Here is a 72089-nt window from a genome sequence, read left to right as displayed (position 1 = left end):
TGAAACTTCATCTTGGTGGATCTTTCCTGTGATGAGTATGTAATGTCCTTCTTTATCTCTTTTGATTGATTTTAGTTTGAAGTCTATTTTGTTGGATATCAGGATGGCTACCCCTGCTTGTTTCTTAAGACCATTTGATTGGAAAGTCTTTTCCCAGCCTTTTATTCTTAGGTAGTGTCTGTCTTTGAATTTGAGATGTGTTTCTTGTATGCAGCAGAAAGTTGGGTTCTGCTTTCGTATCCATTCGGTAAGTCTATGTCTTTTTATAGGTGAATTAAGTCCGTTGATATTAAGGGATATTAATGACCAGTGATTGTTCATCCCTGTTATTTTTGGTGGTAGTGTGTATATACTTCCCTTCTTTGGGGTTTACTGTTGTGGCTTTATCTATTGCCTGTGTTTTCGAGTGTGTATCTGACTTCCTTCGGTTGGAATTTTCCTTCTAGTGCTTTCTGTAGGGCTGGGTTTGTGGATAGGTATTGTTTAAATCTGGCTTTGTCTTCGAATGTCTTGTTCCTTCCGTCTATGATGATTGAAAGTTTTGCTGGGTATATTAGTCTGGGCTGACATCCATGGTCTCTTAGTGTCTGCATTATATCTGTCCAGGTCCTTCTGGCTTTCAAAGTCTCCATTGAGAAATTGGGTGTTATTCTGATGGGTTTACCTTTAGAGGTCACTTGGCCTTTTTCCTTGGCTGCTCTTAATATTCTTTCTTTATTCTGTACATTTAGTTGTTTAATTATTATGTGTCGAGGGGACTTTTTTGGAGGTCTAGTCTGTTTGGTGTTCTATAGGCTTCTTGTATCTTCATAGGCATTTCCTTCTTTAAGTTGGGAAAGTTTTCTTCTATAATTTTGTTGAATATATTTTCTGTTCCTTTGAGTTGGTATTCTTCACCTTCTTCTATCCCTATAATTCATAGGTTTGGTCTTTTCATGGTGTCCCAGATTTCTTGGACATTTTGGTTCATGACTTTGTTGGCTTTAGTGTTTCCTTCGACTGATGAAACTATTTCTTCTACTGTATCTTCAATGCCAGAAATCCTCTCTTCTATCTCTTGCATTCTGTTGGTTATACTTGCATCCGAAGTTCCTGATCTTTTACTCAGGTTTTCTATTTCCAGCATTCCCTCTGTTTGTGTCTTTTTTATTTTTTCAATTTCCCTTTTCAGTTCTTGGACTGTTTCCTTTGTTTGTTTCATTGCTTTTTCATGATTTTCTTTCAGTGCTTTATTGTTTTCTTCCAGGACTTTATTGTTTTCTTGGAGGGCTTTATTGTTTTCTTCTAATTTGTTTGCCCTTTCCTCTAGTTGTTTACAGAGTTCTTCCAATTTTCTTGTCTTTTCCTCTACACAAGCCTCTACCTTCTTAATGAAGTTACTCATAAGGCTACTTTCTTCTGCTTCTTCCAATTTTTGGTGTTCAGGTCTAGATGTTGGAGGTGGGCTAGGTTCTGGTGATGCTGTATTGCTCTTCATTTTGTTGTATGTACTTCTGCCTTGACGTCTGCCCATCTCCTTGTGGTTCCTTCTTGGTCTTATCAGTGTACTTGTTTCAGAAAGAGCTGACAGATTCAGGAAGCCTCTCTCTCTCTTGTCCAAAAGGGAGTTCTCTTGTCCAACTCTCTGGTCCAGAAGGGAAGTCGGGGGCAGGCTCTGGTCCAGAATGGCAGTTGGGGGCAGGCTGGGAGCTGGGGGCCGGTCTCTAAGTCTCAGGAAGTGGCTGGGGTCTCGGGCAGATGGGTGTGGGGGAAGGGTGCGGAGATTGCAGGGGCTGCCGGGGGGGGGGGCTTGGAAAAGGGGATCCCTCCCCATGGGGCTAGAAGGGGAGCTGCCCGGTGGCCAGAACCTGGTGCCAAGTTGGGCAGGTCTTCCCGGAGTGGCTGGTGCCCAGGGATGGGGTCCGGGTTGGACCCGGGTACTCACCTCTGGACCAGAAGGGAAGTTGGGGGCAGGCTGGGAGCTGGGGGCCGGTCTCTAAGTCTCAGGAAGTGGCTGGGGTCTCGGGCAGATGGGTGTGGGGGAAGGGTGCGGAGATTGCAGGGGCTGCCGGGGGGGGGGGCTTGGAAAAGGGGATCCCTCCCCATGGGGCTAGAAGGGGAGCTGCCTGGTGGCCAGAACCTGGTGCCAAGTTGGGCAGGTCTTCCTGGAGTGGCTGGTGCCCAGGGATGGGGTCTGGGTTGGACCTGGGTATTCACCTCTGGACCAGAAGGGAAGTCGCTTGATTATACTCTTATAAATAAAGCTTGCCTGGAGATCAGAGAGTAGAGCTAGCCACTAGAGGCTAGGCAGCAGTGGCATACACCTTTAATCCCAGCACTTGGGAGGAAGAAGCAGGAAGACCAGGAGTTCAAGGCCATGCTGGGCTACTGAGATTGAATCTGTCTAAAACAGAGCTAGGCGGTGGTGGTGGCTCACATCTTTAATCCCAGCACTAGGGAGATGGCAACAGGAATATGAGGCAGGTGGAGAGAAGATTAAGCCATTCAGTCTGAGGATTCATAGAGACAAGAGCTTGCCCCCTTTTGGCTGAGGATTTAGTAGAGGTAAGAACTAATGGCTGGCTGCTCTGCTTTTCTGATCTTTCAGCTTTCATCCTGATATCTGACTCCAGGTTTTTATTAATAAGAGCAATTAGAATTTGTGTTACAGGTTTATGTTTGTAAATAATACTTGTCATGGCAAATATTAATGAAAAAGAAACTAAAGGAACTATATAAAAAAAAACACCAAATAAAGTTTTAGTTCTTTTCAAAACATAAAGATTGACAAATCTCTCATAAAACAATTAGAGAGATCACTCAAATTAGTAAAATTACAGATAAAAACGCATGGATGCAAAAAGTGAAACACGGGATAATTATGATATACACTGAAAGCATTAATTAATGCAAGAAATAGCTGACTGTTTAACATACCAAAATTAGTATAGCATGAAAAATATAAACAAATCAAGGACTAGCAGTGAGATTGAAACAGTGATAAGCTCACAGAAGGAAGGAAAGGGCTGGGGCTGATGGATTCACTGCCATTTTGCCAAAGTTTTAACAAAGCACTAAGATCAGTGCTCTCCAAACAACTCCATAAAGTATAAAGGGAGATAACAGCATCTGATTCATTCTTTAAAGCTTTTACTATTCTAATATCAAAACAATATCAGGACACAATAAAGTTATGGATCAATTTTTATTATATACATAGACTGGATATTTCTAGTGGAAAAGGTGAAAAGCAAATTAGTAAAAACAAATAGTTTTATTGACCATGATCACATTAATTCCACTCAAGAACACAAGGATGATTCTCATATGAACATCAACAGGACAGAAATCGAGGGATGCAGGAAAGGAATCCAGCAAAGTTCAACATCCTTTCATCATAAAACCTCTGTGGAAATTATGTATAGAAGGAACATATATCGACATTATAAAGATTATGTAAGAAAAACAAATTATATTACATTGGAGAAACCTCACAAATATTTGTTTGAAAATCAGTAATAAGTTATTTCTGTCTTTGCCTCATTTTCAAGTAATACAACAGAAGGAAATCAAAAGAATACTATGAAATAGGTAATTAACTCTTGATGCAGATACCATGATCTCCTACATAAAAGGTATTAAAGACTTGACCAAGAAAATTTCTTGCATGTGATCAGCACTTTAAGCACAGTTGTGGCATGTATAAGTAACATGCAGTTCCTACCTATAACTTGATGCAAAGAAGACAGGAAAATAAAGCCTTTCACAATTGCTTAAAAAAATAACATACTATAACCAGAAATAAATGTCTCTAAAGAGGTAAAAGATCTCAACAACAACAACAAAAAAACCCATAAACATAAGGTAAAGCATAATGGAAGAAGCCCTAGAAGATTGAGAGACCACACATACTCATGGCTTGGCAGAATTAATATTGTGAAATTCGATATGCTACTTAATAACATCAATATCTCAAGTCCCTTAATGGGCAAAATCACAATGACATTCTATGGAGAATTTGAGAAAATAATTTAAAAGTCATAGGGAGGGAAAAAGGTTCTGAAAAACCCAAGCAATGTGATGGAGAAAGAACAAGGTTAGAGTTATCAAATTTCCTCATTTAAATTTGTACTAGAGATCAACAGTGACAGAAACAGCATGGTATCAGCACTTGATCAAACATGTAGAGAAAAGAGAGAGAATGGATAATCTAGAAAAAGGTAGGTGAGTTAGTGGGTAAAGGCACCACTATGAGGACCTGAGTTGATTCCTGGATCCAAAGGAGGAGAGAAAAATGGTCCTGCAAGTTGATTTTTGACCACCACAAAAGTGTTTTGATGCATGTTTTGGCAACTGTCAGCCCAGATACATACATGACACATATACATAAATTACTTAAAATTACGCTACTCTAAACCCATAGGCTGACACCTATTTAACATTTAAGAAAAGTATAAAATCATAACATGAAAAAATGCATTTTAAAAAATGTTACTGAAGAAAGTGTGTGCACATCTAGAACAATGAAACTATGTCTGCATCTCTCCAAATGACAAGTATCAATCCAGAAACAGATGATAGACCCTTTGAAAGACCTGGATTGACATACACTTACAATATTGAACATGTACATATTTTCCACAGGACCCTAGTAGCACCAGAAATTATTCCAAGAATGAGCAAGTGGAATTTCATGGAATTAAATACCTATTGACAGTAATAAACTATCAAAGCAGACAGAGCGCATAAAGAATGGGAGAAATAAAAACAAATCTTTGTCAACTATATGCCTGACAGTAGACTATTACTAATCACATCCTTTTCTATCATGTATTTAACCATTCATAGGTCTGTCTTTCTATCTATCCATCCTTCTATTTTATCTGGATTAATGAGAGTTGAACAGACTGTGCTCCAGAGAATAAATGCAAAGACTTAATAAATATGTGAAGAATATTTGTTCAATATATTTGCTCATCAGGAAAACACAAATTAAAATGTATTCAAAACATCATCTCACATGAATCTGAATGGATATATACAAGAAGACAAATTGTGTCAAGGCAATGGAAGGAGAGGATTGCTTATGCACTGCTGGTGGAAATGTACGCTGATTCAACTATTAAAGACATCATAGTGTACATTCTTCAGAAACTGAAAATACAAACCTCCAATGCAATTCTACCAGTATACTATATACCGACAGATGAATGAACAAATAAAAATGACAAATAAAAAGCAAATGCACACACACTAAATAGACTTTAACCACAAAGAAGAATAAATAATGTCATGTGTTATAAAAGATTAAAATTTTTACTCTCTTATTAAGTGAAATAAGCCAGACTGAAAGAGACAAATGCCAGGTTTTTCCCCTGATATGAAAAGTACAGATTTTTACACACACACACACACACACACACACACACATACACACACACACACTATATGCACACATGTAGAAAATGGAACGTGTTGGTGAGAACACCCCCAAAAGTGATCATAATGGGAAAGTATAGCTATGGTTCAAAAGAATACAGAATTATATCATAATGTGTGGATTTAAATTACATCATATGAAATTATTCATTGTCTTCTATGAGGACAAGAAGGAGGCAGAAGACACAAACAAATTTGTGGGAGTGAGTGAGAGCCAGGTACAATGAAATACAGAAATGAAATATTATTCCTAAAAGCATGATTTTGTGTAACAATTGAAATTTATTTTGAAAAACAGAAATATCATGAAAATATAAGAATGAAAAATGTACTTATTAGTATTTAAAGAAGCAAAATCAGTATATTAATATGTGATAAAGGTAGATATTAAAGTAAAATTATTAGAAATAGAGACACATAAAGCCTTATTTAAGGATAACTAAAGCAATGAAACAAGAAAGCAAAATTATCCTAAACATATATATACCAAACCAAAATAGCCTCAAGTACTGTAAACAAAATTGTTCTTAGCTGAAAGGATCAATAGATGAATCTATCATTACTCTAATATCTTAATTTTTCTGGATGGTTTTCATGAAGGGAAATTGACATTTTCAAGTTGTTCTGTATCTTTTGACAGTATCATGCAGTTTGCTTTCTACTCTATTTATTTACTGTACTACATTAATTCACTCAGAAATATGCAATAATCCATGGAGTACTGGATTTAAACTCAGTTGATCATGGTCAGTGAACTTTCAACTCTGCTATTCATTTTGGCTTAGCAGTTTCTAACTTAAAATATTAGTCTGTGTTTTAACCTGGAAGAAATTGTTGTACAGTTTTCTTTTTTGTTGTCCTGTCCCTGTTGATTTAAACACAAGGGTGTTAGTGCTTTAAAACCATGGGTTTCATAATATTTTCTTTGTTTTGAATTTTATTTGTTTGATTTAAATGTTAAGGTAGGTCACTGGTATGGGACTTGTTGTTATGGGACTGTAAAAGTTCAGTGAAGTAAAACTATAAAACATATGTATATTATAAGACTACTCTACAAGAACCGGTAAGTATGTTGTCTTCCTATTCATCTCTAGCAGTATTCTGTCAAACATTTAGAAGCCTGTACCAAAGCCAAGAAAACCATTCTAGTGTCCTTGCTATTGTGTGGTTACTTTTGTCTTTTCTTTATTGTCACCTTTGAGTTTGACCTTGGTATAACCTAATGGGAAACACATTAGCACAATGAGTGTCTTCAATAACCTCACACATTGAAGAGTGCTTTTCCACTCCTACAGGGTGTCATTCTACAAAACCTAATCTGTTTTATTTGCCCTTTTTATGGATAGATTCACTATCTATAAAACAGTGGAGGTTAACATAAGATAATGAAACCCTTTGCTACCGGTTCCAACAAGTATAACTGATGTTGTCCTTAGCATCTAAATAGTTTTTTTTTTTTTAAGGTAACTACCTTTCTTTCAAATGAGAATGTTTTTATGGCTACTCAAAAATAATTCCTCAAAGATGAATATTGAGTAGACCAGGGTATCTCTGTGTAATATACTGTTATCTGCACGGATGCCTTTGCCTTCACCCTCTAGAATCCTCTCCAGTGGGGCTGTAGAAATGTGGAAGGCTGCTCAGAAAAGTCAGGCAACAATGGGAATATGGTCACATTTCAACTACCACTCCAGCTGCTTCTTCAGAATCCTTCTGGTTTTCACGTATCTTGGATGCCCTTGGGCCACTGCATGTCTATCAAGCACACTCATCGGCTGAGAATGTCCAGGCCTGCATTTTCTACCATAAAAGGCTCTCATTTTCTCCCAAACAAATATTTTTTTACAGTAAATTTATATCATCAAGAGATACTCTCAACTCTGGTATACAACATGTGCCTTGGCAATAAATTCATCCCTAATGATTGTTTTTCCTCTAAAGAAAACTGCTTAGTATATTATTTGGGGCAGGATTGCACCCAACATAAGAAATGTTTAATTGTGTCCACCTTCATGTCTCTCTACCCTATCCAAATTCATTCACTGTTCTCAATGCTTCAAATGCATACTGGGGTTACCACGGATGGACTTGGTCTTACATTTACCAAAGATCCACCGTTGTACAAATTGGCAGGAGCCCACCACATACACCTCTTAATCCAATCAATGAACTCTTGTTGAAACTTTATAGCATTCACAGAGGCACAGAAGCATTGCTGCTGACAGAACATTTTTCTGAGGAAGTCTTGTTAATAATGTCAACACATCTCCTGCCATGTTTTTCCTTTCAAAAGCCATGTTTTCTTCCTATTATCATCACACCTTGATTGCTTCTGCATTTCATAAATGCAATTGACATGGCAATTTCTACACTGAGATATAGCAAAATGTCCGATGCTGTAAATGTGATCTATGCTGAATCACTGGCTAGTGAGGTGATACTCGATAGGGAAACACTACAGTCCTAGCCTTTACCTATCATTATGCTAGGCTTACACTAACACAAGAAGTAGATTTATCTTAAGAATTAGAAGGCCAATAACTCCACTAAAACAATGTCCAAAGTTCTTCTACTCTCCAACTATCAAAGGAATGACCCTAGTATTACAACATCTACCAGGTAAGCAGTTGGTAAGAATGTTATAGCCAATACTCTGTATATGCACTAGAGAACGGAAACAACCTGGATAACTCATGTTACCGATAGGAACACACCATTAAAATTTCCTAACATTATCTCTAACACATCTATGACTCTGTATAAATTATGAAATTGAAGCAGTATTAGAGAGGGAATTAAATTCGATAATATTCTCCTTCCTGAAACATTTTTGTCTGGGATAAATTCAATCAATATTTTCTTTTAACAATTTGTTTTCTAAATCATTGGGGGAAATAGAATATTGAATTAACAAGTATATTTCATACAATAATTGAGGTGCCCAGAAACAGTTTAGGTTTAATGTAGTCAGAAACACAACTTTGATGGGTTATTCCTAGTGGTTAGAGTGTAGAGAATTCCTATTGGTTGGAATACACCTCCCCCACATTCAATTACCCTGGGATATTGGTTAGAGGATAGGCTTTAGTTTAGAAAAAAAATATTCTAATTATTTATTTTCTTTCTTGACAGTAATAGACTAGTTATTCAGTTTATTTTGTTTTATTTTATTCATATTACTAGTTCACTCTGATGAACTCTTCCAATCTAGATATGGATTGTGTTTGTGCTCTTGGTGCCTTTCTATAAAGAGGTGTAATTGTCAAGTTTGCTTGGTTATCTGAAAGTAGCTTTAACATTTTGCTTGAGAGAGCACTTACTTTGATATTCTCTGTAGCCAAATTTTGCATTCATTTGTTTGTATTTTAGGTTGATTATTCCTTTTCTGAACATTGATTTTTATTACAGTAATATTCACAATAGCCAAGTTTCAGAAAACATGTGAATGATTCTGGGTTAATTTCTATCTCAACAGACATTTTGAGTCATCTTGGTTAATCATTTATTAGGTTAGATAGGAGATAAATTTTCTGTCTAGTCTGTGACTTGAGCTATGGTTACAGCACTTCCTTCGTTGTATTGTGCCACAAAGACTCAACTAACTTAGAATCTTTATATCAATTTTATAGGCATAGGAGATACTGCATCTATGTTGCTTATCGCCCCTAAACAGATTCTTGTTGAATGTCATGCCTGGCAGTATTCTTTGTTGGTAGACCATTCCTTTGGTAAGTAGATGTTGGAAGACTGTCATATGTTCACTCAGAGATAAGTGTCAACTCCCAAATGCTCTGTGCCCGGCAAACCAACTCTTTGTGAGTGTAAAGATGACAGCTGTAGAATGGTGCCATGGAGGTGCTAATGAATGCAGTTCTCTGTAGAATCCCTTGTCTGTCTGAGCTACAGCATAGGGATAGAAAAGGCTGTGGTGGATCTGGGTTATACTGGCTGGAGTGTAAATTGGGATTATAAAGTGCTAAAGCAATTGAGAAAGAATTAGTGAGAATCAGAAAAGAGTGTCAAAGAGGAAGCACTGGGGGAGGTTTGGGTTAGCCCCAAGTGAGAATTTCTAGGGAAAGTTTGACCGAGTATTTGATGTGACACTCAAGGGTTTCTGGAAGATTAGAATGTAGAAAAGACAGTTTCATGAAGAGTCAAGAGGTGCAGGTATAGGCACCGAACCTGCTAATGTTGTAAATCAGATCCATTGGATAGGAATCACTCCAAGGAAGTTCCTTAGAAATGACCAGTGTTGCCCACCTACGTGTGTACACAGCACTTGTGACGAGGCTCTCACTGTTAAATTATGGATATACTGAACCATGTTGATTTTGCCTGATCTTGTTTGATATCAGAAGGTAAGTAGGGTCAGGCCTGGTTAGTACTTGTGTTGGAGAACCTTGAAAACTTAGTAGTGTGCTGAATTCTAATTGGGAATTAAGTGGATATAATCTTGAGATTCATTGGAGAATTTGAGCAGCAAGATGTAGATAAGTAGATGGAGAATGTTTCCATTCCTCTCTTTACTTCTGGGCAGGGTAAGCAATGTGAGATGCTTACACTAAGGTAGCTCAGTGTTCCTGTGAGTGAGTCTCAAATTGATGAAGACTAATGACTTATTGGTAATGATATTTGTACAAACTCCATTTTTGATCATGAAGATCAAATACTTAACAAAAGCAATTTGGGTAAGAAAGTTTATTGTTTATTTTATTATGATGGGACACAGTTCATTATAACAAGGAATGTGAGCCTGATGATCATATTGCTTCAATAATCAATAAAAAAAAGATTGATGAATGTTGTTGAGCTACTGGTTTTGTCCATTTTATTTAATCTGAGTTACAGCCCATGGAATGGTGCTGCCCCATTTAGGTGGTCTTCATACCTATGACAGTCTAATTTTGAGACAGCAGTGGTATTGCCACTCTGTAAATCAGTGTGGAGTTTGCTCACAAATCTAGAAATAGACCTGCTGCTTAGGTCAGCAATATAACACTTGGGTATATAACAAAAGGACTTGATATTCTAGCACAGAGATACTTCTTCATCCATGTGCATTGCTGCTCTATTCACAATAGTTGGAAAATGTAAACAGCCTAAATGTCCATCAACTTATAAATGGATAATTAAAATACTGTACATACACATAATAAGAGAAATAAAATTATGAAATTTACTGGTAAATAGGTGAAGCTGCTAATACTCAACCCAGGTCAAATTCTCTATCACAAATAGACCCTAGCTTTGAATCTTTTGATTTGTATGTTTAAGTTGGAGTAGTTAGAATTCAGGAAATTAGAAAAGGCTCCTGATATGGAGGAGCAAGACTTCAAGGGTTGGGGAGAGGGGGAAGGGAAATGATTGAATATGATGAGTGTAGTGAGTGTGGCAAGAGAGGGAAGGGCAAAGGAGGATTTATGAGCCTAAATAACACTAAAACTCTTTCAAAAAGACTAATGGACATCCACTATTGTAGAAGCTTCCAAATACACACACACACACACACACACACACACACACACACACACACACACACACACAAAATAATTAAAATGAAATATGCTCATGCTACAGGGTGATGCCTCTCCAAGATATCACAGGCAATCAAAACAGGTCATGGTGCCAGGTGTGGGTTATCCACCATTCAGTTATTTGTCAGACAGTCAAAACAAATCTACTTACTATCATTGCAGTCAGTTATACTCCAGAACTTAGTAAGACCATTTTGCTGAAGAGCCCACATTACCTGAGTCATGAGACATATGGATATCAGACAGGCACTAAGCTTCATTCCTATCAGTAAACTTTCAAAGTGCTGCAAGATGTTATACATGCTATGGGGGAAAGGAAGCAACCAACATCCTTAACCAGAAATGAACCATGTAAGCTACAATAATAACTGAATTGCCAAGATATGCCCATTGGTACAACAGCAGCATGAGCACAATGAGAAAAACCAGGCACTTCCTGGTTGGATTGCTTCACAAAGCAGAATCATGTCTGCTCTTGTTAACTGGGCTAAGAACCTATGGCTAGGCAGGTCCTAGGCCCTATGAGAGAATCTACTGCTATTGTTGTGCTAGATGAACATAATATTAAACTGCTTCCCAAACACCTATCATTACACTCATGTACTAGTGGAGTTCTCAACATGCATCAAAGAAGGTACATTTTATAATACATGATTAATGCAAAGATCCACAAGGTATCAAAATGCAGAGAATAAAACATGTGGGTTCCTAAGCCCTCAATAGGACATCTATATTATACCGTCTTCTCCCAATTCTCAGGAATCATAACTGAAAAGGGGTGGTGTGATAGCTATTCCTGGATGTCAACTTGACTACATCTTGAATTAACTAAAACCCAAACATCTGGGTATATCTGGAAGGATTTTTTTCTTAATTAAATTGTTTGAAGTGGGGAGACTCAATTTTAATCTGAATCTTTTAAGGTGGGAAGATATATTTTTAGTCTGGGACATGCCTTCTGCTGGTAGCCCTTATAAAGGACATGGAAGAATGAACCTAGCTCTTTGCCTGCTTGCTCTCACTTTTGCTGACAAGTCCATTCCTTCATCAGCAATAGAACCCACTTCTTCAAGATTCTGGCATATGCTAAAGATCAACTGAGACATCCAGCCTCATGGACTGAACAACTCCTGGATTCTTGGACCTTCCATTGGTAGACAGCCATTGTTGGACTAGCTGGACCAGAGCCTGTAAGCCATTCTAATAAATCCCATGCATATACTGTAAGTCTGCACCTCTAAAGAACACTGGTAAGTACAAGTGATTTTATTATGGGAAATAGAAGCAGAGGAGGAAGGCTGATGAAAAATAGCATTTCCTAGAAAGGGTATTACTATTATACAAGAAGTCCTAGCAGCTAACATGTGTGCATATGACCTGTACATGATCAAGTCAGCCAAAATTCCATCATGAATTTCTTAGGTTTCACTTCTGTCTCAGATGTTTTTGGAAATTGATAACTACTGGGCTACAGTCAGTTTTCTTCAGTGATGCCACCCATGACAGGCTGTCCATGAGCAGGGGATGGCCCTGTACCCATGTGTGCACTGGCAGTACTACTTGTAGTTGGATGGTTTTAAAAAGTACATGACACTGGGAAGGAAAAGAGATCATGGAGATATCTGAGGAGTTGGAGGGGAAGGAATGGGGAGTGAATTTGATCAAAACACATATATAGTTATATTACAATTTCAAAGAATAAATAGTAACAGAAACAGATTTCACATTTGTATGATTTTGCATTCTTTAAATTTATTTATTTATTTATTCATTCATAATAAAATACAAGTGTATTATTTCTCCATTACCTTTGCCTCTCTCTAACCCAATCCCTTGCACCTCTCTTTTCTCTTTCTGGAAACTCTGCCCCTCTTTTCTTTAGTTGTTATTGATTCATATATTTATACCTAAACATATAGACACAGCCTACACAAGTTTCTTGCATTTACATGATTCCAGGGATATATATAATACACTTGGTATTTGATAACTGGAAGCTCATCTCCAGGGAAGACAATTTTCTTACCTTCTTCATTCCTTATTTGCCTGTAGTTCTTTATGTTTGTTTGTTTGTTTTTTGAGACAGGGTTGCTATGTGTAGTTTGGATCTCACTCTGTAGACCAGGCTGGTCTAGCACTCACAGAGATCAACCTGCCTCTGCCTTCCAAGTGCTGGGATTATCTTTATCTATGGGTGGGTCTAATTAAATTTTCCTCTTCCATGTTATTGTGTTGAACTCTATTTCACTATCAATGGAAGATGCTAGTCAAGAAAAACTTCTTTATCCTACACAAAGTTTTCTTGTCCTGTGATTTCTTTTGTTCGTTGCTTGTCACCACTTATGAGATTAACAAAGTATAAAGGTAGACAGTCTTGCTTCTGGAATTTCTTCACTAATCTCATTGTATGGGATGTGTGTTTTTCCACTGATGCCTGGTGTCTTCCTAAATTCTCTTCTGCTACTCCTATTATTTTATACATGATTTTGGTTGGCTGAATCTGTGTGACAGTAGATGTTAGCATAATATAAAAGCCTATGACAATGTCTACAAATAGGGATAAATTGATGTTGTCATTCTTCATCTAAGATATTTTATAAGTTAATAGAATCTAATTTAATTCAAAGTTTCTATAGCTTACATAAGTTGTTTCTTCTAGTTAACAAGGTTGAGCACAGCAGAGTAAATGAGAGACACTACAGCTTTTGAATCTCTACAAGATATTTGCATTCTCACCCAATTGTGGTTGCACTCACCTTTAATTCCAGTTCCCAGGGACCAAGGTAGTTTAATCTCTGTGAGTTCAAAGTCTGTCTGGCCTATGTAATAAGTTACAGGGCAACCAAGACTTCATGGTGAAACCTCATCTCAAAAAAAGTAAAAATAAAAGGTAGAAAATATGTTCTCACATTAGTGAGAAATTTGACTTCATTTTCTGTGGGTGATTCTGGTGGGTAAATTAATGGACATCTTGGGTGGAACTTACACTGATAGGCCCAGTCAAGGTCAATAAAGAACTCCAGTCTCATCTACCGTCCATTCTTGTTTAGAATACTTGTAGTCCCTCTCGTCTCTGTGGCTACCTGTGTACAATGCAACTGCAATAGTCAGACATGTCTGCTTGCAGGGTCCAGGGCTGGAGCCATATTCTCCACCCCAAAATAATAAGTTTAACTTACATACCCATACCATACCCTCTTGTAAGCTGTAACACTTCCCAACTGTGGCATACATCATGATTCCAAGCAGAAATGAGTCCCTAGCATATTTCCTTTCACCAATAAAAGTGTGCTGCATAACATAGAAAATACTACATTATTTTCACCCCTCCCATTCTTCTATTTCCTAATCCAGCCTCTGCTGCTCAGTACTTCAAAAACTTTTTAGATGATAATGACAGATGTTCATCTATGGGCTCTTATATGTTTGGAGATGAGATGTGTTTCCCTTTTCTCTTGGATTTAGCTGGTTTGAGCTATTGAAGAGTGTATAATCCAGACAAAGACAGAGACGTAACTTGGTTCCTACTGTAGAAACTATGTAGTATGAGATTTGAAAGTCCTAATGATCAGGTCCCTGTGGCTGGGGATGGAAGACCAGGATCCAATCTTTGCTTGGAGAGGCAAAAGAAGTTGAAAGTTGGCCAACATAATGTTTAAAAAAATGTATATTCATCTTCCTTTAGCCTCTTTTCCATCTTTCTAGCCCTCTGTTTCCTCCCTTCGGAGGCCACTCTCAATATGGTTGGGGGTTTTAGGGTGACCATCACTTTGGCTGTATTCTGAAGACAGACACAAGGGTGGGTGGCAACAGCAATTAGGTGTTCCTGGGAGGACTGATTAAGAGGCTGCAGTAGAACTTAGTGGTCAAGGCTGGGGATCTAAGATGAAGTAGGAATTTTGATGCTGCCTTGCCTCCTCTGAGCATGTCCAATATCTGATGCAACATCTGCAAAATACATATAATGATAATAACATCCCTGCCAGCAGTCTAATGAAAATAACTGGAGGAAGCTATCAGCGATTGGCTCCAAGAAGGATAATATCAGTCACTAGGTCTGGCCGCCAGTAGGGGGTTTCAGGAAAAACTACTTGAAAGAATTATTTGGCCCTCAGATACACAGAGATTAGAGTAATAAAGGAAGGTGTCTAGGGGAACGTTTCTTTACTAGACTATCAAAGAGAGAAAATGAAAAGCAAACCCACCAGTATGAGGCTTCAGCCATGCTATTTTTGGCTGAGGAGCCCCATTTGAAAACCAATCAAAGAGCAGTCCTGTCTCTGATGCCTCTCAGGTTTGGCTAAGTAAGTACTGACCACGAAAATCTGGAAGGTGAGACCTCAAATTGATTTCATCAGGATGATGTCATCTTGGGTTGCAAGAAAGGATTTCTGTTCTCCACCAATTAAAAGGATACAACTGCATGGAGGGCAAAGTAGGACAAACACAACAAAGTACACAGAGGAGACTCTCTGGGTGAGGAGGGAACCGGAAGTGGTATTGAGTCTGCTGAGGTGGTCAGGAATTTATGTTTGGGACTGGGATGAGTTGTCTTTCCCCCTCAGATTTGACTGCCAAAGGAGATAGCACAATCCAGAGACAGTGAGATGCTTGGTTCTCAACAGAGAAGCCCTCTGAATAGTTCCCTCTGGCATGGAAAAAAACGCACCAAATCTTTGGCTTGGAGGAAGAGAAGATCCTGAGAGTCAGTTGTCTTAAATATTTAACTAAAAAGCACAGTTTTCTACCTGGAGCCTCTTTTCCCTGTCTCTGTGCCCAATAAGGATCTGTCTCTTTCCTGGGTCCTCAATAGCCTCCTACAGGGTTTCTATAAGTGTTCAGTAGGGAGGCTCTAGTGGCCTTCCATTGATACAGACTGTTGCCAGTGTGTTGGATGCAAATGGTAATAGATACATGGAGGCAGAAGATCCCATAATGATATTTGACTTACATAGTTCCAGCTTGCTGGCTCCTGCTGTGCAGTTTCCCTAAAGAGCCTGCTTAGCCCAAGCTAAGGCAATTCCCAAGCCAAACCGCAAGCACAGACTCACAGTGACACAACTGTAACAGTGGCAGTCACATGTATTTGGGTTAGGTTTAATCCTGTGCCAATGGTCAGAGCCTGTAAGCCTGGCCGAAGATTTGTGGTGGCAATGTTCACATGCCAACAGCAAGACTTCTGGTGTTGTTTGGCCAAATTAATTTGTTTGCCTACAAAAATATGTTTTCCAATATTTATATTTTCATAATATAGTACTTCTGTGCCTAATATGTGGAGGCAAACAATTTATAGTGTTTCATGGATATTGACCTGGCTATCAAAAATTAAATTGCTCAGAATGTGTAACTATTGCTACCACCTTGTCTTTGAATGCTCAGGAAATGCAATGAAATAATTATGTGACCCCATCCAAGATGCAGAGAACATTCCAGAAGAGGGGAATGAATGACCAAAGGACCTGGAGGAAGTCAGGAATTCTGGGACACAGTTAATTTCTTAGGGTATGGAAGCAACTCCAGTCTTCATTGAGCAGAGGTTGTGGAGATTGACAGTATCCGTTGGGCCCAAGGCAGGGCCGCAACACAGTAAACAGTACAAATATGACTAGGCCAGGTGTCCTGATAAGAAGTTGTTAGACCCTGTCAGGGTAAGAGTCATGAGATCTTTACTTCCTCCTCTGCTGCCAGCCCTCCCACACAGCATGTGGCCCTGGTGTTGGTGTGAGTGCTGGACTTCATAGAGGTGAAAAGTGACTCAGGCAGGACTTGAGTAAAGCAAATTTCATCAGTCAGCTGCAAAGATGTGGGGGTACTCATCAGAGATGCAGCTGTCCTCAACTCAGCCATGGTCCTGTAACTCAACCACTCTTTCCCTAAGTTCCTCTAAGTAATTTCAAATGCTGCATTAACTGCCAGTGCAGCTTTGAATCACTTCCTTTGCGGGTAACATTGCTGCCATATCTGAAGTGAATAGAAATTTGTCTAAGTGGGATAAAAAAAAATCCTGATAGAGCTGAGAAAGTCTAATTAATGCTTTTTAAAATTCTTATTTTTTAATTAAAAATTTATTGACCCCTCTTCTCCCTCCAAATCCTTCCACGATCCTCTCAAATCTGTGACTTCCTATCCTCCCAGTTCTGATTCCCTCTCAAATTCATGATTTATTTTTCTGTAATTATTATTGTTTTACACACACATTTAGTGAATAAATATATAAATATATATAAATAATTTTTTAATTAAAAACACCTAGGCCCAGCTGTATCCACAGCAAAATTCTACCAACCTTTCATAGATCTACAGTCAATATGTCTTAAATGATTACTTTTAAAGAAACAGAAGTAAAACTCGAAAACTCCTATGAAGCCAGCATTACTATAATACTAAAACCATTTAAAGACACTACAACAACAAAACAAAACCAGAAGATGGTAGATATCCCTGATGAACATATGTGCAGAACATACTTGATTCAAAGATACTTCAATATACTTAAGTCAATAAATGTAATAAATCATAAAAATGGGCTTAAAGACAAAAAATTAAATGATCATCACAATAAATGTTGAGAAACATTTGATGAAATCCAACTTGCACTCATGATAAAAGTACCATGGAGAATAGAACTGGAGAGGGAACATGCTTCAACATAATAGTGGTTATATATGACCAAGCTACTACCAACATTATAATTAGTGGTTTTGAAAACAAACGCACACAATACACTATTAGGTCAATTGTTCTCAAATAGTGGATGTGCTGGTTAGTTTTTGTCAACTTGACATTATCTAGACACATCTGGGAGAAGAGTACCTCAGATGAGTAATTGCTTCTATCAGGCCTTTGGGCATGTCTGTGGGGCATTTTCTTGTTTGAAATTGATGGGTGAGGATCAACCCATTATTGGTAGTGCCATCCCTAGGTGGATGGTCCTGAGTTGTATAAGAAAGGTAAGGGGAAATAGATGAGATTTCCATAAGTAAACTGGGGGTGGGGAGTGCTACACAAGGTTGGGGATGGGGGATGAGAACATAAGGGAATGGGATAGTCAAGGTGGAACAGGGACGGAGTGGGAGAGCAAGGAAAGAAATACCATGATAGAGGGAGACCTCACGGGGATAAGGAGAAACAGGGTTGTAGGGAATTTCCCAGAAATCTGAAAGGATGACAAAAATGTAACTTAACAGTGGGTCTTAAGTATCATTTTTGACCCTTATGTGCAGGCAACACTGACCATTAGTTGAGAAACTGTCTGGAGTGATTCCCAACCAACCATAAATTCTGCTTCCATGGAATTAGTGACATATACAAAATCTGTATTCTGTCTTTTTAGAGAGCTGTACACTAGACAATACACTCTTCTAAAAGTCCATAGGCACTGTATTGGACTCTCTTTAAATATTTTCATAGCAAATCTGCTTTGATACTATCACCGATCTTCTAAAATTCTTGTGGGTTTGACTATTTTCCTAATTGTTTTTCTTTTCTCATTCCATCTAGATTACTTTAGCACTTCCCAAGCTCAATTTGAATGTGAGTCATTGTTGCTCAGATGCACCAAACATTCTCTTGTGCTTTGTGTAGCCCTTGCAGGAGAAAAGATACTCATGTGATAACTACTTGTGATTTGTGCTTTCCTTTTGATCCTGTGATGTCTTCCTCAATTATTCTCTGATGTATTTGCATGGGGATCTTTTATTCTACCTGTAACTCACAAATTGTGCTAGTGCAGCTGGCCATTAAGGCCAATGGATTCAACTATCTGCACCTCACCTGTGCTGGGATTACAGGCCCATGATATCATACCTAGCACTTTGTTTGTGTGGATGTGATGCAGGTCCCCATGGTTACCTAGTGAGCCATCACCTCAGCTCTAATACTTTCCTTTGAGGTATATTTCATGAATTATTGATACGGCTTCTTTACATGTACGTGCAAAGTTTACCAGCTTGCTTGTTGCAAATGATCTTTTCTCTTTCCAATAGGAATTTGACGATGCGTTGAAAATATGGTGGCTGTGTGTATGCGAGTTTCTTTCTGGGTCTTCTATTACCTCCATGGTCTACATGTGTGTTTTGTACTAGTACCATGTGCATTTTTGTTTGTTTGTTTTTTTTATTATAATGACTCATTTTCAATTAAAAGTGTTTGCAGTGATGTGCACAACATTGTTCCTTTTTGTCTAGAGTGCTTTGACTATTCATGTGTTTTATGCTTCTCTGTGGAGTTTAGGTTTGCTTTTCTACTCTCTAGTTTTCTAGAGAAGAATGACATTTTATTTTAATGAGCATCATATCTGCAGACAATATTGATAATATAGTCATTCTCAAAAATCTTAATTGTGTCGTTCTGTGGTCATGAGTGGGTGTCTCTTTTCTAGTATCTTTGTGTGTGGTGTGCATCCTTTTCAAATTATTGATTATCTTAACATTTTCACTGCCACCATGTCTTTCATCACCACATTTAAATGTGCTTCTAGGTTTTCCTTTGAGAAATTTGTAAATGGATTTTTTTTTCTGATTGCTTTCCAGGAATGCTCAATACTCATAGACATGAAAGCTACTAATTTTATGTTTGCTTTGTATGGATATATTACAGCACTACCTTCAAAGTCAAAGACACACCATCTTGAGTTCAGCTGCACTGCTTGCTGGAGATCATCATAGCTGGGCTTGTTGAGTACTATGTTTGCCAATTGAAAGAGGGCTTAAGAAGGGTCATTAAACTCTCATCTGTGTATCCAGCCACTCTTTTCAGCCAGTTGTACACAATTCTATAATAATTTCATGTGGCCTTGCATTCACAAGGAGGGTCTAGAATATATATGCTGGATAAGACTAGGGGAAATGGGCTTATCCATGTAGTTAAGGGAGAGTTCAGCCCTTCCAGATTACCTCTAAAGGTCAACTATACTTCTGGTCATAACTCTTCATCCATTGCTTTTTGAGGAAGCTCAATAAACTCATTGGTTCCCCAGAGGGAGCACTGGTAGAATCAAACTTTGGGTTGTCAATAGGATCTTACAAGGAAGGGTGTAGATGGTGCCTCCTCACCAGGGAAAAAAATTATCCAGACACATTTTTCTAGTTAGTTGGGTATGATAAAACAAGAGATGACTTTTGGGAGAGTAATGGCACCCTTTTTGCTATGGTTGATGAGACAGGGAGAAAAAGCTCTTTTGTTTGATGTTGGAGCATTTGCAGAGAAATTTTTGACATGGTTGTTCATCCCCTTGTGTCATGCATTTGTGTGTGTGTGTGTGTGTGTGTGTGTGTGTGTGTGTGTGTACTGATGTACTGAGAGATTTCCTGTGCTCCCACACCAATATTAATGTAGTCATTACTAACTGTATTGAAAGAGAGAGAGAAAGAGATAGTAGGGTTTTGGGAAAATGAGGGTGGCTATGAATTGAACATTTGCATGAAAGTCTCAAGAATAAAGAAAAATTAATATTAAAAGTATTTTAAAATGTTGAAGAATTCAAGTGATTTTTGAACTTGTTATGACTAATTAGTAACATTAAGACAATGAAAGATATTGGACATATTGTATTATTAATTTTTTATGTTAGAATTTTGGTTATGGTACCCTCTTAGTCATATCTAACAATTTTTTTCTCTTAGAATTGTGGTTAGGGTACCCTCCTAGTCATATCTAACATAATCCTAACAAATATTTACCTATTATTATCTAACAAACTTCTGTTGAATATTTAAAACTATTCCAAAACAAATGTAATGATGCTAATCTAAAAAAATATCATCTTTTATGTCAAATATTTTCCCCCTTTCTTCTGTGGTCACCTTGATTCTTTGCTCACCATCGCTTTTGACTTTGATCTTTGTATACAAATAAACACATTGGCACTTAGATTATCTTAATTTACTTCATGATCTTGGGTATATGTTTTCCCCACTCACATATTGTGTCTTCTGGCAAATTCTCATCTGCTGCATTTGTTTTATACATGGCTAAATGTATCTGTGGGGCAGTAGATGCTACCATGATCTAGTGAAAGTCTTCAGAGTATAGGAATGATTGCTAGAAACCCAAAGAAACTTCTTCCAAACAAGCCCAAGTTGACATTGCATTCAACATCCAAGAGGAAAAGACAGAAAGAGAGAAAGAAATAATTAGCTCTGGTAGCTTAATTATTTTCTGCAAAGACCAATGTGACGTAGAACAATGTGTAAGGTCTTAACTATCATATTCAGCTGTCTGTAATATTCTGTAATTTCCTTCTTTATCTGTTACTTTTTACAATGGGTCATGCAATGAGTAATTTGGAAGAAATTCATACTATGCTAGCCAGTACAGGCCAATGGAGAAAAGGCCTATTTTCTTTTTAATTTCTTTTCTTTCCTTCCATTCTTTTTTCTTTTCTATTCTTTTCTTTTCTTTCTCCTTCCTTCCTTCCTTCCTTCCTTCCTTCCTTCCTTCCTTCCTTCCTTCCTTCCTTCCTTCTTTTCTTGCTTTCTGAGTTTACCTATCAGTTGACTTTATAAGAAGGGTATTTGTGTTCATTATCCTGTTGAGACAATGTAATTAAAATATCTCTGAAACTACAAGAGTACATCACATAATAAGAACATGTTAGACTTTGCATTACATTAAGAAATATTACTGCTTGACAGTGGTGGCACACGACTTTAATCCCAGCACCCGGGAGGCAGAGGCAGGCAGATCTCTGTGAGTTTGAGGCCAGCCTGGTCTACAGAGTGAGTTCCAGGACAGGCACAAAGCTACACAGAGAAACATTGTCTCGAAAAAAAAAGAAATATTACTAATAATATTATGAAGATAAGAAAGATTTATCTAGGCTTATAGTTTCAGAAATTTCAACACACTGTCAGTTTTCATCATTTTGGGCTAGTGGAGAGATAAACTATCATGGTACAAAGAGGACATGGTGAAGCAAAGTTGGTGGAACACATGGCATCTAGGAATCCAAGAGAGAGACAGAGTGTTTGTACTCACAAGACTCCTGCTACTATCCACTCAGGATGCTATCCTAATGTATGAAACCGTACACAGATGCCACAGCAACTTCTTTAGAATGTTCTCATTTTCCGTGTCTCTAGACTGCCTTATGGCCACTGCATCTTCACTTGTCAGACCTATCTTCTATAATGAGATAGTGATAGATGAGGAATTTCCATCTCCCAAGACTTTCCTTCCTTCTAAAAGACTAAGTTCAACTTACATTTTATGCTTTCCATCATGACTCTTCAGTTCTGGTACATATGTAGAGCACAGGAGCAAGTCCATTAGTTCATATTTTCTCTACTAGAGAAAGGTATACCATATGATATCTGGGGCAGAATAATCACCCAATTTATAGAATGCTAAATTATTTTCATGTTTATAACTCTATATTCAAATCCACCCACTACTGCTCAGGACTTCAAATGAATTCAGGAATTGATTTTCTTTCACCAAACACCAGCATTTTATAAATCTGGAGGAGAGCATCATTTTCATCTCTTCCTTCATCAATGAACACTTGTTAGGCCTTTGTCCTACAACAGAAACATAGCACTTGGCATGCTTTTAACATTTTCCGAAGAACTTTGCTTTGAGGTCAGAATAATTCTTGTCATATTATTCTTTGAGTGATCTCCTTTCCGTTTATATTTTCAGCTTATCTTGACTGCTTTAGCACTTGACAAACCCAATTGACATGACAGTCTCTGTCACTGAGATCCTGGCAAGTGTGTTCTACTATGGATGTGATCTATGCTGAATCCCTGGCTGGGGGAGAGTTACTCCAAAGAGAAACACGGCAGTCGCACCTTTCTAGGTCTGTTACCTTTACACTGACAAAATTAGTGAGTTTGTCAGATGTGCTGGAATGGAGAGATCAAGAATGCTTACAAAAAAGTGTTGAAAAATCTACTCTTCAACAACATCTGCCAGACCTACAATTGTTGAGGATCTTATAACCTATGAAATTTGTAGCTAAATAATAGCCCACAAAGTCTGCAAAAACAATATGTGTAATAGAAAATGGGAACAACCTGGGTTTCTGGTGACCTTGTCCCTAGGAATACACAATGATTTTCTTTTCTCAAATTCTTTTTTCTCAATGATGTATCGAGGAAGAAGTTGTTATTGCTTACATTGAAAGGGAACACAGTTCATCATGGCAGGGAAGATGAGGGGGCTTGTTTCAGGGCTTTTACAACCAGGAATAAGGCTGAGATTAATGGTGGTTTGTCCTTTACTTCTTTTATCCTTCAAATTCAGTCTTAGCCACAGACCATGGAATGATGCTGCCCATAGTTATGGTGTATCTATGATAACCAAGTATAGAATATCCCTTTGTTAGTCTCAGATGTTTGTCTGCTAGGTGATTCTTGCTCATATAAAGCTGGCATTTGATATTAACTGCCATAAATAACCCCTATCAACAGACTCATGTCATACCTCAAGCAATATCTTTATACATCATTTCTCCATAAGCGAATGAACATGTCTGAAAGCAAATATATTATTGAGTATATTTATGAATCATTGTAGTCTTTCAATATGATCACTGTTTATAAGTCCAATGCCTGCTCTGAGACTTAAAACAATCTCTTAAATGTGTGATCCTTAAAAATTAAATTCCAAATATGGTTTCAACATATCATAAACAAAGGAATAATGCCATTCTAAAAGTGAAGAATGGGACATCAAGGAATATCAAGACAGCAGATTTGCTGTTTTGTCCATGACTGATAGCTGTCCTTATGATGGAATCATTTGGCTCTAAAGAGCTTGAGCAGCCAAACCCCAACAAATATGTTGCCAATGGCACAGATAGCCTTCCTCATTGTTGAGTTTCACTCTGTGTCTTTAGCTTTACTCCATGCACTGTGTAATGGATTTTACATGGCCAATACTGATCTCTCTATTGCAATTTAAGTTCCACCTCCACTCTACTACCCAATAGCCTTTCAAACCTTCTTACAGGGATTGCAAACACGTCACACATTGCCTGACCTCAGGGGCACTCTGTAACCTTGTGGTAAACTTAAAGGATGCTGTCATCCTTCTATCTGCCATTCCTGCAATAGTAGTGCCCCTTGGACAATGCTGCCAAGTTCTCTAGCAAGGTGGGCTCCTTATCACAACTTGGGTCATTAAAGGGCTAATTAATGGTTCAAAAGCCTATGGTGGGAAGGAATTTGGATAGCTACTAACAGCTGTGAGCTGTCAGGCTCCAGGAAGCTCCTAAGGAAGTCTGAAATGGTAGTGTGGCCTCCTAAGCTAAGGGCACACTGATGCCAACTGCAGGGTGCTAGGATCCAGGAGACTTCTGACAAGGGAGCCCAATAGAAGGATGAGGTCTCATACACTAAATAATTTTCCTTCTTCTGAGTAGAACATCCACCTCTCCTGATAAGTCCACACTAACTTCCATTGGCAATTTCAACTTTGAGATTTCAGGAGAATAGACTTACAGGTAGAATATTCTATGACAACAATTCTTACTGTCTATAAACCCCCAAGGCCCCTGTTCCATATACTCACTATCTTTGATCAGTCCCAATTTAACAATTACAGTCTCCAAGGTGATTCTATATCTACCAAGTTGAGAGATAATACTAGTTAAAACAACTCCATATTATCTCAATCAAAATATAGTATTTCCTATAACATGCTTTGTTATAAGCAACATCTCTCTATGGGAGAAACAACTGAAAAAGGCAGTCATGATTTTATTATTTATTATGAGGTATTAGCTGTTTCTTTCTTGTGTTGATTTTAAGCATTCCAATTGATGCTGAGTTCTATTGAAGTTGTACTTGTTTGAATGTAGCAGGGAACACAGGGCCTTTCAACAGCTTTGATGAACATCTGCAAGGGTTCCATTGTTAAAGAGTGTACAGAGATAAGATCCTTTGTCCTACAGACTTGGAGGAACTTTTAGAAGGAAAGGAAAGACAGCAGTCAAGAATCTGAAAGCACCTACCATACCAAGCATGGTTGAAAAATGTAGCAGATAAAACCACAGGATTTCTAAAGAATTTCAAGGCCAGGTTATTTAGCTTCCTATGAGCTATTCAACAGTGAGGCCCCGGTGGCCATCTATGTAGAATAGCTATTGCCAGTGGATTGGATATGAACTGAATTAACTATTAGAGATAATAAAGTAAGATACCTTATGTTCTGGTTGCAAGATAAAAAATTGTAATGGGGTGAAAGATTTCACAGTACTGACTGATTTTCATAGTGTCCCATGTCACTATGCTGGAGAACAGTGTGAAATATCAGTAAAGGACCTGTTCAACCCAAGTTAAGGTAATTAGCAAACTGAGGCAGATGTTTTGACTCATTCCCTGTTAGTATGACTGTTGTAGCCAAAATCAAACATATTCTAATTAGCTTTAAGCCCAATTCCATGGACTGAGCTGATGTTTGTAAGCCTGGCTGAAAAATTTGTGACTGGAGATGTTCTAGGTTCTTCAAATGGAGACTTTTGATATTGTTCTGTTAAGTTAATCTAATTTCTCTATCAAAACAACCATCTAGACATCGACATCTGTATTTGCATTTTACATTACCATTCTTATGTGCCTAATATGGAAAAATCAAACAATTCACCATGTTCCTTGGATGTTGTCAGAGATTTATGAGGGTGAAACTGTTCAGTATAGGTGACTCTGTGGCTATGTTCCAATGCTACAAAATCAATGAAATATATATGGCCTCCATTCAAGTTTCACTGAACATTTCAGAGGAAATGATCAAAATATAAAAGGATCTAAAGGAAAAATTAAGGTTTATGATGTAGCTATTTAAGTAAAGCATGAAATTGTTATCAGTGTTTATGAAGAAGAGATAGCTGTCATTACTCACAACATAATTTATTTTCTACTCCCAACATTAAAATAAGATAAACAGTACACATAGAACGATCTTCGTGCTCATGGTAACTAGACTACTTAAACCCCTGAGGGGAACAAATAATGGAAAATGATACTTCCTTTTCCTCCTACTTGTGTTTAGCCTTAGGGATTCTATGCTAGACTATAAAAGAGGTAGAGAGTTTACTGGAGGCAGGACTCCAGTGAAGTATCTTCGCTGAGTCAACAGCTAAGCTGTGGCGGGACTCTGCAGAGATGCCACTGTCTTTGACTCAAACATGCTCCTGTAAGTAACCGTTTACCGAGTTCCTCCTAGTGAGCTTAAACACTGCATTATATTGCAAAGCTTGTTTAGACAGTTTACTTTTCTAGTGTTATACTTTTCTTATCAGGAATAAAGGACATAATTAGTGCTTAACCAAGTGAAGTAAAGCCCAACAGATGTGAGAAATACTTTCCAATCATTATTCTAGAAACAAATGCAAAGTGCATCTATGGATCCGTGTTTCTCAAAGAGGAGTAACCTTATCCCGGAGTCATGTAGCAGTGTCTAGAGATACTTTGAATTATCTTAGGTGATTGAAGTAGAGAATATGAATATTACTAACATCTTTGTAACAGAAACCATGATGTGTCTTCAAAACCTTGAATAGTCAGGAAAGACCTACAACATGAAATGATATATCTCAAAAAGCCAAAATTTCAGAAAAATGAGACATTTGATGATAACAACACCACATGAGTCTGTGGGTTCAATATATAGGACATGTAGAATGAAGAATATAGCATGTTCTGGTTGGAATAGAATGAACTCAGTATTATTTTCTATGTGAGGACATAGTAGACGAGTCTAGGAGATGAATCTACAAGGTTTTGACAATTTAGCTCTAGTAAAATATCCTTCCAAAAGTGGAAAATCTGCTAATATCTGCACTTTTTCTTAACATAAAGTAAACATAAATTCTATTACATGAAGTAAAATAGTAAAGTCAATGGCTCCTTGTACTCCTTTTAGAATCCTAAATGAAAGTGCAGTATGCGTACTTATTCTAAACATAAATATCTTTTGTGTGAAAAATTAATTTTGGGAAGCAACATGAGTTTTTGTATTCAATAGGAATTACCTACATAGAATTACTTTCATTTTGCATATAGTTTTTCTGGTATGCTAAGTTATTTTGAATAATCAAATTTAGATATTTTTCATGAATAAGCCTTTCCAATTCCTCACTTTTTAATACACATTTAAAATTGCATTTATCAAAGATTTTGTACAATGAAGGTTTTCTAGACTGGCATCATCAAAGATAAATGAATTCTGCATCTTGATATCTACATCTTGGTTCATCTTCTTAAGACAGTAAATTGTTGATATGCTAGCATGCTGTTTCTGTTTATCTCTGAAGAATAAAAACATAAAGTCAACATTAGTCATTGCTAAAATTTCAAAATTTAACAGTGGCTGTTTTATAGATAAGGAAATTAGATAAATCAAGACTAGTGGAGCCTCTGGGTCCATGTGCTCAAAGGTAAAATTTATTACTTATAAGTAATAGCTTCTGTTGATACTCTGCACCAAAACTTGGTTCGAGCTGGGAGGTGGTGAGTGCCTTCAATCCCAGCAGCCAGGAGGCAGAGGCAGGTAGACCTCTGTGAGTTTGAAGTGAGCTTGGTCTACAAAGTGAGTTCCAGGACAGTCAGGGTTACACAGAGAAACCCTGTCTTGAAAAACCTAAAACAAACAAAACAACAACAACAACAACAAAAAGACTTGGTTCTACATGAAAGCCCAATGTACATAAGTTATGTCCACATATGGCAGGATTTCCACAGTGTTGGCATTCAGCCTTCCCCACCAGATAATTTAAAAACTACAGAATATCAATTATGCTTGTAAGGCTTCCCTTTCATCAAGATAGTTTGATGATATTCCACAGGCTCCTTCTACTCATAGGATTTCTGTAAACAGAAAGTTCACAGAGAAATCAGTTACAAGCTTTGAGGTAAATGTAGAATGGGATTATTATCATGTGTGAGTGAAGTCAGCACACAGATCCTTTTTATGACAGGATTCTCTTCCTCCTCAGGATTGAGCAACAGACAGTCATGTGTTTATACCTACCAGGCAACAAGACACAGTAAAAGAGGTTGTGCTGTCCTTGTAAAAATGGAATGTTTCCATGGCGTGCAGGACAAAGTCGCGCAGAGTGTGACAGCTGAAAATGCACTGAAGTGTTCAAGACACTAACTTCCCACAGAGAATGACTTCTCCTCACTCACAATAAACCTAAGCTCTGAATGTTTGCAAATTTCAGAATCATATCTGATAGAAATCCAAAGATATAAGAAGTCATCAAATTCTCTAACTGTTTGTTCAAGTAATTATTTAGTGTCATTTTCACAGTGGAAGATATTTATTCACTACTACTGTTGTACAGTGCCACATCATACAAGGGACGTCAATGGGCAGAGATATTATTACTGTTGATAACCTCAAATGAATAGCTCTCAACAGAGTTTCTGTTTCCATGAAGCAGGGACTCTCCTGATGCTGTTGGTGTCAAACCTCCTTCTGTGGGAAAAGGTGGCCTCTGCACCCATGAATGTCAGTGAGGCTGGCCTTAGTAAAGTATCCCTTAAGGACTTGTTTGATAATGCCACCGCACTGGCTGAGAACATCACTGAACTCGCTACAGAAATGCGCCTAGAATTTGTAAGTACCTCACTAACTCCTGGCTTTTTTCCAAAAGGAACTTCCCAGCAGATGAGTTCATTGCACTACAGTTTAATAGGAAGTATCATGCAACCAGTTCCTAATATGACTTTCAAATGTAGAAGAAAGTCTAAGGTACTCAAAAGTGGAACAAGAAGAATGGGGCAGTTCTGTGAGATCTCAAAGACTTACAGGAACATTCAATAGTTTTAATTATTTGAAACTGGAGAGATAGCTCACTTGTTAAAAGCACTGGCTGTTCTTCCAGAGGACCCAGGTTCAATTCCTAACATCCATGTGGAAGCTCACAACTCTCTGTAAGTCCAGTGGGTCTGAGACACTCTCATGCAGATACACACAGCCAGAACACCAATGAGCATAGAAAAAAAATAATTATTTGCCTCTATGTAACTATTATAAAAAAACACGCACACAAGAAAAACTTTTCTTAAATTTTCAGTCATGACATAAATACCTGGAAGATATATCTGGTGAAGAACTCAGACTTCCTTACCTTGTTTGTGGCAGGCCAGTCATGGCATCCTCAGTTAGCACACATCAGACATTAAGAGGATAAATATATTTTGAGGATTTGAAGGGAATGAATAGAACTAACCTAAACTTGTAAGATGTCAAGAAGGGAAATAGATAGATTCCCTTCTCAGAAACCCCTCGGGTTAAGTCACTTTTTAAATGTTTGTAGTGCCTGAGTTTATTCAGTGGGAGGACTGAGTTAGAGGTGAAAACAGGCTTTACATTATCTATGTCAAGGTCAATCAAGAAGGAGACAGTAGACAAGGCTTCAATAACAGGGATACCCAGAACATGTGTCTCTACATTTGCAATAAAATGTATTCAAGCTGTTTACCCACACACTTCTCCATTCTGTTTTAGTTCCACGACAAGTTCTCTTCAGAAATATTCAATAAAATTGTAAGTTGCCTCGACTGATTTTCCTTTTCTTCCCCACAAAGCATCCATGCTAATGACTGCACTGTAACTTAAAGGAGAAAGCAGCAAGAACCAATTCAAATACAACACCTCCACAGGTGAAAGGAAGTTTCAGCCATTATAACCAAATGAAAATGGGACAGCTTCTGGGAGTATGGTTTGCAAAGGATAAAATGATTGTTCAAGTAATTCTTAAATTTATGTTTTGTTTTTAAATGTCTATACATATGAAATAAAAATGTAAGAATTTTGAAAAGAAAATAATTTTGATTATATATTCAATAATATGTAACCTTAATTAGTATCTTCTTATGAATTTCACCGTTGCTTACTATTTCCTAAAATGGTCAACTTATATTTTAATTTTATTACAATTGACACAACTTCTTTCAGAATTTATGAAGGTGTTGAATGGTATAGGTGTATATATTCACACGAAATAGAAAGAAAATAGATAATGTTATAATGCCTAGTTTAAAAAAAGAATTTGATCGGGAGGCAGAGCCAGGCAGATCGCTGTGAGTTTGAGGCCAGTCTGGGCTACCAAGTGAGCTCCAGGAAAGGCGCAAAGCTACACAGAGAAACCCTGTTTCGAAAAACCAAAAAAAAAAAAAATGATTTTGAACTAGTAGCAAACGAGAAATTACTAAATAATGATACACATCTTCTATGACATTATGCTCAAATCACACTAAAAAATGATCTTTAAAATGCTCCATGTTTTCACCTTTATCATGTTTAGGGGTTTTCTTCACATTATATAGTACATTTTAGGATTAATGACAGAACAATAGAATACTAAATAGGAAAAGAAGATGGTATATTAGAAATTTAGGTGAAAAGTCGTTACTGACTTAAATTGAATATTAGGTAAAAGAGTCACTCTCTTAATTTTAGATTTCATGCAATGTTTATTTATAAAAATTACACATCTATTAAACGTATTAATATCCTGGGCATGAGTTTGTTTTCAATTTTTAAATTGCAGTTAACTCAAATTTCCTCTTGAATATTTTCAGATACTAGATTTGAGCAAGAAAAATAAAATGGCTGAGCTTGTCAACAGCTGCCACACTCTTCCCATCAAAACTCCAGACACAAAGGAGGAAGTTCGCAATACCACGGTGGGTCCTCAGCTTTTCAACTAAATAGCTGAAGTAGGGCCCTGGCTTTGCTATGCTGTAGCTTCTTATGACCACTGACAGGGATGTGATAATCAGAAGGGCAAGGATGACAAGTAAGAGTGAGCAGTGAAATGAAAACCATAGTATATACTTGATAAATTATAAAGGAAATCAAATATTAAATAATATTGTAGCAGATATTTAAAAATTGACCACTTAAAAGATCTTATTTTAACAATGTATTGCCACTGGGAATTGACTTTCTATTCCGTAGGAAACTTTGAACTGAACATCTAGTTTTAAAAACACATTCATGTATATGCCTAAGAGATGCAAACCCAATTGTCTTTATTATAAATTAATAATGTCTCCACATTGATAAGCTTGTCATTACTGACCACCAAGCAAATTCTTCTTGAATCCCAAATATCCTGGTTCTATATCTGCTTCTTACCTTTGTATCCAAAACTCCTTGACTTATAATTTCTTCTGTGTCTTAACTGAAATTACCTGGATAAGGCAGTCCTATAAATACTATCTACTGCTCCCCGAGAGGAAATCATTTCTTCAGTTGTAATGAGAAGTTCTATACGTCACAACAGTTCTAACTAAATTTTGTTATGACCTCTTCTTTTGTACCCACAGCCATAACTTACCCTCCAACTGATTAACTTAAACATTGCTTAAAAATAATAAAGTGAAAGGAGGGTAAGATGGAGACATAATGTTTCTGAAGACCTATTCTATTGTAGACATGTCATAAAGTAGTTTATTGACATGCTTCAATTAATTCTCCCAAAATGTAGCTTGGATAATGAGACAGATAATTTGAAATGTTTTGCGAAACTTGTATCATCAGCCAGCCCAGTCGTAATGGAATTTTGATCTTCATCAAACTCAAGCTCTTATTCATATGCTCCCAGCAACTTACATTGCCATAACTTTTTCACCTGTTCCTTTTCTTCACAAACTTCTCACATTTCTACTAATGTCCATTGAATACTGCTATGGTCTTCCTTCTTTGTATCACTAGATTAGTTAAAAGACATCAACACAGCAAACATCTTAAATTAGTCATGAGATTCAGACACAATCCTGATAGATACTGAAAGGTGAAATTTTAACTGTGGTATCTATGCATGCAATGAGACCCATGTTCTTCAGGTATACTTGTCAACAATATTCTGTTCTGTTAGAGACAAGGAGAGGGAATGTTGTAGACTGAGAAACCATATTTATTAATGACAGATTGTCTTCAACTACCTTTCTATTAATATCCTAAAGTTCATAATGAGCAGTTTGCAAACATTCTAGTTCACTGGTGTCATGAATATGAGTTAAAAGATTTGCAACTGAAACTGGTAATGTCCATCTTTCTAATTCTAGCCCAGTGCGCACCTCCTAAGTTCAAGAAAGCCTTAGGGTCTCATGGATGAGCAAAACAATCAAATATATAATGCCCCATAGGGAAGGCAGATGGAAGAATTTCAGACAGAAAACAGAACATGTTCAATAATGTAGTTCACAGAAACTTTTTTTTTTACATAAGCTGTTTCATTTTTGCAAAGTATAGGTCAATATTTTAACTTTTAGATTGCTACATCATTTTCTTCTCAAGAAAATCACACCTGTCCACAAGAATAGCAAATGGGGGTGTTAGTTCATGCTCTCTGATTAGCAGTCACGTGTAACTAGTCCTTCCATATTTCATTTATCTTAATATGATTGTTCAATAACTATTAAATAGATTGAAGGCTTTTTGAAACTGACACTCAGTATCCTGCATGCCTGGAAAGACCCTCTGAAACATCTGGTGGCAGAACTCAGTGCTATGCCAGAAGCACCTCATGTTATCCTATCAAAGGCCAAAGCCATTGAGGCCCAACACAAAATCTTTCTGGAGGAGATTGTGAGGATAGTATCCAAGGTGAGCAATTTTCTTACCCTCCAATTTTCTGTTTTAAAAATGATGTGACTTCTGTAGTGAATGATAAATTTTGAAACACTTGATATTGCAAGAACAAGTTAGGCATCTAACCTTGAACTTAGCCTCTCCATTGTAAGATAGACAAAAAAATATAGCAAGTTCCCCAAGTCATTTGGCTAGGTTCCTTCCCAGGATATCTTCTCCATAGAGAAATATCCCCAATTACCTCATTCCATATTCTTATCAGAATCACTCTTGGCCAAAATGCTTCTTTAGGGAAAGAACTATCACAGTTCCTCCATTGTCCCTTGATCAAACACAAGCCTATGCTCAAGTAGCAGAATCCTGGTGTTCCATCTGTCTAACTGCAAGTGACATACTTCCTCTAGCATCAATTAAACTTTAAAAAAAGATGTATATAAGTCTTGCTTCTAGATGACAAAAAGATTTATAATTTCCTGTAATAGAAACATGGAAATCAATGTCTGTAACTGGAATTTCACATTTTTAATGTTTCCTTAAGTATGATTCAACATTTAGAAGGGGAAAGGTTAAATGAATACAAATAGTGATAATAAGTAACTGTCATTTCTGGTCAATAGGTTAATCCTGCAATCAAAGAAACTGAAGACCCCCCAGTCTGGTCAGATCTGGAATCCTTGCGGGCAGCTGATGAAGAAATTAGATTTTTTGCTCTTTATTTGTTTTCATACTGCCTGCGTCTTGACTTACGAATAGTTGAATTTTATGTCAATATCTTGAAATGTATCTTTATAAATGGTGACATCTGTTACACGTATTTTGAGCCATTAATGAACTTCTAATTTTATACCCTTTGAATGTATACTTAAGTGTAACGTGTCTATTACTAAAAGGAGACACAAAATATGTCAGAGCATAGAAAGAAAATTTGTTGCTATCTTTTATTCATCTAGTAATAAATGTATTAATATCATTGAGATCTCCCTATCCAAACCCAAGATGTTCAACTAGCAAAGGGAAAAATGCATAGCTTACTGTAGAACCACAGTAAAATAATGTGTACAAAATCAGTGAATGAGATCACTATTAAAAGTACAATAATTCTATTACAGATTTGGAAATGTTGGTGTACTTTAAGAGATTTGGCCATGCCTCTAAGCCAACTTTTATAGTACAATGCCAAAAAACAAAATCACCATGAAGCTTCACTATGACTAGGTACTAAAAACTTTTTGAATTTAGATGGTTAGGGTACAAACATGAAATGGCTACTTCTCATCTTATCATTTTCAACCAGTCTTCTCTGAATTTTGTCTCCTTAGCAACATCTTAGATATACTTAATCTATTTTCTTCCCTCTATGTCTCTGGAGTTTCATTTGGTCTAGTTTCAATGTTTATTATTTAAATGAGTTAATATATTGTCCCCATTCTCCTGTGGCCCAAGTCACACAACAGGGAAGGCTGAGGTCATACATTCCTACAAAAGGTTGCTTCCTTCCTACTTGTTTGTATCTGTTCATTTGACTTAGGATGAGGTAAAGAAATAGGAAAGAGGAAAATTTACCGATTACCAACTTGTGTGGTAAAATCAAAGACTGATTGCTGAAAAGAACTTTTTAAAAATGTTTTTCCTTTTATTGAAAATAGATTTTTTCTCAAATAATATATCCTGATTACATATGATCCATATCTCTTATCTCTTTCCCATTCCTTCCCTATTCTCAGTTTCTTTTACCTTCCTTCCCATCTGGATCCAGTCCCTTTCTATCTCTCATTAGAAAACAAAATTAGAAAACAAACAGGCTTCTTAGGGATAATTATTAATGTAAATAATTAATATAATAAACTAAAATAAAAACTAGCACACAAAAACTTTTATCACATTGGATGAAATAAACAAACAAACAACAAGAAAGGAGCTGAGCAGAAGTCATACAAAACAGAGGCCAACTCATTTGCACACTCTGGAACTGCATAAACACATTAAACTGTAAGGCTTAATACACACACACACACACACACACACACACACACACACACACACACACACACACATATGTATAATATACAAAGGATCTAGTTCAGACTCCTGGAGGCTTAGTGCATGCAGACTCAGTCTCTGTGAGTTCATATGTGCCTTGATCATGCTGATTTATAGGGCCTTGTTTTCTTGGTGTCTTCCATCCCCTATGGCTCTTACACTCTGTCTCCTCTTCTCTAGAGTTCCCTGAACCTTGAGGGGAAGGATTTGAGGGAAACACCCCATTTAGGGCTAAGTGTTCCAAGGTCTCTCACTCTCTACTTAATATCTGGCTATGGGTCTCTGTATTTGCTCCCATCTGCTGCAGGAGGAAGCTTCTCTGAAGATGGCGAAGCAAGGCACTGATTTATGATAATAGCAGACTATCACTAGGGGCCATTTTATTGGTATGTTTCTCTGGGTTTTTTGTTTTTGTTGTTTGTTTGTTTTTGTTTACTCTTTTTAGAACAGTAGTATTGGTTTTTCTCTAGGTCCCTAGGTCCCTAGGTCTCAGGTTCTAGATTACCTAAGTAATGTCAGGTATGGGTTCCATCTTGTGGAGCAGGCTTTGTGCCACCATTGCCCTAGCGTAACCTTCAAGCAGGACATCATGATAGATCAAGGGGTTCCTGACCAGCTTGGAATTTCTCTTTTGGTGGCATTCAGAGTACCTTCCTGTACTACAGATGCTAGAACATAGGTGGAAGCCTCTCTGTAGGCACCAGCTCAACTTCTCCATGTTCAATGAGTTGTGTAGGTTTTGTCTTCAGCAATGGGGCCTAGCCGTTTGTTTGTGGGGGAGCAACCTATAGTCTTGGCAACAGCCTGGATTGTTTGGGTATTCCCATGGAACTTCTTTGGTCAGCAATTCAATTTTATATAACCCAATCCCAGGACTGCAACCTGACAAGATCTTCATTTGATTTCCTTCTCTTATGGGACATAGTAGTCTTTTCTCCAGATACCCAGTGAAGGGCATACTCCCTCAGAGAGATTCCCTGGCTAGATTATTCACCCACTCCAGAGCTCTACCATGAGACTGTCACAGGTCCTCTCACTCTGAGTGCATACTACTGAAGAAGAGTGGCTCAAAGTGTGCTTTTTACCAACTAACACAGGAATCCCATACATCGAATCCCATCAGCAATGGAGTGGCAACAACAGAAAGTCACTGCTGACCACTTCCTTAGGTCCTGACGATTTTCTTCTTTTCCCATTCATATAGGTCCAGAAAAGATAAGAAAATCACACAGGTATCCATAAATAAGATATCATTCTTCCCTTAAAACTAATGAGTATATTTATCTAAGAAGAATCTCTTGAGAATCACTCAAACAGACACTTCTTAGAAGTCTATCAATACTAATATGACCTCAATACAAAAGTAAGACAACTAATATTCCATTTACTCAGTCTGGAGAATTGTGATCATTTCAGGAGAATTCATCTTGTCAGCTGCCTTTAAGCAACCAATGATACAGGCTTGCCTCACAGTCACATCTCTGTAAAGAAAAGTAGATTGCCATGCTGTATTTCCAACAAGTGTTGGGGATTTGCAAATATATAGAGACAATGAGAGATTGTCCAGTCAGCATCTTGATAGACACAAAAGGAAAAGACTTTGATGGGCAGAAGAAAATAGGGTTTTGAGGCAGAAAGCAAAGGAAGAAAAGACTAAAAGAAAGGAAAGATATAAAAGACACATTATGAAGAACAACACGCTGTTATAAGCCTAAACTCACAATCTCAATGTATCTTGCTTTTTAGACCCTCCTAACACATGTTACCAGATCTTTTCCTCATGCCTTTTGTCTTTTCTCTTGCTTTCCTGAAAGTTTCATTTGCATTAGAAGTGTATTTCCTGGGCTGGAGAGATGGCTCAAAGGTTAAGAGCACCGACTGCTCTTCCAGAGGTCCTGAGTTCAATTCCCAGCAACCACATGGTGGCTCACAACCATCTGTAATGAGATCTGGCACCCTCCTCTGTATACATAATAAATAAATAAATCTTAAAAAAAAAAAAAAAAAAAAAGAAGTGTATTTCCTTCATCCATCGGAGTACTTGAGCCCTGGGAGAAACAAAATGAGACCACTCTGCAGATCAGAGTTCATAAGAAATTTATACTACACAGGAAAAATTCCTGATGCCTTCAGACAGCTGTTCAGCCAAACCAATTGCTTTCATCATAGGTGCTGGTATCAGAAACCTTCCTGTGCCTCTGTCTAGGATAATTCCTATTGTGTAGAAAGTCATTATCCAAACTAAACTCTCAGCCCATCTTATCTCTTGAGTCCATGGGACAATGTGGTGAGATCCATGTATACTTCATATCTGAGTTACTGTTTGTCCAATGCATCTAACTCTATGCCACTTTTCATCTTACTGTCTTCTCATCAGTTTGTGCATACTTGTAAACAAAAATATGTTAATTTATCAGCAGGGGATACTTGAAAATAAAATACATCTCAGTTTCATAAAATATAAATTTCACAGTGTTATGTAAGTTCCTAACAATATTGAATTTTAGACTTCTGGTAAAGATTTCACTCAAGAAGAGGCCTCTGTTCAATAGTGCCATATACCTGAAATCTAAATTTTAAGATAAGATTCACTATTCACTATAGCTATTGCTGTCACCCCTAATTCTGCAAAGAGTAGCTAGAAAATATATTCCAGAAAAAAGATAATAGCCACTCCTGCTTTAAGGAGGTCTAGTATACAATCTAGTGATTTCCGTTGAAGATGACAATGGAATCACAACAGCGGTGTCCACACAGAAACAAATCAGACCTAGAAAGTGATTGATAGGATAAAATAGGAAATTAAACATCCTGAGCACTACATATACCAAAAGAGAAGTTAAAAATACCTTTCTCTCAGTAGTTTAGCTGAACTTGTGAGGGATATAAAAACATGTAAATTATTGTACTAATGACAAAGTAAAGAATACTGCTAAAAGAAGCTACAAAATGAATCAGAAAACAGCAAGTGAAACCAAAATTTTGCCAAAGTTTCAGGAATGTGATGGACTAAGTTGAAGTTTTGAAGGATTGATAAGATACTGGGTTCTCAAAAATTTTTGAGTTGGAGCTGCACCTGTGATATTAAGGATAGGCAACACATTTTACTGCAAGTGAGCAATACTCCTAGAACTCGAAAACACAAATGCTTATCTGGTGTGAAAGGTTATGAGAATGTGTAGCTGGGACAAAAAAAAAGATGTTAAAAAAACAGTTAAATATAATGCTGTCACTAATAGAAATTCAACCAAGGCTCTCCAGTGAGGAATGAATCAAAGGGCATAGGAGCCATGGAGGCATGAGCAGCCTGTGGCTGTATTGAGGAAGATACTGAGCAGATAAAACTGAAAAGAGATGTAAGAATAAAGCTGAAAATAATCATGATTGGAAACTAGGAGAGAGGCTGAAGATAAGTTTCTGGCCAATTTTACTTGAAATTAATTTTTGTGTATGGCATTCCCTTTACACCCACTAAAAATGTTCCAGCTTCAATAAGTCACATACTTGACTGAAGTCAAATGGCACTACTAAGTATGTGCTATGCCACAAGAAAAGAGTTTCTCCTGCTCAGCAATGAGGAGTTATAAGCCACTCATCTCTTCAGTGAGTTTGTACTAGATGAGGGAAACTCTTTCCTTCAAACCTTTGTTCAGTTTTCTAAGAGTTTGTGATTCCTTATGATACAGTTTGGATCTGGAGTATCCCTCAAAGCTCATGTTTAAAGCCTTGATATCCAGGCTTTGGAAGTATACTGAGGTGATGAAAAATTTAAAAGATGTTAGAAGCAAGTTAAGACATTGGTGTGTGCCTCAAAGAGGAAATCTCTCTCTATATGTCTCTCTGTCTCTGTCTCTGTCTCTCCCTTCCTCTCCCCCCTCTCCCCCCTCTCTCCCCTCTCCCTATCCTCTCTGTCCTGGGTAAACTCGAGTCTAGTTTGTGTTAGGTGTAGGGCCTGCACTTGAGTGTGGTTGATAGACTAAGTGTCACATCATTGAAGCAATCTGACCCTCTCTCTCCCAGGAGCAATTAGATGCCAATAGCTCCTCCAAGAAAGGTGGGACTTCATGTCAACTTCCCATGTCCACACTAGGATTTTCTCTGGCTTGAATTCATGTGGATCTTTTGTATGTTCTCACAGTTTCTGTGAGTTCACATGCCTTGTGTCTGGAAAACACTGCTGCTTTGAAGTCTTTCACCACCTCTGACTCAGAAAAGCTTTCAGTTCCTTCTTCCATGATGACCCCTGAACCTTGAGGGGAGGGGTGATGAAATAAAGATGTCCCATTTAAGGTCCAACACTCTGAGGTCCCTTGTTTTCTGAACAATGACAAATTGTAAGTCATCACCCCTCTTTTAATTATCTGCTGACAAATTTTAATCTAATTATCACAACCAGGAACACAGAACTGTAAATGGTAAGTCAACGTGATTGCTCCCCAAACTCCCAAGTCCTCACACTTGGGAGTGACCAAAGCCTCCCTATTCCATGACTACAATAGGGAGGCTTTGGTCACACTGAGTATAAGTGACTAGAATATAAATCAGGCTTGTAACTTGCTAAAGTATTTAAGATGGGATTAATAAGGAAAAAAAATCACAAAGAGTTGAGTCACAAAGAGAAGATTTTTGGGAAGTTTGGTGTGGCACCAAAAGAGTACTTCTCATGCAAGTTTGAAAGAAGATTGGATGGAGCAGGTGCTTCTTAAATACTATAATGTGTAGAGAACAGCTCACTAAAATATTATCTCTAATTGAAAATTGCTTCATGGCATTTTGGATTCCATCAGAGACAGTGAGAAAGAGAACACATATAGAGATAGGGTATTAAAGTGAAATGGATTAGCTCACATGGTAACGGGTAATTATGTCTACAAAAATATCATACATTGTACATTTTATACTGACAGTTATTAAGCTTGTGGTCACTGACTGACTGGGAAGTATGGCACATGCCAGCTAGGACATTACCTGAGGACATGAAATAAAGTGGAATTTCTATGTTCTTGGGAAATAAGATCCTTTGGTTTTGGGCCCTGTTAGAAGAAAGCTGTGGATTATATGTAGTGGCTACAAGGTCAGACTGGAGCCAGTCATACACAAGGAGCCAGGTAGGATGGCAATGTTCTGTTTGTAGGTGAGAAGGTGCCTGTTCTCCTATGAACTCTTGGCCAGGACAAAGTGTTAACTTTCTACATGAAGGCCACTCAGATGATCTGTGCATGTTTCTCAAGGTGATGAACATTAATGACTTCTGGGTAAAAATATATGTACAAATCATTTATTTATAGTATAGTATAGTATTGTATAGTATATCCTGACTGCGGTTTCCCCTTCCACCTCTTCTCCTAGACCCCTCCCCCACAACCACCTCTCCTCCATTTTGGTGTTGGATGTTTTTGCTCTTTTAGGGATCCTACCACCCAGCTTCCAAATAAATCACACACAGAGGCTTATTCTTAATTACAAATGCCAGGCCTTAGGATGGCTTATTTCTTGCCAGTTTTTCTTAACTTTAAATTATTTTATCTACCTTTTATCTCTGGGCTTTTTTCTTTCTCTATTCCTGTATAACTTTTCTGTCCTTCTTACTCCATGTCTGGTTGTGTAGCTGGGTGGCTGGGTGGCTGGCCCCTGGAGTCCTCTTCCTTCTCTGGCTACTCGTCCTCCCTCCCAGATTTCTCCTTCTATATATTCTCTCTGCCTTTGAGCCCCACCTATCCTTTCTCCTACCTTGCTATTGGCCGTTCAATTCTTTATTAGACCATCAGGTGTTTTAGACAGGCACAGTAACATAGCTTCACAGAGTTAAACAAATGCAACAAAAACAAAAGTAACACACCTTAAAATAATATTCTACAACACCATTTCAATCCAGAATAGGGCAGGCCTCCCATGGGTATCAACGAAAGATGGCATATCAAGTTGTAGTAAGACTACGTACCTCCTCTAAAATTAAGGCTAGGCAAGGTAACCCAATATGCTGAATAGGGTTCCAAAAGCCAGCAAAAGAGTCAAAGACAGCCCCTATTCCCACTATTAGGAGTTCCATCAAAAGACTAAGCTTCACAACTGTCACATATATGCAGAGGGCCTAGATTTGTCCCATGCAGACTCCCTGATTATTGGTTCAGTCTCTGTGAGCTCCTATCAGCCAAGGTTAGTTGATTCTGTGGGTTGTTTTTTGACGTCCTTGACTTCTCTGGCGCCTACCAGTCCTGCTGCATTACCTCAATCCTACAGATTTTCCTGCCTATGGGGTGTGCTTGGGTAAAGGTGACATAGAGATTGTGGGAGTGGTGAGTCAATGACTGCTCCAGCCTCAGACCCATGCCGTGAGAGGGAGTCCACCCCTGACATTGCCTGGAGGGACAGGACCTAATGGCTAGATAGTCCAGAGACTTGGGATGGAACCAAACACAACTGGAGAAAGAAAAAAAATGCCAATGTAATGACATCTAATGATATTCTGCTATACTCATAGATGGGTGTCTAGCCCAATTGTCATTAGAGAGACTTCACAGAGCAACTGATGGAAACAGATGTAGAGACCCACAGCCAAACGTTAGGTCCTGCTTGGGGAATCCTGCTAGAGAGAGGGAGGAAGGACTGTATAAATTCCTTTTTTCACTATTATAATTAAATACCCAACAAAAGAAAGTTTGATGAGCAAAGGTTTATCGAGGCTTAAATATCAAGGGATACAGCATATTATGGCAGGAAGGGTGAGATAGCTACTCACACTACCTCCACAATTAGGAAAAAAAATGAGAATGCTGGTGGTCCATTTCCTTTGTCATTTTTATTCAGTCTGAGACACAGTCAATGAGTGCAATGGGGCTATCTACATTTCAGATGAGTCATTACCCCTAAGGGACTCAGATGGTAGGAATGTAAGCTATTTCAGCTGCTATGGAAGTCAGTGTGGAAGATTCTCAACAAGCTAGAAATAGATTCAACGTCAATGGAAACATAGTAGTATGGGAAAACACTTCATTTTATATAAAATTATCTGGCTCTGCTAACAATTACTTTGGTTCTTGACTTAGCATGCACAGTGGAACTTACTTTGACTAAAAGGTAAACATTCTTGCAAATGGTATTTCTTCAGTAACTTGGGTTTGAGATGTGCAATGGTCCCCAAATGTGTGGTGTTGTTCTAATTATTGTCTTCCAATTTGCTGATGTTATAGATGGATTTGGCTGTGAGACAGCATGATTCAGTAGCCAATGTTTGCAAAGAATGGGCATTATCACTTAATGCTCATCATAAGAACGTCCAACAGGTGTGAGCTGATGGTGGCATTCAGCCGATGAGAGATTTTTAAAAGTTACTAAGCTATTACTGAAATAATGAAAATTCCTGTTGCTTATTTCAGTTGTTTCCTCCAAGTACAAATGTGGAGAACGAAGACTGGGAGTCACTTTTGTATTTAGGCCTTTACAAGATAGTGTCATTCTCAATGAGGCATCTGGCTTCCTTATTTGGAATTCCTTTCAGTGAGCAAAGGAACTGGTAATTTGAAGAACTCACATGCTCAGCTTAGTCAGTAGGTAATAAGCCCTTTCTGGCATGCAGCACCAGCTGCCTTTTCAGAACACTTCCTGATTCTCACGGCCTTTAGATTGCTCTGTGGTCAATGCCTTTTCACTGATAGATTTTTCTACTGAAAGTTTCAAAGACTGTATGAAAATAACTACCCTGCATTCTCTCCTTTCCTTTAAACAAATAAATTCAGCTTACATTTCATATTTGAAGGTAAGACTCTCCAATTCTGGTATACATTATGACCTCAGCAGAAAAGAATACCTAACACTTTCTTTCACTAAAATGTGATGTATGATATCTGTGGAAAAATGTATCCCAATATAGGAATGTTACATCATTTTTATCCTCTTGACTCTGTTTCTAAGTCCACCCAATTGCCGATCAGTGGTCCAAAAGTATTTGGGGTTTTCATTGGTTGGACATTCACCAAAGCACCACATTATTTTCTTCCACATCAATAACAGATCATATCTTGCACCTTTTCCTCCAATCGTTGATTCATCAGTCAGGTATCATAATGTCTTAGAGAGTTCTTATGAGCTGTTCAACAATGAGGCACACCTGACAATAAATATAATAAAGACTCTTGATAATGTATTTAATATGCACAGTATTTCATCAGAGAAATCATGTAATGATATGCCCCTTGCTATGTTTGCATTATTAGAAGAAATCTCACTAGGACCGAGGTGGGAAACCCCAGTGTTGCCTGAGTTTCATAGTTGCAGATGTCACTGAGAGCCTTACTCAGTCCAAGTGAAGGAAATTACCAAATAAGCCAGATGTATATGTTCAACGAACAGTCACACAGCAACTTGTATAGGTGCAACTAAACATGTCTTAGATTTAGGTCCAGGTCCATAAAAAAAATCTATATTTATTTCTGTAACCTGGCTGATAATACATGATTAAGAATATTTTTGATCCATTGGGGGACTTTGATGTTTTAAGTTAATGAGAATTACTCTCTTAAAAGACTCCCTTAAACATCAGTATTTATACTCTATATTACTCTTGTTACATGCCTAGAGTGTAGAAATGAGCACTTTAAATTATGCCATAGATATTGATTAAAACTTCCGAAGGTTAAATTTCTCAATATTGGGGATTCTTACTGTGGCTTGTGTTCTAATGTTCAAGAAAAAACCAAAACCAAAACCAAAAAAACCTGAAAAACCTAAGTCCTCCCATCAAGATCCAGTGAACATTTTAGAAGAGGTGATGGAAATACTTAAGAACTGGAGAAGAGAATACAGGTCCAGGCAATCACTGTTTTCTTATAGTATGAGAGTGCCTTCAGACTTCTTGGTTTGCAGAGATAGCTGTGGTGATTAGCAACTTAACTAGCCCCCTAGATATCACCCTGAAATTAACTAAGTAATGCTTATATGACTGCTTTAGTCATCATGCTAATGAGGTGCTAATCCTTGAGAAGGAAGAATCATGGAGTCTCCATCTAGAATTTCAGAGTTTACTTCCTCCTGTACCCAAGCAGTGTGTGGCCTTAGGCATGGTGTACTGGACTATATAGTAGGTAGGACTGCAGTGAATCAGCATTCCTGGGACAGCAGGCAAACTGTGCTGAGACTTTACAGGGATGCTGCTGCTTTCCACCCAACCATGCTTCTGTAAGTAATTCTTCCCCTAAGTTCCTCTAAGTGACTTTAAATATTGCATTCCTTTACAACATTTGTTAGGACATTTTACATTTTGCTGTCATCTTTGTGCTAAGTGAATGGGTATCTGTTCCTGGTTAACCAAGATGAATAAAACCAGGTCTCTAAGAAGTACTTTCTAATCATTGCTCTAAAATGCATGCATTCTTGGATTAAGGTTCTTAAAAGAGAATCTCTTTCCTGCAGACATGTAGAAATGTCTAGAGGTAGTTTATATTTTCTTAATTTACCTAAGGTAGAAAAGATGAATATTGCCAGCATCTAGTCATAGGAACAAAAATTGTGTTTATACAATACTCAAATGTCCAAGAGCATTCCAGAAAATGAATGATGTGTCTTCTAAAATTAAAATTGCTTTCATTTATTTATTTACTGGAATAACATTATAAGAATTGTGAACTGAATTTCTAACAAGTTCAGAGGGAAGAAAGTATTATCTTCTCATTTTTAAGTTTTTATGAGCTGCTTAACTGGAGCGCACTTAATCACAGCACCAATTATGGGGACATAATAGATAAGGCTTGCGGATGTGGATCTATACATCTTTGACAATGTAAATCTAGTAAAATACTCTTTCAAAATATGGACATTAAAGCTGGGCAGCAGTGGTGCATGCCTTTAATCCCATCCTCAGGAAGCAGAGCCAGGCAGATCTCTGTGACTTCAAGGCCAGCCTGGTCTACAGAGTGAGATCCAGGACAGGCACCAAAACTACATGGAGAAGCCCTGATAGGAAAACCCATATATATATATATATGAACATTGTACTATTATTTACTTTAGATAATATTTCTAAGTAAAATGAATCAGTAACAAGCATGTATATATTGAGACAGGGTCTCTCCACATAATTATGACTGGTCTGGCACTCGCTATGTAAACCAAGTTGACTTCAAAGTCATTGAGATCTACTTGCCTTTGTCTCCTGAATACCGATTTTAAAAGTGTGCTCTGCCATGCCTGGGTCTTATATTGATTTTTATGAAGTGAAAAGCTAAAATAATTTATAGCCTTGTACTAATCTTTAAATCCTTCAGATAACAAATGGAAAGAATTTATACCTGTATCTATTTAATACATAAATATTGATTATATATAATAATTTTGGGAAAGCACATAGATTTTTGTAAATTTACTTTCTGTATGGAAATTATCTAAAATAATATTTATTTTGCATGTGAAGTATTGATGGTTGTCTTGAATGCTACATAGTTTTTTTTTTTTCAGTTATTTTGAGTACTTGAGTCTAGATGTTTTCCTTGAATAAAATTTACTAGTTCTCTAATTTTCTGTTGCACATTTCTAATTGGATTTATCTAAGGTTCTCTGGAACACAAGTGTTTTCAGACTAGTGCCACTAAAGGTAAGCATAACATTCTGGATCATGTTGGTGGGCATGTAAATTATTTTGACACATTAGGCTTTGTGTTTGTCCATTAGTAAAAGTTAAATTGGTGTTGAAACCATTTTGATCATTGTAGGAATACTAGTTTAAAGAAGGTTCATTTACAAAGAGAGAGAAGTGGATACAGTCAATATTACTAGAGCTTCTTGGAACAACTGATCAAAAGGAAAATCATTTAACCTTTTAAGTGTTTTCTTTTTATCAATAGAGGTTGGTAATATTACATAGCATCAGTCTACCCACAGAGTTATTGTAAAACCTGTAAAAACTTATGGCAAAATTCCCATATATGGAATTATTATGGTGAGTCTAAATGCAGCCTGTAGGGTCCTTCCCATGATAGGATTCTCTTCAAACTCAGTATTAAACAATTGATAATAATACACTTGTTCTTGTTAGGCATGATAATGAAGCAATGTCAGGGATGTTGACCTTGTCCTGATACAAATATTGCCTACCAAGTACAACACAATCTTTGAGAGAGTAACTAATGAAAATCACCATAAATTCTCCAGACATTAAATCATCTACAAAGAATGATTCTAAAACATTTACCCAAAATTAACTTAGGGTATAAATGTTTGAAAGTTTCAGATATCAGTCTAACATGTGGGAAATCGCTGGTTTCCCAAACTGTAGAAATGTTCAAGTTAATTATGTAATTATATTTGCACAGTGGAAGATGCTTATTTAATCTCACAGCTGTATAGTATCAAACCATGCAGTCGCAGGAACTGTGGACAAACAAAATGACTCTTGATAAGAAGGTGGAAGTACCATTGGTAACATCAGACAAATAGATCTCCACATCCTGTTTCTGTAAAGCAGGAATGCTCCTGTTGATACTGGTGTTAACTTTGCTTCTGTGTGAGAATGTTGCCCCTTTGCCTGTGAATGCCCCTGGAGCTGGACAAGGTGAAGTCTACCTCCAGGACTTGTTTGATCATGCCCTCATGCTGTCTTATAACATCAGTGAACTCAATAGGGAAATGCGCAAGATGTTTGTAAGTACCTCACTTATCTTCTTCCTGTCAATAATTATACTGCAACACATTTAAAATTATTGTAAGCCAAATTTCTAATTAAATATCTGTCTAGATTTAAAGAAATTAGCTACTGAGAAATAGAACATTGAAGAACAAGATAGTTTCATGAAAGTTCAAAGATTTACAAAGCTTTCAGTGATTTTTGAAATTATTTCTACTTAACTATTAAAAGAGTATCAGTTTGAACCAATGAAGAACAAGTGGTGACATAACACAGATATATATATATATATATATATATGTATGGTGATATTTGGCTCAATTTCTACAGGAAGATTATTGTTAAAACACAACTGTCACATAAAATCCTAAAAGATGAAGCTGGAGAAAAACTCTGACTTCCTCATCTATTTTGTACACAGCCAGTCTCTGCTGACATCTTCCCCTTGGCATTGTACATAGCCAATAGAGGAGCAGTGTATTGCGTTGAGTCCAGTGGAATTAATAGAATGAATCTAATTTCGTAGGATTCAAGAATAGGAAAAAAAATTAGCTTTTCAGAAACTCCTTAATGCCAGGAGTCACGGTTTAAAGATTTCATTGGACGAATCATTCAATGGGAGTAATGGGTTAGAAGTGAAATAGGTTCAATAATTTTGATATCTGCATGTTACCTGTTCAGTCAGTTATTGTCGGGGGTGTGACAATAGACATGTCTTCAGTACGACAATGCCCACTTAATAAATGTGACTCTGAAGTTATAATAAATATGCATTCATGTTGCTTTTCACTTACAAATTTTTCTTTCATTTCCCTTATTCTATCTCAGTTCATCAATGACTTCTCTTCGAAGACATTCTTTAAATTTGTGAGTACCTCATTTATTTCCATTCCCCCTCCCTACAAAGCCTTCATGCTAATGGTTTCATTGCAATTTAAGTAAGAAAATGTCATTAACCAAATTCAAGTAATACATTTCCACAGGTAAACGATTCCACTGCCTTTATAAAGCAAACAAACATTCTTTGCAGAAGAATGGGAAAGCTTCAAGAAATCTCATTTGCTGAGATAATTATGATTTCTCATTTTTCTCTAAATCTGTGTATTTTATTTTATTTATATTTGTATCTGAGATATCAATCTGTAAGAATGTGGTGGAGGAAGAAAAATAATTTTCTGGTTTCACTGAGAAGAAGTACAATTGTTTTATAGTTAGTTATGTGTAGGAAACAGAAGCACACTGGCCTAAATCCATGTCACAGAAGGGCACTAATTTTTTTTTTTGAAGTCTTATTTAAAGGTGTCCAGTGGTAACGTTCATTCAATGGGACTGCAGGCTGGCAAGTGAAAATAGGCTCTCTCCTCCCAATGACTGTGTGCTATCTGCTCAAGGTCTGTCAGTGTGAAGGAGAAAAACAGATAAGGCTTGAGTACAATAACAGTCATCAAGAGACTATGTCCCCACCTTTGTAGTAAACACCTTTTCGTATCATTTTTTTATTCATGAATTTCTCATTCCTCATTCTTGATTGACATTCTTTCAAATTCTTAACATTCCTGACAATCCTTTAAGTTTTACACATTAGCTGAATATGTTTTTAGATAATGTGTAGCTTAATAATATATTTAGATAACTATAATATTTAAATGATAATATATAAAATATTATGTAATAATTAATCATTTATGAGTGTTACTGGAGGGCTTCTCTCCAGGTTCCACCAACCCCCACAGTCCCACAATCCACATATAAAATAATCACTCAGACACTTATATTACTTAGAAACTGTATGGCCGTGGCAGGCTTCTTGCTAACTGTTCTTATATCTTAAATTAACCCATTTCTATAAATCTATACCTTGCCATGTGGCTGGTGGCTTGCCGGCATCTTTACATGCTGCTTATCCTGGAGGTGGCTGCAGTGTCTCCCTCCCCTTCTTCCTGTTTCCCCAATTGTCCTCTCTCCTTGTCCCGCCTATACTTACTGTCTGGTCACTGGCCATCAGTGTTTTATTTATATAGAGCGATATTCACAGCAATGCGTTTTTAATTTTTCCTGCTTTATTTTCTTAAAATGGTCAGTTTGTTATGCTTACTTACTTTTGTCAAATTTGACACAATTCCAGTCAAGATTCACGATTAAGTGTGAATGGTACATGTGCATATATTCACTGGGAACAGAAAGAAAATGTGTAGTTTTAAAATGCCTAGCTAAAAGAAATATTTGGACCAACAGGAAACAAATGATTAATAAATACAGATGTGCATTTACTGCAGCATTAGACTCAAATCTAAAGGAAGACTATTCTTAAAACATGTTGTGTTTTTCAGTTTTGCCATTTCTAGGGCTTTTGATCACTATACAAAAATTTGGAATTAATGACAAAACAAGGGAAAAGTAAATAGGAATGGATGACAGATTAGAAAGTCAGATGAAAAATTAAACGAGATTACTTAGCTACAGGGAAAAATGGTTAAAGATTCATTCTCTTAAAGTAGCTGGAGGGCTTCTCTCCAGCTTTGGGTCGCCAGCCCCATGGTACCATCTGCAGGTTGTCCAGGTGATTGTCTACAGTCACAGCATTGATTTGTACCACCTGAATCCCGGTAGCCACACCTCCCCCGTGTCATTCCCACAACAGCTCAGGCAGAGGCCTGCCCGAGCCCCTTCCTCAGTTTTTGTCGAAGGCATATGTAAATATCCTAGCACCATTTTTTTTTTATCAGCATCTACTTTTATTTGAGCCTCAAAGGAGTAGATCTCCACCAGTGGTATGTCCTGTTCATCTATCAGTGTGTATTTGGTCTTCCCAGCCACCCGGCCAAGCTGCACAATGCCCAATTTAAAGTCGGTCATGGCCGGACCCACCCTCTGCTCCACTCGCTGGGGTTTCATGCAGTGTTTATTTGTAAAAAATTACACCTATAGTTAATAATATTTTGGTTACAAGTTCATTTATTCAATTTCCAAATTCTGTCTAACTCCATTTCTTTTTTAATATTTGCAGATGTTGGACTTGTACAAGAATGAGAAGACTATGTCCAAGATGTTGGATAGCTGCCACACTGTCCCCGTCAACATCCCACAAACAATAAAGGAAGCCCGAAAGTTATCAGTGAGTCCTTAATTTTCATTGAAATAGCTGAAGCTGTGCCCTGGCTTTGCCATGCTGGAACTTTTTAAAGTACTGCAATAGGTGTGGTAATCACAGGAGCACAAACAAAGAGTAAGAGTGAGTAGCAGAATAAAAATCATGATGTACAGTTGATAAATTACAGGAAAATCAATTACTAAATAATATTGTAACACATCTCCATGAAGTGGCCTTTTAGAGTATTCTAGCTCCCCAATGTTGTGTCAGTGGAAATTTCCTTATTTTTCTGTAGGAAATGTTGAATGGACTAGGACACCACTATATAAATAGACATTCCTGTGTATACTTAAGATACACAAAATAATTGTCTTAATTATACATTATGTATCATTGGCACATTTTTCATTGCTGATTACCATGATAAGCCTTCTTTATTTCAAGACTGTACTGATTCTCCATCTACTTCTTATCTGTTCAGTCGTCTGTGAGTTTATACTTTCTTCTCTGTCTTAACTGAAAGCATCTGAACAAGGGGTCCAGTAAATTCAATGTGAACAAGGGGTCCAGTAAATTCAATGTAATGTTCCTCAGAAAGAAATCATGCCCTCAGTTATGATGAGAAGTTTTGCATATAACAGAGAATGTAATTTATAATTGTTATGATTGGTAGTTTGGATTCCCTAACATAACTTATCCTCAAATTAGTTGACTTGAACATCATGTGAAAATAATAAGTGAAAGTGAAGGAAGAAGAAGGGAATGAAGAAAACCTTTTCTAGAGACCTATTCAATGACTAGACATTTTAGAGTCCTTTATTGACATTCTTTCAAGTAACCCTCCTAAATGCTAACTGATAAGAGAAGCCAGAGTTCTGAAAACTTTCAAAGAATTTATAATCCCAATATATTGTCAGTATAGAGTGGAAGCTTCACATAACTCGAGCCCTCGCTCCAAATCATATAACACAATGCTTCCAGCAGCCTATTTTACTTCCTATTTGAACTGTTCCTTTCTTCTACATCTTTTATGTCTTTCTGTTGCAATATCCATTGGATTCCTTTCTACTGTTCATAGTAGCATCTACTAAAGTAACCAAGACACATAGCAAGCATTTTAAATTTAGAGATGAATTTCTTGAATGAATTTGCCAATTCAAATTTCTTGTATGAATTTGAATCTACACACTGGAGATTCAAAATTCCATTGTCATTCTATTAATGCTATTATTAAAGGCAAAGCAAGGCCATGGTTTTTCACCAGCACTTACCATCTAAAGTATCACTTATCATTGAGACTGAGAGAAGCACATTTATTAGTGTCAGGTTGTCTTCATAATATTTGTGCATTAATATGCTAAAGGGCATTAAAATAAGTATGATTTCAAACACTATACCTTACTTGTTTTATAAATCTAGTTGAATGATTTGTCATTGACAGTGATGGCATGGATCTTTCCTAAATCCAGTCCCTGGGCACATACTTCATCCCCCAAAGCCTTGCATTCTCATGACAAAGAAAAATCTAACATCTAAGAACTTAGAGGAGGTCAGATTGTAGGATTCAGATGGAAAACAAAATATAATCAATAGGAAGCTCATTTTAAAAGTAATTATTTATATAGCATAATATTTCATTTTAGCAGACTGTAGTTCTGAATGTTCTAATGTGTAAAATTCTACCCTATTTTCATATATAAAATACTCAGTGTTCGCTTTCGAATTAAATGGACATTTTACTTCAGCATCTCTGATTACAAATTAAATGTAAACAATATTTCTGTATTTCATTTCTCTTAACGTAATTGATCAATTATGGATGCATAGCTTGAAGACTTTCTGAAAATAACACTGAATCTAATGGGAACCTGGAATGACCCTTTACACTACCAAGTGGCCAAACTCACTGGTATGCCAGGAGCCAATGATGCTATCCTGTCCACAGCAAAAGATATTGCGGCCCAAAACAAACAGCTTCTAGAACTCATCAAATGGATACTCAACACGGTGAGCAGTCTTCTTAAAATCCACTTTTCTAATTCATAAAATAGATTACTTCTCAATAATACATTTTGACACACCCCACTTAGCAAGAACAAAATTTAGTCAACTAATCTTGTATGCAGCCTAGCCACTTCAGAGATTGTTTGGGCTAGGGTTTCTATTACTATGATAAAATATGACCAAAAGCAACTTGGGGAGGAAAGTGGGTTTTGTTTTTGTTTTCAATTTACACTTCCACATCACTGTCCATTATCTAAGGAAGTCAGACAGGAATTCAAGGCATGAACCTAGAGGCAGGAACTGAAGCAGAAGCCATAGAGGAACTTACAAGCTTGCTCAGCCTGTTTCTTCACACAACAAAGGATCACCTGCCCAGGAATGGCACACACCTATGCTCTAGAAATGCCCTATAGACTTACCTACAGACAATGTAATGGATGTATTTTTTCAACTGTAGTTCTTCTTCCCAGATAATTCTATTTTGTGTAAAGTTGATGGAGATGGCTCAGCAGTTAAGAGCACTGACTGCTCTTCCAGAGGACCCTGGTTCAATTCCCAACACCCATGTAACAGATTACAACTGTTTGTAACTCCAAGATCTGACTCCCTTATATAGATGTACGGGCAGGCAAAACACCAATTCACATAAAATAAAAATAAATAAATTAAAAACAACAATAGTGGCAGGAACTGACATAAAAGTTTAATGATTCCTCATAGTCATTGGGAAATTATTTTTCCTAGGTGGAGTGAAATACACTAGATCTCGTAACAAACACCTCTAGCCCATCAGCATCCACTGGTATTGCTTTTCTGTTATTTCATCATCCTATTTTTAAAGGAAATAATTTATCTCTTATAAAATTAATATAAGAAAACATGGACATGAGTCCGGATTCTAGTTGTCAGATTACCCAGCATTAGAAATGTGAAATTCAATGTCTATAACTGAAATTTCACATTATTAATGTTTCTCTAAATATAATTCAATATTTATAAGGAAAAAAGGACTAACAAACAAGCAGTGTAAATAACAGATGACTGACTATCATTTTGGTCTTTAGGTTCATCCGGGAATTAAAAATGAAGACTATGCTGAGTGGTCAGATCTGGAATCTTTGAAGGCATCTGATGAAAAGACTTGCCTCTCTGCTTTATTTAAATTGTCCTTCTGCTTGGGGGCTGACACAAAGAAGGTTGACCTTAATCTCAAATACCTGATATGTTCCTTTATTGGTGGCAATACCTGCTCGTCCTCAAGGTTGAAAAATGATTTCTATGACCCAGTCTTTTGAAGGTTCTTTTTAATTTTATACATTTGAAGACATACATGTATTTAGAGGGTCTCTTTAAAGAAGTAAAAATAGACATATTAAATTTACTAAAGTATAAGAAAATTTGTCATTAGCTTTTTTTTTTCATTTAGTCCTAAATGTAACAAGAACATTGAAACACTTTGATCACAAATGACAAATGTTTTATTGGAAATTTCAAGCAATTTATAACTTAGAATCATAAAAAAATAATGTTGATCAAGTTATAAAAAACAAAACATGAGATCAGAATTAAAAGGAGAGCTAAGCTACTGATAGTATGGACATGTTGGGATACCTTAAGAACAGCCGGCATGTCTTTAAGCCAAATGCCAGTGAAACGACAGAAAATACCATTTCCATGTGACTGTAGTATGGCAGCATCTAAGAACTTTTTGAACTGAAAGTAGTAGGGTTTAAACATAGGATGGTATGAGATGGAACTACCTTCAGCCATACTCTTTTAAATTATCATTTTTTTAGAACCATCATTGACACAGTCAATATGTTCTCTTCTCTCTGAGTCTATGAGTCTTTTTTGTTCTATTTCAACTTACCTTAAAATAACTACTTAATACATTTATGTTCTCTTATGGCTCAAATCAGATATCAGGAAAGGCAGAAAAGAGATGGTCAATTTCTACAATGCTGCACTAATTGCCTCTTGATATCCATTCCTTTGAATTTGTCAGAATGGGAAGGAGGCTTAAGAAAAAATAAGATTCTTTCATTACCCACTTATATGGTGATATCAAAGACTTACTGCTGACAAGATTAAATTCACTCTCAGTAGTAGTTGACTCGTTCATGGGGCACACTAGCATTTGCCTAAAACACCTACTAGAGAGTACTTCAAGTTACAATATCTTTATCAACGTAAATCCTCTACATACGTTTTTCTATCCACTCTATAGCTCAGCCATCTGTCTCACACTCTACAATCTGTATTGTAGATCCCCTCATCTTTAAGGAACACTACCAAAAAAAAAACCAAAAGAAATCAATAAAAGTGTGCATTATACCAACTGACACAAATATCATGCAAGAGGACTTCCCCAACAGTGGAGTGATAACAGTGCTGGGTTAGAGCTGACCTCTTCCTAGGGTTGCTACCAGTTCTCTCTTCCTCCAGTTCATATGGATCCAGACTAGATCAGAAAGTAAAATTTCTTAGTCTATTTTCACCAGAGTTTGAGGGTTCTTATTATTCCTTTTTTTGAAATCCATGACTAATTTTATGTAGAATAAAATCACCTTAAACTAGGTCATGTAGACATTTGCTATGAGGTCACTGATCTCAATACACCCTCACTATAAAGCTAAAACACCTAATATTCTCTTTATGTTGTTTGGTGAACAGTACAGAATTCAGCTTGTTAGCTGTCTCTAAGAAACCTAAAATGTGAGCTTTTCAACTGAAAGATCTCCTTAAAGGGAATTGAATTGCTAGGCTGTATTTCCTATGCACGTCAGGGAGTTTCAAAGATTCCTAGATAATGAGAGACAACAACATTTTGACAGACGTGTAAATAGAAGAGTAGGATTAAAAAGCAAAACAAAAACTATATTGTGGAAAAGAAGCAAAGGAAGTAAAGACTAAAGGAAAGAAAACCAATAAAAGCCATGACAAAAAGGCTGCCATGCTGTTACAATACCAAAATACATAAAAAACTAAAACTACCCTCAATTTAGACCCTCATAACAAATTCATATCACCTTGTCTCATATCCCACATCTTTTATTTCCTTTCTTGCTTTGTTGAATGTTTAATTTAAATTTGACTATTATTTGCTTTATCTGTTGAAATATGAAAGCTTCAGTGTAAAACAAAACCCGACAGTTCTCCATGTCAGAAACCAAGAAAATTTCTCCTATATAATAAAAAATAATAAATGTTGATATTTATTGTTTCAACAAACCCATATCTTCTCTCAAAGCTAGACGAATTTATCTGAACATTGCTTTTGTTTCCAGTGTGATGGTCCTTCTTTTTCAGAACATAGCAGAACACAGCTCAATAGCCTCATCGACCCCTCTACTAGCTCTTGACTGCATGCAAAACAGTAGCTTCCCTATTATATGTCACCCTTTCCCTTCAAAGGCAGGAGAGTGTGGTGTGATCCAAATGCACACATATCTATGTTATTCATGGTCCACATCTGCTTTGCTTTACATTTAACATTTTTATGCATATTTCCAGCACACAAGATAGTGGCATGGCAGCAGTGTTTGGAAATAAGTATAAAATTTAATTTTATAAAATGTAAGTTTTAAAATGTCTGTAAGAATATTAATTTTAAGCTTCTGGCAAATCATGCAGGTGTCATGGTCAAAGGCCTCAGCTGTAGGTATCTCAAAGAGTCAGCAAAATATGGTCCAAAAAGACACTTCAGAACAAAACAATAACTTTCTCTCTAATGAGAGTGAGTATATATTCTTCTGTAGATTTCAATGTAGTAGAACATTTGAAGAAATGTTTCTGTTGCTGCAATAATAGCAAGGGATGTCAAAGTGGAAAGAAATCAATGATAGAAATTGACTTATCTGATAAAATATGAAATTATATATCATAGGCACTATGTAGAGTAAATGAGAAGTCAACAGAACTCTTTTTCCAAGACAGTCAAATTAAATAGTGGGGGAAGGGCATAGAAATATACAAATTACTGTATTAATGTCAGACTAATGCAAACTGCTCAAAGAAGGAAAAATATAATTCAAGTCAGAGTTAGAAGACAAAATAGAAACATAAACAGAACGTGAGAAAGTTTGAGAACACCATGAAGAGAGAGACCCCTCAGTGGTCAGGGAGCTATGGGAAGAGGAAGCAGAAAGATTCTAAGAGCAGAAGGGAGGGATGACCCCGAGGAAACAGTGTCTTCCAGACACACCAGGACTGACGCACATATGAAGTCATAGAGACGATTGCAGGTGCAAAGGGCTTACACACATTCAAGCCAGACAGGCCCTAATACACAAGGGGGAAGTGGACATGAAACCCCATCATAAATAACAAGAAATTATCTCCAATTGATAAACAGTTGCAAAGAAAAATTTAGTTTTTTCTAGTGGAGTCTCACTGGGCATATTAATGACATTTAAGGATAGGCCATATGTCTAGCAGAAGATGGCTAACATGAAATGAACTCATTAGTAATTTTTGTAAACACAAAATGAACTTAGTGGGTTTTTTTAAATAGATATTTTGTCTTACATTACTTCCTTTGGCTATTTTTTACCTTACCATTCCTTTACTTCTTCTATATTATGATTTCTGATTTTCATTTTTTATGGATTTTGTTTTTGGAGATGTCTGTGTGTCTTTCTAGTGTTTTTTCCTTTACTTTTTGTTTGTTTTCTAAAATGACAAAGAAAGAAATGGAGTTGATTGGTTGGGGTGGCATGGAAGATTTGGGAGGAATAGGGTCATAGAAAATCATGATCAGAATATTTTGTATGAAAAATATTTTTTGTAATATCACTTAAATTTTTTGGATGCCATCTATATTTTTAACTGACATAATTGTTTACAATATCTATTACATATGAAGGATATACACAATGTGGAATAGTTTCTGTGATAGAAACTACTCCTAGCAATTTCAAGAATGCAATCCACTTTTATTCATATTGTCTTTCTGCTGCACAGTATCACTTTTAAGTTCGCTCTAAATATGGATTAAAAATATTTTTTAAATAATATTTTTTAAGACACTAATAAAAGGGAAATTATTTCTATTAGCTGGCTTAAGATATAATCACATATTTTAATGGCACTAAAGAGTTGACAAAAAAACCTTTTAAATATAATAAACAGGAATGTCGTATGATCCAAAACTCACATATATTTCTTACCTTGCAAAAAATAACTTGATTTGAATAAATCAGGAAACTGAACTCCTTCACAATAGCTTCAGAATAAAATAAAATGACTATCAACAAACATATCTAAGGATGTAGAAGAATGATACATTGAAAAATTTAATATGAGTTAAAAGTAATGGGAAAAAAGGTAGAAGATGGAAAAACTCACATTCTCATGTGTTGGCAGAACTAATCTGACGAGAATGAAGGGTCTACTGCAGAATGTTGGCAGGTCGCATGTAATGGTGGGCAAAATTCCCATGGTGTACTTTGGACAGCTTTTGAAATGATTCTAAGATCAAAATGGTAACAAAGTGTCATTGACAAGTCAAAATAACACTAAGCAGAAGAAAAAAGGCTAGAAATATGAATAAATCTAATTTTATTTTATTCATAGAACTGTGGTAACAAAAACAACATGATATTGGTACAAAACCCAATACACTAGAAAAAGGAGAGAACAGAATTTCCAGAATAGGGCAAGGGAATGACTTTGTGGATAAAGGCAATTGTAACCTACTCTGATGACCTGAGTTGATCCCCAGGACCCACTTTTAAAGATATAAACTGATTTCAAAAATCTCTCCTCTTACCCTCACCTGTGTGGTGTGTCCACAAAACAAACAAACAAATGTCAAAAATTTCAAATGAGGGCCTTGGGAAACGGCATAGTAGTTAAGAACCCTGGCTGCCTGTGAAAAACAGGTTTGGAGTTCAATTCCCAGGACCAACACAGCATCTCACAACCACCTGTAACAACTCCATTTTCTGGGAACCCAATGCTTTCTTTTGGTACCAAGCACATATATAATGCATAGAAATGGATCCAGGATAAAACACACATACATAAAAGAAAAATAACAATAAAATGAAGTAAATAAATGAAAACAAGAATATCCAGATGTAAATCTACAGAGATATATTCATCTAATATTTAATAAGGTAATAAAAATACATATAGGAGAAAATATAGGTTCAACAAATGTTGTGGAAAAAACTGTTATGTAATGTAGTACAATGAACCTAGATCAATATTTCTCAATCTGTGAAAACATAATTCCACAATTCAGTAGCAGTAATGTGTATATGACTTGGACTTTTAGAGTTCAAAAAAAAAGGATGACATTGAACATAAGTAAAGGTAAGAACTATATAAAAAGGGACTTGATAACCAGAAATAGTCCCAAGAATGAACACACTATCATCCATAAAATTAAATACATTTTTTACAGAAATAAAGGCAATCAGTAAAGCGAAGAAAGATCACATAGGATCTTAAAATACACCTGAGAGTAACAGACTATAGACATGGAGATAAAGAATTACATCACTTCCCCTTCCCTACCTTCCTAACCTTTCCCATCTTCATCTGCAAACTACTTCTCAAATTTATGGCCTTTTGTTCTTCATTTAGTGTTATTACATTTACACCCATGTGTAACACACACACACACACACACACACACACACACTTCTGCTGAAATGTATTTTGTTAAAGCTAGATCATTCCTATTGAACATATTAGGCAGTGCACACTTTGTCCTGAAAGATAATAGATTTGAGGTAGTTTTTCACAATGGGAGATTTGATATATACCACAAATGGAGAATATCACCTAAAGACAGGAAATTAAGTTGAACTTAAGTGCTTATGTGAAATGAGAGCTTTTTATTTTGAACATCATTCACAAAACTCCCTGAGCCTGTTTCAGCAGACGGACATGGGTGATAAACAGGATGTAGCCATAGTACTAGCCTGGAGCCAGTTATACGCCATCACGCAGATTCTGTAGATAAGGATGGAATCATTGCCCCATTTACTCCTGGCAAGCATAGACAGTGTTAACTTCCTGTACCAAGACAGTCCTGTGGAAATGGCTCAAGACAGTGAAGATTAATGATTCCTGGATAATGACTTTTTTTTACAAATTCACTTTTTCTCTACTATGATCAAAGACCTAACAAAAGAGACTTTTCCAAGGAAGTTTCTGGAGGCTTATATTTTAAGTGGACACAATTCAGGGTGTCAGGAGTTGTGAGACAGCTTGTCATACTGCTTCCACAATTAAGAAACAAAGAGAGATAAAAGCTGTTGCTTTATTTCTTCTTTCTTTTTGACTCAGTCCGAGTCACAGTCCATGAAATGGTGTCTCCAACATTAATGAAAATGTAGTATAGAGTAGCCACTATGAAAATTGATATAGAGGTTCATCAAAAGTATAGAAATTGATCTGCCTTCTGACCCAGCTATACAACTCCCAAGTATATAGCCAAGGACCCTATACCCTACTACATAGATACTTCTTTATCCATGTTTATTGACAGTCTATTCACAGTAAATAAGAAGCAGAAACAGCTTACACCTATCAGTTGATGAATGGATAATGAAAATGTGGTATATATACACAGTGAGTTTTAAGTTTTAGTCAGCTCTAAAGATAATGAAATTTGGAAGAAAATGGATATAGTGGGAAATAACCATTCTTAGGTAATCCAGACGCACAAAGACATATGCCAAATGTTCTTTATCATATATGGATCATAGCTTTGAATTTTTATATTTATTTTATTATTTTTTTAATTATGTGTATATATGGGGGGTGGGGGTGGGTACACACAGAAGCCAGAGGAGTTTGGTCCTCCTGGAGCTGGAGTCACAGGTAGTTTTAAGCTGCCGGATGTGAGTGCTGAGAATCAGACCCGGGTCCTTTGGAAGAACAGTACATGTTGCAGCTCTCTATCTTTGAATCTTTAGATATGTGTGTTTAAATTGAAGTACCTTTAGAATTTAAGAAACAATTCTAGGTCTATGGTATGAGTGCCAAGATTTCAAACTGGGTAGGATAATAAAGTATAGATGGTATTCAGGAGAAAGGAATAATGGTGGTAAGGTATATTAAATGATGTGAAAATGGGAAGGCAGGAAAAAAAAAAAGGTTAAAAGAGTAGGTTACCTAACACTAAAGACTTCTGAAGTACATATGGAAACCTAGTATTGTAGAAGCTTGTTGATAGTAGAATTTGGTGAACAAGGGTATTAATAAAATATTAACAAGCTGTTACTAAACAATGAGAGAATGTATCACTTTGTTCAGTTGCTCCCTCTGAATAAGAATGACCAGTAGAACAGGTTGAATGGGAATCATGAGTACATTTAACTCTTTATGAGCTACTCTCATTCTCATTGAGGCATTTGTTGCACTATTTGGGGGCCCTTTTAGTGCTCCATGGAAGAGGCAATCAAGATCAACCCAGTAATGGGTGGATCGGGAACAGTTCTATTCTTTACCACATCATTCCTCAGAATAATCTTGGTTCTCATGGTCTCTTGACTGCCCTTTGGCCAAGTCCTCTCTGTTGGGTAGATCAGTATGATGAAAGGGTCCAGTGATCAAAAGCAATGTCTACCCTAGAGGCTTTCGTGCCCTCTAAAAAGTAAGTTTAGTTTACAGTTCTTATGCTCAGGCATTATTTTTCTAATTCTGGTATATAATATGATGTCCAGAAGAAAGGTGTCCCAGGCGTATTTTCTTTCATTAGAGAAAAGCATACTATGTCTGGAGCAAAATAGTTTCCAACACAAGAGATTCTAAATCATTTTCAACTTGTAGCTCTATTTCCAAATCTACCCCCTGTTTCTCAGTGCTCCATTGAATTTTTATGACATTCATTGACCTGTTCTAAACCAAAGAACCAACTTGTACACAAAAACAGGAGACCATCACTTGTATTTCCTCCTCTACACAAAGAACTCCAATTCTAACCAGACCCTGCTGATGATTTCTGGGGAAGTGTTTATTCATACAATATAGACTATTGGCAATGTGGTGGATGCAAACAATACTAAATTTAACAGACTAGTAAATGGTACAGCACATATTATGGTTGTACAATAAAGAGATTATCTAACTGTGACTGAAATGAATATTCCATACTCTTGCTTTACTTTCAGATGACACTTGGCTGGCCATTTCTATGAACTGTCATAAAGAGACCTGCTTAGCACAAAGTAAGTGCAAATACCCATCCAATCCTGATGTTTATACTCAGTCAACTGTATACCACTATCATAGGTGCAGCCAAATATATTCTGATTAGATTTAAGTACCACATTCATGACAGAACTATGTTTGTGTAGATAATTTTGGCTGAAAACCGTGACAGGATATTGTAAGCTACAGCATGAAGGCCTTGTGTGATATTTGGTTAATGAAGTACTTGCCTCAAAACAAAACAAAACAAAAAACAACCAAACAACAACAACAAGAAGAAACCAAAAACATCAAAAGAATAAAACAAAATGACCCACCAACCAACCAAACAAACAAACAAAAACAAAAAATCCTCTACATGTCTGGATTTGCACCTTACACTACTGACCTATTGTGCCTAGTGTGTGGAAACAAACACTTTACTGTGTTCTCTGTATCTTGGCAAAAAAATCATAAATGTTAAATGCATGACTGTTCCTGTGGCTTTGTGTTGCAATGCTCAAATACAGTGAAATAACTATGTTACCTTAACCAAGATTCAGTGACAGAAACATGTAAGTACCTGAAGAGAATGGAAAGTCTGGAACACAGATATTTTGCTAGGGCACGGAATTCATACCAACCTTTATGGAATAGAGATAGCTATAGTGATTTGCAACTTAATTTGGGCCCTAGAAATATTCTTTAAATAAATAAATGGGTTATATTGACTACTTGCGTCATTATGGTCATGAGGATGTTAGATCCTGCCTGAAGTTGAAGAGTCATATAATCCTCACCTTCATTCCTGATGTTATTTCTTCTTGCCCCCTAGCAGTGTGTGGCCTTTGGGATGGTTCAGCAGTCTATATAGGAGGTGGAATATTTACTGGAGGTGGGACTGCACTGAAACAGCCAAGATATGCCACTGTCTTTCTCTCGATCATGCTTCTGTAAGTAACTCTTTCCTCGTGTTCTTCTAAGATAAGACACTCCATTGATTTAGAAGCTTCTTTGGAGAATTTACATTTTTGTGTCCTTTTTGCTCTTTTTGGTGGGAACAGACTGTTGTTCATACCTATTCAGGACAATAAAAAACAAATAAAGCTAAGAGGCTTTCCAATCATTTCTGTGGAAAGAAATACACCACACTCTTGCATCAGTGGTTCTTAAAGTTAGTCATCAATCCAGGAGACATGGAAATGTCTATAGAGGTAGTGGATTTTCTTAACTGACCTAGATAGAAAGAGATTTTTTTTCAGTATCTAATGGTAAGAGCAAATCACATAACCAGGGCTTAGAATGATCAACATCTAAAAGTCAAATAGAAGAATCTGACACATTTAACTGGAATGAGTTAAAAGGAGATTGCATTCTGAATTTGTAGTAACTCTTAAAGGTAGACTTACTATGTTCTGGTTTCTGGATCTCTGCCATGAAATGCTTGACTTGAATAAACTTAATCTTATTTTCTAATGTGGAGACTTAGTGTTCAAGGATAGCAGATGAGTATCTATCTATCCAGCTCTAGAATGTCAATCTAGCCAAAAAATGTTTGAAAAAGGATGCTATGTAATATTCACTTTTCTTCTTGATAAACTTTCTAAGAATTAGATTTTGTATGAAACAAAAACTAGTATCTTTAGTTCCTTGCACTCAGCTTACACTGTGAATATCTTTCAGATGATAAATGGCAGGACCATATATGTGCATACAATAAATTAGGGAAAGTCTTATGACTTTTGAAAATTTAGCTGTACTATAAGAAATAGTCCTCCCCAGGAAAGAGTGCCCAGTTTTTATTCAACATCAAAGGGTCAGTCCTAAAAACATATACATACAACTCATATTATACTAAGCACATTATATATACATATATATATATATATATGTATGTATATATATATATATATATGTAACAACTAAAGAAATGTTCATGAATGTAAAAATGAAAAGGGATCTGGGGGCCAAGAGAAGAAAGATGTTAATGATGTAAATATCACAATCTCAAAAAATATTTTAAAGAAATATTTTAAAAGGATTTGTCTTAATTATTTTTATTTTGCTTAGAAATAGTTGATGCTTATGTCTTTTATATAACACAATCTTTTTGAAGTCTTAATTATTTTGAATATTTATGATTTGGGTTATTTTTTATACTAAATACATCTTTCCAGTATTCCAATTTTATTCTGAATATTTATAATTGCATTTAACAAAGGTACTAGACATGAAGAGCTTTTTCAGACTTGCTCACTGAACAAAACAAATAAAATTTTCATTTTGATATCTACATGGTGCTCAACTCCTGGAAAGCATTGATTATCAATATATTAGAGCTCTTGTTTTGTTCACCTATAAAATGTTTTTTGATGATGACACCAACATTGCTAATTGTCAAAAAGAAATTCATTCAGAAGACAATGTTTTATAGAGCAAGGCAAGTAAATGAAATAAAGATTATTGTGGCTTCGGTGTTCAAGTACTAAAAGATAAAACTTAATCTCTGTAAGTAACAAGTTCTGCTGACACTGAGCCTAAAGACTACGGATGTGTTCCTTATGACCCAGTTATAACTGAGAGAGCCTGGGTGTGTACTGACTCACAATGCATAATGCAAAGCCCATAGTTTTGACAGTATGCCATACAACACCTGATACAAGATATAGGGAAAAATTGATTAATCCTACCAGCCTTCTCTTTACACCACACATTTTGATGGCATTTCACAGGATCAGTCTACCTAGAAGGTTATCAGAAAGTTCAACTTTATAGAAAAAAAAATCTCTGAAGATTGTTGTAAAATGGCAAACTCATGGAATCATTACCATAAGATAGTAAATCCAGTACAGAGGCTCCTTTTCATAACAGGAATCTCATTATTCTCAGTGTTACACAATAGTCATTTACCTGTTTACTCTTTTCAGGCATGAAGATAAAATGAAAGGCACCATGCTACCTGGTCAAAAGCACACATTGCACATTTAGTTTAGAAAGTTCATATTTCCCCTCCATATATTCTGCAATGACTTCTGAGCCTTAGCTGTGGATTTTGAGCGGAGGAATAGGGAGTTTGCTCTGAGACTGTTTCTCCTAGGAATGTCAGAAGCTATACCCATAATGTCTCACCAACGTGATTGCCTAAGCACGATCTGAATAAAGACAAAAACAATAGACATAATAACATGAATTAAGTGAAGCTCAGGAGGGCTCAACCCTATAAAAAGAACTATAGGCAACTAAGGCATGATGACAGTAGGAGAAATAATCTCCCAGGGAAAAGCACATCTATCAGTTATCTAACACTAAATGGTCCTCCCTGAAAATCTCACATACAAGTAGCATTATAGAAGTTGCACAGATATATTTAAGAACATATATATATATATATATACACACATACACACACACACATATATATATACATATATATATATATATATATATATATATATATATATATATATATAGCAATTAATGAGAAGAAGAGGCCATGCATTTAAATAAGAGTAAGGAGAAGTATATGGGGAGATTGGGAAGAGGAAAGGGAAGGGATAAATGATGCAACTATGTTAATCTAAAAAAATTAAAGAAAAAGTGCTATCTTGGAGGAAGTGATCATTGAAAACCAGCATAAATTCTTACAATACTGAACTAATAGACAATTAATTATCTCCCAATGTATGCAATTTCATAATTATTTCTGATATCAATCCCAGGCTGTGGGAAGTCATCAAGTTCTGAAATTCTGACACTATATACCTCTGCAAATATAACAATTTAATTACATTTTCACAATGAGAGACACTTCTTCACTACCACTGCTATACAGTATCAAATCACACAGGGGAAGGCACTGGGCAAAAATGATGGAATTTCTTTTGGTAACTTTGGATGATTGGATCTGAGTGGCTCTTGTTTCTGTTAGTAGGGGCCCTTCTGATGCTGCTGGTATCAAACCTCCTTTTATGGGAGAATGTGGCCTCTGTGCCTTTGAGTAGTGATGAGATTGATAATGATCAGCTATACCTCAAGGAACTGTTTGATCATGCCCTGATACTATTTCAGAATATCAGTAAACTCAACACTGAAATGCGTAGGACATATGTAAGTATTTCACTTATCTCTGGCGTATTTCACAAACCAGCCTCCTTGTCAAAGACTGTCCTGTACCCCACTTTCAGTTATCATGAACCAAAGTCCTAATAATGCATGTTTCTAATTATACCATAAAGCATCAGCTATTGAAAAAAATGAAGGAAGGAGACTGGGGTAAGTATCCTGAAATCTCAAAGGTATTTGAAGACTTCAATGAGCTTTGGAATTTCCCCTACTTATCTTTAAATTTTCTTAAATATCCATTTGTGGCATAAAAATCTAATAGACACAGCTGGGAAAGAATTCTGACTTCCTCACCTTGCTTGCTAGAGGGCCTCTGTTAGCATCTTTACTTAGCACACAACAGGCATCCAATAGAGAAGAAATGTACTACAGTGAGTCCCATGGAATCAATGAAACTAATCTAAATTGTGATGGTGTGTCAAAAGACATGGACATGTCCCACCTCCCCAAAAACTCACACACAAACATTAGCTTTTCAAATTTTTAAACATTAGGAGTACTTGTTTAAAGAGTTACAATGCATGAGTTTATTCACTTAGAAGGCTAGTTTAGAAGAGGAATAGGTTCTCTGTTCCTGTGGGCTGTATGCTTTCTTATCAATGTCAGTCAATATCAAGTATGAAACAGTAGGCAAGATTTCTGTATAGAAATGGACACGGGAAGAATGAGTCTGTTTTTGTAATAAATGTGAATTGATGTTGTCTTTTAACTCACTAGTTTTTCTATCATTCATTTCATTCTGTTTCAGACTGACACCGAGTTCTCTGAAAAATTTCACCATAAATTTGTAAGTACCTCCCCCTGCTTCTCTCTTCTTTCCTCCCAAAGCCTTCAGGTTAATGACTTTGAACTTAGCACAGGAAAGAATCCAAGTTTCAAATAATATACCTCCAACAGTAAAACAAAACAAAACAAAACAAAAATATGCCAGCTACTATAAAACAGAGTAAGAATGGGACAGCTTCAGAAAGTTTCTGGTTTGCTAGAAATAGAATGATTTTAAGGTCTTTCTCCCTTCATAATTGTTGTTTACTTTAAAAAATTCTTTACACTTGCAACATAATGCTTTAATAGTTGTATCCATGGAAGAATTCTAATTCCATCTTGCTTCTACAAACCAGTTGCTGTTGACATCATTACTTAGCACACTGGGCACATGCAAGACAGGAAAAGTCTATTGTACTGAGTCACAAGAAATGGATAGAAAAAATCTAAAGTGTGATAAGTCAAGCTGGGAAAAAGCAGACAACAACAACATGTTAGCTTCTCATAGGCCCCTAAATTCTGGGAATCATATTTAAAGGATTCTGGTGGACACGTTTACTAGGAAGGTTGTTTTAGAAAAGAAATAGACCCTGTCTTCTTGAGGGCTGTATGTTACTTGTTCAAGGCAAGTTAGTGTCAAGAAGGAGATTCTAGACATGGCTTCGGCACAGATATGGGCACCCAGAGAATTTCTCTTTTTTGCAATAAATGTGCATTCATGTTGTCTCTTTACTCACTACTTGTTTTTTTTTTGCCACTCTCCTCATCTGAACTCAGCTAAGTTCATCATCAGAATCGTATGACAAATTTGTAAGTGCCTCTCTTATTTCCATTTTCTCTGTCACAAAAAGTCAAAACAAAAACAAAAAAACATGCTTTTGAAATGATTTGTTTAAGATTCTATCTAACTTCATTTATTTTTTAATTTAAAAAAGTATAATTGTGACATAAAACTATAATCATTTGGCTAGGGAAGAATTCTGATATCCAGATCTAGGTTTTAAAGAGCAAGAAATAGTGGCATTTTCCATTTAGTTCACTGCAGATACCCAAGAAGGTTGAAATGCCTTAGAGTCAGTTAGATGTAGGAAGCAGAACCAATCCAAAAGGAAACCAAGTCAAGAAGGAGGAAAAACACTAATTGATTTTCTGGAACCCCCAGTGTTAGGAATTCTGTTAGAGATCTCCAGTGCTAGAGTTTATTCAGTAGGGTCTGGTTGACAGAAGAACATAGGCTCTCTTTGCCTGATGACTTCAAGTCTCTTTGAGATGAGTCAAGATAAAGGAGAAAAAGTATAAGGCTACAGTGAAATAATGGGCATTAAGAGAATGTCTCTGCAGTTGCAAAAGATGTATTATTATTGTGTTCTTACTCATAAGTTTCTCATTCCTCATCTTATACTGACCCTGTTTTAAATTTTTAACTTTCCTTGTAATCCATTAAACTTTGGCACAGTAGCTGATTATCAGTTTAAAATAACACATTAGTGATAGTATATTTAAAATATAATATTTAAGATTATATACTGATCAATATAAGTAATTCTGTTGTTTTTTTGTTTCATTGCTCACTATTTCCTAAAATTGGTCACTTTGTTACATCTACTTTGTCAAACGACACAATTCCAGTCAGGATTTATGATTAACACTGGATGGTTCCGGTTCACTTGTAATTGAAAGAACATACAATTTTAAAATACCTAGGTAGCCCTGAAGAGAAGGCTCAGTGGTTCAAATGATTAGTTAAAAGACACACATCAATTTGGATACACAGGAACCAAGAAATTAATGAATATAGATACTATACAGCTGACACTGGGCCCAGATTCTTGAGAAAGATGATCTCTAAGACACTTTATATTTACATGTTTTGTTATTTTTAAGGCTTCCCTTCAATAAAGAAAGATTTAGGGGAAATAACAAGAAACTAAGAGAAGAGTAAATAGGGGAAAGGGTTGGTGCATTGGATATTTAGATGAAAAGCAAAATGAGATTACAGACCCAATTAAAAAGAAAGGTATCAAAACATTCACATTGTTAGTCATTAACCTTAGATTTTAGGCAGAGTTAATTTTTACAAAGCACACATCTCTTGAGTACATTAATATTCCTGTTGTGGAATCACTGGCTTATTTTCCAGATTCCATTTAACTGAATATTAATTTTGATATATACAGATGCTTGAGTTTTTTGAGGATCAGGAGTTTCTGATCAAGACTCTCACCTGCTGCCACAATTACTCCATCAAAACTCCAGAAAACGTGGATGAAGCCCAAAAGATCTCTGTGAGTCTTTAGTTTGATTTTTTTACCTAAACAGCTGAAGCAGTAGGCTAACTTTGCTTTGTCATGCTGCAAATATTGTAATAGATGTGGTAACCACGTCTGCAGGAAATAGAGTGAGAATGAACAAAGAAAAGTCATGCTAGATACTTCATAATAAATAAGCAGGTCCATACATGGTCCATTAGAGGGTTTTAGTTTAATATCTCACCTCTAGACTTTACTCAATAACTACAGTAACAGCAACGTTGCTTGTCTGTTACCAGTGTATGGCTCCCCATAGCAAATCTCACATTACTGACCACCATGCTCAGTCTCCTTGATTTTCAAGACTTGTTTGATTCTACTTCTGCTTCTTATCTTCCTACTAATTCCTCCAACTCCTATGATTTCTTCTTTGTCTTAGCTGTAAGCACGTGAACAAGGGAGTGTTATAAACACGACCTGATGCAACTGAGAATGAGCCATGCTTTCAGTTGTAATGAGAAGGTCTACATATCACTGCATCTCTAATTTAAAACTGTTAGGATCTTTCCTTATGATTCTTTCCCATAACTTATCCTCAAATGAACTGATTTAGGCATCATGTGAAAATAATGAGGCAAAGTGAAGGAAGAAAAGTGTATCTAGGTGTGCACTCTAAGACCAGGAATTTCACGAAGTGCGTTATTGACAGTGCCGCAATTAACATTCACAAAAGCTGGATGGTGTTAGTAGACCAAGGCTTGGAAAATTTCTGGAACTTGGACCATCAGCCTTCTCTGTCAGAATGAGTGTCCGGTTCCATCCAATGCAAGTCCTCACTCTTATTCATATGCAGCAATGGTCCTAGGAGAATGCCTTGCCAAGACCTTTGGATCTGGGCCTTTCCTTCATGTATTTTTCCTCTTTCCCTCACAATGTCCACTGGATTCTTCTCTACTCCTTTTATTGTCTCTACAATAGCTAAATATATCAGCACATGAAACATTTTAAACCAGGAATGAGTTTCATGTAAGATTCTGGAACACACTGGGTAGTCAAATATCTGTTGTTATTTATTATTATTATTATTTTAGTTAAGATCTTTTGTTTGTTTTTGCATACCAACCACAGTTTCCCCCTCCCTTCCCTCCTCCTGCTCATCCTCCATCTTCCCCCTCACCATGCCATGCATCCACTCCCCAGAGAGGGTAAGGCCTCCCATGGGGTGTCAACAAAGTCTGGCACATCAAGTTGAATAGGACCAAGCCCCTTCCTTCTGTATCAAGGCTGAGCAAGTTATCCCTCCATAAGGAATGGGCTCCAAAAGGTAGTTCAGGCACTAGGGATAAATTCTTCTCCCACTGCCAGTGGCCCCACAAATACCGTTAAAGACTATGATATCTCACTGTTCCACTGTTCTTAACTTACATGTTACAACAAATATACTGTTGTACTAGAGGCAAGGAGAGGGAGTGTTCTACTTATTAATGCCATATTTTCTTTATTGTATATTTTTATTAACAGCCTAAATTAACCTAAAATATAAGTATGATTATGAACAATCTAGGTTTTTTGTGTGATGAATCTAAGTTAAATCCCTTGCTCTTTACATTGGGTGAGATCTGTTTTTCCTCAATCAAAAAACCTACTAAGCCCCAGCTTCTAGGGTTGCCCTCCACAAGCAAAATAATGAAATATGTAAGAACTAATAAGGAGGTCAGAGGACAGAATTCTATATGGAAAAGAAAACATGATCAATAAAATGGGTAATTAGAAATAATAGATATATACATAAATTTTTATAATGACAAATTACAGGTTAATCATTTTTACTTTACTAATTTATATTATTTTTATTCCCCCAAAGCATTCTACCTTCTCATAAAATTACCAAGTAGATATTTAAATTGCCTGTCTCATAGAAAACAAAAACTAACAAATTGTTCTTTATTTCACTTATCTTAATGTAATTGCTGAAAAATGCTCCTTAGGTTGAAAACTTTCCAAAACTGATACTCAGTAGAATGTGGGCTTGGAATAACACTCTTAAAAACGTACTGACCATACTCGAAAATAGGACAGGAACACATAATGACGTCATATCATTAGCCAAAGACATTGAGAGAAAAAATGCAGTGCTTTATGAGGACACCAAGAATATACTCAGCTCGGTGAGTAGTGTTTCTATCTTCTACTTTTCTCATTCATGAATGATCTGAATTCTGCAATGGACATTAAATGTTGAAACACCTCTCTTTGCAAAAACAGATTTTGGCACTCAATCTTGTAGACAGTCTCAGAACTAATGGGTAGAGATTAAAGTATAATGTTTTCACAGTAATTTGAATAGCACCTATTCATCTGGGCATATTGAAATACTCCTGACTACTTTATTGGACAGTCTTATTAAATTACCCCTAGCCAATCAGTATTCATTACCAATGTCAAACACAAGTCTATACTCAAGTTTGAAATCTTTGTCCTTTGTCTTCAGAATTATAAAAAAAACCAATTTCATTGGAAGTCAATTTGTTGAAAGAAAATAGTTACATGGGTCTTGTACTTTTACTTTTAGATGACTGGCAGATTTATAGTAGCAAGTGTCTGACATGTGAAAATCCACGCCTGTGATGGAAGTTTCATATACTTTTATTTTTCTTTGTGATAACAAGTTTTCTTTTCCTAACTTTTATTTCAAATGTTTTCATCATATTCTTTACCCTCTCCAAGTCCTACAGGTTTTCTCTACCACATTATCTACTCAACTTTATATTTTTTTCTTTCCCTCCCTCCCTCTCTCTCATAAGAAAGAAAGACAAAAAAATAGAAATCAAATCACACAAGAAAACTATGAAAAATAGAATGCATAAGATGAAAAATACCCCCCCAATAAAAACTACAGTCCCAAAATAGAGAAAAAAAAAAACATTGAGTATGTTTTGTATTGACCACTTATTCTTGGGCATGAGGCCTGACCCAGAGTATGTTCAATACGCCCAATGATCCTCTTTTGTAGAGCACAGATTTTTCTTCTTTTCATCAGATATCAGTTGCAAATTACTTTCTGGTTAGAGATAGAGCTCTCTGTCCACTTCCCCTTCTCAGTGCTGGAATTTTATCTGGTTTGTACCTGTGCATGCTATCAAAGTCTCTGTGAGTTCATCTGTGTATCAGCCCTATTGTGTCTGGAAGATGTTTCCTTGGAGTCATCTACCACCTCTGTCTCTTATAATTTTCCACCTCCAGACCCATGTAGATACTGTATGATTGAGGGAAGGGGTTTGATAAAGACATCCTATTTAGGGCTGAGTTGTCCAAAGTCTCTAACTCTCTATACATTGTCCAATAGTGAATCTCTTTGTTGACTACTATCTACTGTCAGAAGAAACTTCTCTGATGAGGCTTGAGAGATACTCTTATCTATCACAATGTTTTATTGCTATGCTCATTTTGCAGAATAATAGTAGTATGTTTTTTCCAAGCTCTTATAATTTTCCTAAATGCAATTTAATATCTAGAAAAAAAAGGAAAAGCAAACACAAACTGTATAAACAAAAACTGACTGATTATCATTTTGGTCATTAGATTTATGGAAAAACAGAAAATGTGGATTACACTGTCTTGACTGGTCTTGAAGACTTACAATCATCTGATGAAGAATTTCGCCATTTTGCTCTTTGTAAATTATCCTATTGCTTGCGTGTAGATATGAATATGGTTGACATTTGTCTCAAGCTCTTGAGGTGTGTGGTGGTTGGTAATAGTGACATTTGCTCATCTCAAAGAATTAGAGATGACTCATAATGCTGCATCCTTTTAAAGAGTCTTAATTTTATATACTTTGAAGGTATACTTGGGTATAATGGATGTTTTTAAAAAGAAAATTAAAGTGCATATATTCCAAAGTTTACAAAGAAAACTTGCTGGGTTGTGGTGGCACATGCTTTTATTCCCAGTACTTGGGAGGCAGAGGCTGGTGGATCTCTGTGAGTTCGAGGCCAGCCTGAGCTACATAGTGAGTTTCAGGAAAGGCCCAAAGCTACACAGAAAAACCCTGTGTCGAAAAACCAAAATTCAAAGAAACAAATAAACAAAGAAAACCCCAAAATTCTTGTTGGTATCTTTTATTCATTTAGTACTAACTGTGTTAATATTTTAAGAGGTTTAGTTGGCAAATGGAATAATTTACAACTTACGTTAGAATCACAGTAAATATTAATATTGATATAGTCATTAAAATCAGAGAGTAAATTCACAATTAAACGTATTTCTGTGTTAATAAATAATGGGGATATTGGCATACCTCAAGAAAGTAATTCAATTTTCCAGAATCCATCCTGTTGCCCCATATCATAGCTACCAAACAGGTTCTGCAAGGCCAGGACCCCATGCACTCTGGTTCAGCTTTGTTATGTCTTCTCTCTTATCCCTATGTCAACTGCACTCACCACAGTCCTCAAAGAGAACCAAATAGTACCACACTCAGGGATCCAATCTAGTCCTAGGAGCCATGTCCATGCCTTCTCAAGCTCCAGGTTTGGGCTAAAATTCACATC

The 72089-nt window shown here is 36.6% G+C and overlaps 3 protein-coding genes across 6 annotated transcripts; all 3 read left to right on the top strand.

The window, feature by feature from the left end:
* The first annotated feature begins 25983 nt into the window (after positions 1 to 25983).
* On the top strand, positions 25984 to 33612 carry LOC102915422 (prolactin-7D1-like). 2 transcript variants are annotated; one of them, XM_076573105.1, is made up of 6 exons: positions 25984 to 26090; positions 28342 to 28517; positions 29412 to 29450; positions 30488 to 30592; positions 32340 to 32519; positions 33122 to 33612. In XM_076573105.1, the coding sequence occupies exons 1-6, from the start codon at positions 26060 to 26062 to the stop codon at positions 33341 to 33343; spliced, it is 753 nt and encodes a 250-aa protein (XP_076429220.1). In that variant the 5' UTR covers positions 25984 to 26059; the 3' UTR covers positions 33344 to 33612. The 2 variants fall into 2 exon arrangements, with proteins under 2 accessions (XP_076429220.1, XP_006992562.3); XM_006992500.3 differs by having other exon boundaries at positions 25990 to 26090; positions 28339 to 28517.
* Positions 33613 to 36560: 2948 nt separating this feature from the next.
* On the top strand, positions 36561 to 53548 carry LOC102915733 (prolactin-7D1-like). 2 transcript variants are annotated; one of them, XM_076573104.1, is made up of 7 exons: positions 36561 to 43718; positions 45088 to 45129; positions 46000 to 46175; positions 46987 to 47025; positions 49166 to 49273; positions 51077 to 51256; positions 52318 to 53548. In XM_076573104.1, exons 1-7 carry the CDS (start codon positions 43688 to 43690, stop codon positions 52546 to 52548), a joined length of 807 nt encoding a protein of 268 aa, XP_076429219.1. In that variant the 5' UTR covers positions 36561 to 43687; the 3' UTR covers positions 52549 to 53548. The 2 variants fall into 2 exon arrangements, with proteins under 2 accessions (XP_076429219.1, XP_076429218.1); XM_076573103.1 differs by having other exon boundaries at positions 45997 to 46175.
* Positions 53549 to 61252: 7704 nt separating this feature from the next.
* On the top strand, positions 61253 to 71641 carry LOC102904445 (prolactin-7A2-like). 2 transcript variants are annotated; one of them, XM_076573102.1, is made up of 7 exons: positions 61253 to 61353; positions 64332 to 64507; positions 65271 to 65309; positions 66065 to 66097; positions 67465 to 67572; positions 69525 to 69704; positions 71119 to 71641. In XM_076573102.1, the coding sequence occupies exons 1-7, from the start codon at positions 61323 to 61325 to the stop codon at positions 71335 to 71337; spliced, it is 786 nt and encodes a 261-aa protein (XP_076429217.1). In that variant the 5' UTR covers positions 61253 to 61322; the 3' UTR covers positions 71338 to 71641. The 2 variants fall into 2 exon arrangements, with proteins under 2 accessions (XP_076429217.1, XP_076429216.1); XM_076573101.1 differs by having other exon boundaries at positions 61260 to 61353; positions 64329 to 64507.
* The last annotated feature ends 448 nt before the right edge of the window (positions 71642 to 72089 follow it).

Source organism: Peromyscus maniculatus, chromosome 5 (assembly GCF_049852395.1).
Source record: "Peromyscus maniculatus bairdii isolate BWxNUB_F1_BW_parent chromosome 5, HU_Pman_BW_mat_3.1, whole genome shotgun sequence".
Classification (NCBI taxonomy): Eukaryota; Metazoa; Chordata; class Mammalia; order Rodentia; family Cricetidae; genus Peromyscus; species Peromyscus maniculatus.
Note: the sequence above shows the minus strand (reverse complement) of the source record. Positions and strands in the feature narration are given on the sequence as shown.

Excerpts from the sequence above, each read along its gene's own strand:
- LOC102915422 (XM_006992500.3), top strand. The coding sequence starts at position 26,060 with ATGCCACTGTCTTTGACTCAAACATGCTCCT. Across the intron at positions 26,091-28,338 it reads TTTGACTCAAACATGCTCCT|CAGGGACTCTCCTGATGCTG; the intron begins GTAAGTAACCGT and ends GTTTCCATGAAG. Across the intron at positions 29,451-30,487 it reads CAGAAATATTCAATAAAATT|ATACTAGATTTGAGCAAGAA; the intron begins GTAAGTTGCCTC and ends GAATATTTTCAG.
- LOC102915733 (XM_076573103.1), top strand. The coding sequence starts at position 43,688 with ATGCTGCTGCTTTCCACCCAACCATGCTTCT. Across the intron at positions 43,719-45,087 it reads TTCCACCCAACCATGCTTCT|GTTCTCTGGAACACAAGTGT; the intron begins GTAAGTAATTCT and ends GATTTATCTAAG. Across the intron at positions 49,274-51,076 it reads AGGAAGCCCGAAAGTTATCA|CTTGAAGACTTTCTGAAAAT; the intron begins GTGAGTCCTTAA and ends ATGGATGCATAG.
- LOC102904445 (XM_076573101.1), top strand. The coding sequence starts at position 61,323 with ATGCCACTGTCTTTCTCTCGATCATGCTTCT. Across the intron at positions 61,354-64,328 it reads TTTCTCTCGATCATGCTTCT|TAGGGGCCCTTCTGATGCTG; the intron begins GTAAGTAACTCT and ends TGTTTCTGTTAG. Across the intron at positions 64,508-65,270 it reads CTGAAATGCGTAGGACATAT|ACTGACACCGAGTTCTCTGA; the intron begins GTAAGTATTTCA and ends ATTCTGTTTCAG.